At 38.3% G+C, this 72,089-nt stretch overlaps 1 pseudogene; it reads right to left on the bottom strand.

The window, feature by feature from the left end:
* Positions 1–47,439: 47,439 nt before the first annotated feature.
* LOC133229274 (craniofacial development protein 2-like) lies at positions 47,440–51,924 on the bottom strand (annotated as a pseudogene).
* Between the last annotated feature and the right edge of the window lie 20,165 nt (positions 51,925–72,089).

Here is a 72,089-nt window from a genome sequence, read left to right as displayed (position 1 = left end):
AATCAACTGGACTTAGCTTAATTTTCAACATTTTGCAATTGCAATGTGTTTCCAATATAATTAAAAAGTAAGTTTGTTCTGCAATGAAAAATGGGATACATGTATCTTTTCAATTTTGGTTCTATATTCTGTCTCCCACCCTCATTTTCATGAAGGACATGAATTTTGGTTTTTAAATTTGCATAGTAACATTTACTTCTTTTCTGCTCCATGAAGGAATATAATTAAAACAGTGAAAAGCATTGAGCTGATGGTTCATAATGCACTAATTCATGATAGTGTATTAGCATTCTGATTAAAATAAACTACCTAATGAAACTGGAGAAAGATTTCATTCTCACCCTTCTCATTATATGTATGGTGAGTTCTGTGATTCAGGCGATGTTGCAGCAGAGAGGCTATCGTAAGTGAATGCTGCTTAGGAAGCTATTCAACGGGAGTTTTTAAACAGCTGTTCCCAAGCTTCATTAAGACTCATTATGAGTTGTCATGTAATGGAGAACTTATATTTTTTGATGATCTCTGCATACCAGTAAAGATAAAAGTATGTCTTAAGGCAGAACTAAAAAGAACAGAAGTTGGTACATATTAAAAATAGATTACTAAAATGCCCTAGTTAGCTGGCACAGACCTTAAAAGCTCAGTACAATCATTCAGATTTAAAGGGAAAGATAAAAAGTGACTAAATTCACTGAGCTTTTAATACATCAACTGTTATATTTTAGGGGAAAAGCTCTATTCTTTTATATGAAAGCTACCTGGGGGCCCCAGAGATTGATCTGCACCTCTTATGATGGGAATTGAGAGAGCTGGCATGGTCACAGCTGAGAAGGGGCATTCTGATGGCTTTTCTAATTGCTACCTTGGCTTCAAGTGCAAGTAAGAGTAGTATCTTCCCTCCATGCATCACACTCAAGACACCTTTCTCACACCACACAAAGTTAAAGGTAATCTCAGTTCTTGGTTGAAGCACGAGCATCATTGATACATCTAGATCTTTATTCACAAGGACCTCCGGAATGAATATATACATAAAATGGACTCAGAAAACATATTTTGGGGAGCAGGAGATAAAGGGTGTTGGTTTGAAGTTTCAGAGCTGTTTTTGCAGAGCAAGCACACTTTTTTTTTTTTTTTAACTTACATTGTCAATAAAAGCAGTTAAAAATGTAAAGGGATGTCTTTATAGTGCATGAAAAGTAAGAAAACACTAAGTATACATATCAAATGTTAAAACTGTAAGAATTTGAGCATTATACAAGGGATAATGAAAATTAAAGATGGTCACTTCAGCACCAAAACCATTGCCTAGAACTGCCATTCTTCCATCAAATGTAGTGCTTTCTCACAAGCACTGTCACCAGAAGGAATCCTGTCAGGGCCATCTGTGTGTATCCAAGGTCCCTAAAAATAGGGCCATCTGTGTGTCAAGGTCTCCATGGCTCAGTGTCAACTGCAGCCTTCATTCTCATACTCAGCCACGCTCATCCAGAACTCAATATCCCTTAGAAAAACCAAGAAAATGCCAAGCACGTGGCTTCCCTCTTGATTAGTCATTTTCTTTTGTGAGAAAGGAGACAGTGTTTAGCAGGTACCTTGTACCCTTGTCAGTAACAAACAGAAGACCAGATTGCCATGAAGTTCAAGAACTGGAGCTGCTCAGAGAAAATGTTGCTTCATGACAGAGAGCCAGACATGAAAGTAGTTTGGGGAAAGTGCTTTGGAAGTTAAGAAATGCAAGTTTATGTAAGTACAAATGCTGCAGAAAGCTGAGGATGAGGGTACCATCTAAGAAAGCTTGCAGAGGCAGAGTAAGATAAAGCTAGATCTGTGTACTCAGTATTGTAGGAAAAGTGTAATGTCTCTTTTACTCAAGATTAGTGTAAAAAGGGAGAAAGTTGGTGTTGGGTGAAGAACATGGCTCCCTGTTAAAGAGCAAGCTGAATAAAGTGAGAGTGGGTAAGGAGAAAAGATTATTTTTCTCTGTTCTTGAAATGTGCTCATATTGTAACCATTTTGTTTTTGAAAAAATTTCCAAGGTAACTGATTATCTTTTTCAATTGTTGCAAACCAAATTACTGAAGAGCTTTATATTTGATAGTCTTTAAACTGACATCTTGATATTGCCAGTAGGTGTATTAAATGTTGGAGGACACAGGAGAATTTAAGGAGCATTTATGAGCATTTGCCTATTTAATGCACTGAGGAGTTATCCAGGAAGTATAGCAGCTTCTTATTGGAAAGTTCTAATTCCTGTTGAGACCACTCACAGATTAATTTGACATGGCAAGTGGCAGTATTATTGTTTACCTAATCCCAGTGGTGGCTCAGATGGTAAAGAGCCTGCCTACAATGTGGGAGACCTGAGTTCGATCCCTGGGTAGGTAAGATCCTCTGGAGAAGGAAATGGCAACCCACTCCAGTACTCTTGCATGGAAAATCCGATGGATGGAGGAACCTGGTAAGCTACAGTCCATGAAGTAGCAAAGAGTCAGACAGGACTGAGTGACTAAACTTTCACTTTTACTTTCAATCCCAGTGCAGCAAATCTAATGTTCTCCCTTACAATAGGCTTTCTTTTCTTTCTCTCCTCTCATCACAACAGAACTTTGAATGGTATCTGCTTTCAAATCATGCTTTGAATGATTTGAAGCATCAATTATGCTTTCAAATGCTGCTTATATTACAACTCATTGAAGAAGGTAGGGCCAGAATTACAATTCTCATTTTATAGTTGAGGATCAGGTAAAGCAGGGCTTCCCAGGTGGCTCAGTGGTAATGAATCTGCCTACTAATGTGGGGGATGGAGGAAACATAGGTTTGATCCCTGGGTTGGGAAGATACTCTGGACGAGGAAATGGCAACCCACTCCAGTATTCTTGCCTGGACAGAGGAGCCTGGGGGGCTGCAGTCCATGGGGTCACAACTTGTCAGACACAACTGAGTGAATGAGCATGCCACAGCACAGGTCAAGGAGGCTATGGAAACTGACCAGGCTATGCAGCTAGTTAGCAGTTGACCTAGAACTTCAACACAGGTGTCCTGAATCTAATCTTGAAAGTAAGTGCTTTCCAGGAGAACACACTGCCACACACCTAATTTTAAAAGAGGGGATTCCTGAGGGAAAAAATGATCTGTTTTTGGCCAATCCATTTTCTAGGATTCCTGGGGAGATTTTTGAGATCAAGTCTAGAATGACAATAATTAATTCTTGCCAACTGAGCAGACATATTTTGGAAGTTCCTGCAGCTGTTATTATTTTTTGTAGTTGTATTTTATTTTTTCAATATTTTTATTACAAAGAAATTGCCTCTTAAATATGCAGTGCTTTTAATAGTAATGAAATATCTGTATGACTAGCTCAATATGTGAAAAGATGATAGGCAATTTAACTTGGCTGTGTAGGCTCTGCTTGTATCTTGTAATGGATAGTACCACCTTAGTTTTATGCCACATTTCTCAACATTGCTGAGGTTTAACAAACTGTGCATGGCTATGTGAACAACCTGTTCTCCCCATGAAAGATGGCAAACATGCTGTGATGAAAATACTGTGCAATCATTTTTCAGAATGGATCCTCTCTATTCTGGATACAGCTACTAAAATAAGAATGGAACAAAACAGACAGGGATTTGTTAAAGTAAAATGGGACTCAGATGCTAAGAGGTCAGAGTCTTTCATTGTATATTCTTGTAAGCTTATTCCTCAAGGTTGATATACAGGATTTTTGTTTCTTGAATAAGTAGCAGTTAAAAGAACTTGTCTTTCTTATATATCATGCCTGTGTTTCTTTCTTGTATTTCTGATGTAATTCAGACTTCCATTTTGATAATTCTTGAGTTCACAAGGAGATGGGATTCACATAAATATCACTTAAATATAGTCCGTCATGGGCTATTCACTGGAATAGGTTTTATGTCCTCTCTGTATTATTTGACTCACCATCAAAGGTACAGTTTGTTCTCTGTATTTTCAATTTAGTGTATCCTGAGTATTACATGGTGTGTTAATTTGAAATATGAGTACGATAGGGTATGGCAGGAACCACAGTATTTAATGTGAATAAATTGGAGTCTTAGGCCCATGAGTCAGACCAGCCTTTGCCAAGATGTATTCAGCAGAACATAAATCTTATAGTATGAAAAGGGTGGGTAGAGATGAGAAGGAGGAAGGATATTTGAGAAATGCTATATGCTTCTCTTTGGAATGAGTAATTCTATTAGCATTTTAATGGCCTTGAGAATTCCTACAGTAGATAATTTTATTTAACTTTGTTTAATTCAGTGTTTCTCAAATTTATTTGCCAATAATAAATATTTCATTGGCTTTTTATTATAGGCCAAGGTTTCTTGAAGAAAAACATGTAAAAATCCTTGCCCCTATGGAGCTCACATTCAAGTGGGGGACGCAGATAGTAACAAATAAGCATATAAAGTAAAAAATAACAAATAAACATGCAAAGTGCTATGGAGATTAAAAGCAGAGAGAGGGGATGAAGGGAGTGATGGTCAAGGTGAAAAAGTTTGACATTTATTTGACTAGAGAATCTGTGTTGTAAATGAGTAATACTTCTTAAGGACTCAAGAACTACAGTCTACAGAAAACACTCTGAGAACCAGAGTTGGATCCTCCGTCAGGACCTTGGACAGCTCACTTTCTAGCTACATGTTTCCTATTTCTTTATATAACCTGATTTCTTTAAAAAGTACCCTATATCCCAAATGTATTTTTCTGAATTTGTCTGACAATAGCTGTGATTTATGAGCTCGTGCTGATACAGTACTTAAACCTTTAATACAAGCTTTGTCCTTTGAGGGAATAAAATAGATGACCAAAAATCAGATTAATAACCACTAGATGTCGGTGTTATCATTGGGTAACAGACATGATCTTAAATCTCCTTAGCAGGCATGGTTGACCTAGATAATTTACTGCATAAGTAGATATTAAAAAATACCTTCCAAGTTTATTATAATCTAGCTGCATAACCTTTTTCAAGAAGTTCCTAGATGCTAAAGACAAATATAATTCAGAACAAGATTTAAAGAAAACATAAAAATGTTGGCATATACCTATTGACCAAGCTGAACAATGAATTGTGACACATTTTGTTTACATTTCCTCAATGAAACCTTTACTGAGCAATTATTATGTGTCAGGTTCTCGACTAGGCACCAAGAAAGATAAAATTAATAAGCTAATGTTCCACAAAGCAAGAATAGTTAACAATATGCTGTCGATTATATTGGTTAATATATAAGGTTAATACATTTATGAAAGCAGAGTAAGAAGGATGGAGATAGAGTGGTATAACTAGCTTTATAGACAATTCAGTGGCAATAAGAAGGATTGATTTGCAGGGGGACAATCTGGGGTCATGGAGACCTTAGGAGACGTAGTTGGCAAATATTTATACTGACTTATTTCAAAGACAAATTAGAAGCCATAGGGTAGTAGCTCCATCAACATCCATCATCAACTCTGCAAATCTACCTGCATCTTGACCATTCTTCTTTCCTCTCCTCCTGTGGCATAGATACTTCTTTTTCTGTGTAAGGCTAACATGTCTATCTATCCTTCAGACCTCCGTCAGGGGACTTGGTGGTACTGAACATCCTTAACCTTCACTATCTTCCTCTCTCTCAAGTTCCTTCCCTTCAGGATTTACATATGCTCTGTTACCACCAATCCTAAAAAATAAAACAAAACAAGCTAATCAACCCTCCAATCCATGAACATTCACTGTTCACACAAAATTCTTACAGTTGTCACCTAAAAGAATTGATTACACTTCCCATTCACTCACTCCTCAACCAGCACTCCTCTGTCCATACAAACTGCTCCCACCTCTGGTTACCAAAGACCTCCGCATCTCCGAGTTCAGTGGGTGCTTTTGTCCTTTACTTTGTTTGATGACTTCAGACCGTCTGCCACTCCATACTACCATTTTTCACAACACCACATTTTCTTGGTGTGTCTCTCTAATTATTAGCACTGCTTGCCAGATACTTCATTGCCTTTTCTTTCCCCTCTCAGATACTGATTTGGTTTAGGTTCTCCACTACCCCAACACCCATTCTCACCCCCTGCACTTCATCCACAGGTCATGCTTATCTGCTTTCATGGCTAGCTATTTTACTTATATGCCAAATACTCTGAAATCTTTGCTTTCAGCCCAGTTTTCCCTCATTTTTCTCCTAGTGTCTTCAGATCTAGCATATTAAAAACTAGCATCATTTTCTTTTAAAACTTGCTTCTTAATGCATTCTAATTTTCCTGTTGTTCAATTTAGAAAGTGTAACATCACTTTTGATTTTTCCTTCTTCTATGACTATATTCAATAGATGCACATACATTTAAACTTATTTTTTGAGTGCCACTCTGTGCCAAAAGCTCTGAATATGGTGGCGAACAAGACATGCAGATCCCTGACTTCACTGAGCTTACAGCTGAGTGGAAGAAGCAGAGAATAAATATGACCATTGCTGCTGCTGCTAAGTCACTTCAGTCGTGTCCGACTTTGTGACCCCATAGACGTAAGTCATAGTTAACAAGTTGTGATAGATATTTTGAAAATATATCTGTGAATAAAAATATTGTGTCTAACATTAAACAAGGTGTTTAAAACTGAGACCTCAAGGATAGTAATAAATCAGTTATTAAAATTGGGAAAATATTGTTTCAGACAGAGAGGAAAAACATGTGTGAAGGCATTGAAGTAGAAAAGTATTTGTCAGAAGGCCGATATAAAATCTTAAACCTGTTTATATCTGTCTCTGTTTAAACCTCTAACTGCTCAATATGCTTAGTGAAGCCCCTTAGGGTTGTGCACCTGACTTGTCCTAGCCCCACTCCTTGCTCTGCCCCTTCAGTCTGTCTATATTACATGGGGTTTGTTTGGTTCTCTCAATAAGCTAAGCTGTCTCTAGCTTCATGCCCTCTGGCAAAATTTTTCCTTTGCTGCTGGTCTTCTTCTCATTAGCCTCTTTCCTTTATTTGGCTGGTTGAGACTCATTCTTTAGGTCTTCTCAGGGGCTGGTCTTGCTTGATTTACTGCTCCACCCCATCTCCTAGTAGGAGACTATTTCACAGAAGCCTCTATGCTCCTCTTTCATAACTAGTTTTGCTCTGTGCTGTGCTTACTTGCTCAGTCATGTCCAGCTCTTTGCCACCCCATGGACTGTAGCCTGCCAGGCTGCTCTGTTCATGGGGATTCTCCAGGCAAGAATACTGGAATATGTTGCCATGACCTCCTCCAGGGGATCTTCCCAACCCAGGGATCAACCCACGTCTCCTACAATGCAGGTGGTTTCTTTACCATATGAGTCATCAGGGAAGCCCAGCTTTGCTCTACTTTAGTGTTAATCTTCTATGCCAAACTATATGCTCAATGAGGACAGGAACTTTGTAATTTTTTTAACCGCTTATCTTCAGTGCCTAGTACTATACATCCATTTTATAAGCACTGAATAAAACATTTATTGGTGAATGAATGAGTAAAATGAATGAAGGAAAGGATATTTAAAGAGAGGCAGATGTCAGGGGTCAGATGATCACCCACAGATGCTACCCTTATTGATGGACAAGTTCATGCAGGAAAGATACATGAATCAGCTTGAGAAATTGTGGATTTTAGTTTAGGAGTCACAATCTTCATGTGTAATAGTCTCATAAGAAGAAAAAAAAAAGAACTCATTTGATGTCCACATCTTTCCTCATCCCCTGTTTCATCTCTACTGCTCTTCTTGGAGAAAAACTCCTCAAAACAGCTATCACAATTTTCCCCACTTCTGTTGTTCATTTATCCCATTTCAATGAGTCTTTTGTCTCCAGCACTCAACAGGACCTGCTGTTATCACTGTCTCTAATAGTCTGTTTGTTTCAAACCCAGTACCCAATCCATCTTACTTAGGAGCACTGATACTGTTCATCCTTCCTTCTTTCTGGAAAAACTTTCTTCTTTGATCTTTCGATTTTCTTCAAACCACCCTGTTCTTCACCCTTTTGCTATATTTTACTCCACTTCCAAAACATTAATAAAGCAGAAGTAGATGTCTTTCTGAAACTCTCTTGCTTTTTCGATGATCCATCGGATGCTGGCAATTTGATCTCTGGTTTCTCTGCCTTTTCTAAATCCGTCTTGAACATCTGGAAGTTCATGATTCACTTACTGTGGAAGCCTTGCTTGGAGAATTTTGAGTATTACTTTGCTAGGATGTGAGATGAGTGCAATTGTGCAGTAGTTTGAACATTCTTTGGCATTGCCTTTTTTTGAGATTGGAATGAAAACTGACCTTTTCCAGTCCTGTGTCCACTCCTGAGTTTTCTAAACTTGCTGGCATACTGAGCGCAGCAATTTAACAGCATCATTCTACTTCTGCTTTATTGACTAGGTCAAAGCCTTTGACTATGTAGATCACAACAAACTGTGGAAAATTCTTAAAGAGATGGGAGTACCAGACCATGTTATCTGCCTCCAGATATATCTGTATGCAGGTCAAGAAGCAAGAGTTAGAATTGGACATGGAACAGCAGACTGGTCCCAAATTGGGAAAGGTGCATGTCAAGGCTGTATATTGTCACCCTGTTTATTTAACTTCTATGCAGAGTACATCATGCGAAATGCTGGGCTGGATGAAGCACAGGCTGGAATCAAGATTGCCAGGAGAAATATTAATAACCTCATATATGCAGGTGACACCACCCTTATGGCAGAAAGTAAAGAAGAACTAAATAGCCTCTTGATGAAAGTGAAAGAGGAGAGTGAAAAAGTTGGCCTAAAATTCAACATTCAGAACACTAAGATCACAGTATCCAGTCTCATCACTTTGTGGCAAATAGATGGGGAAACAGTGTAAACAGTGAGAGACTTTATTTCGGGGGCTCAAAATCACTGCAGATGGTGACTACAGCCTTGAAATTAAATGATGCTTGCTCCTTGGAAGAAAAGTTATGACCAACCCAGACAGCTTTACACGACTGCATGACTGAGCTGAAACCAAACATTAAATATTGAGGGACTCAGGGACTCTGTCCTCAACTCTTGTCTGCCTATGTGTTTTATCTATTGCTCCAAATGCTTTCAGTTCAGTTCAGTCGCTCAGTCGTATCCTACTCTTTGCGACCCATGAATTGCAGCATGCCAGGCCTCCCTGTCCATCACCAACTTCCGGAGTTCACTCAAACTCATGTCCATCGGGTCAGTGATGCCATCCAGCCATCTCATCCTCTGTTGTCCCCTTCTCTTCCTGCCCCCAATCCCTTCCAGCATCAGGGTCTTTTCCAATGAGTCAACTCTTCACATGAGGTGGCCAAAGTACTGGAGTTTCAGCTTTAGCATCAGTCCTTCCAAAGAACACCCAGGACTAATCTCCTTTAGAAAGGACTGGTTGGATTCCCTTGCAGTCCAAGGGACTCTCAAGAGTCTTCTCCAACACCACAGTTCAAAAGCATCAATTCTTCGGCACTCAGCTTTCTTCACAGTCCAACTCTCACATCCATACATGACCATTGGAAAAACCATAGCCTTGACTAGATGGGACTTTGTTGGCACAGTAATGTCTCTGTTTTTGAATATGCTCTCTAGGGTTGGTCATAACTTTCCTTCCAAGGAGTAAGCGTTTTTTAATTTCATGGCTGCAATCACCATCTACAGTGATTTTGGAGCCCGCAAAAATAAATTCTGACACTGTTTCTACTGTTTCCCCATCTATTTCCCATGAAGTGGTGGGACCAGATGCCATGATCTTAGTTTTCTGAATGTTGAGCTTTAAGCCAACTTTTTCACTCTCCTTTTTCACTTTCATCAACAGGCTTTTTAGTTCCTCTTCACTTTCTGCCATAAGGGTGGTTGGTGTCATCTGCATATCTGAGGTTATTGATATTTCTCCTGGCAATCTTGATTCCAGCTTGTGCTTCTTCTAGCCCAGCGTTTCTCACGATGTACTCTGCATATAAGTTAAATAAGCAGGGTGACAATATACAGCCTTGATGTACTCCTTTTCCTATTTGGAACCAGTCTGTTGTTCCATGTCCAGTTCTAACTGTTGCTTCCTGACCTGTATAGAGGTTTCTCAAGAGGCACATCAGGTGGTCTGGTATTCCCATCTCTTTCAGAGTTTTCCACAGTTTATTGTGATCCACACAGTCAAAGGCTTTGGCATAGTCAATAAAGCAGAAATAGAAGTTTTTTGGAACTCTCTTCCTTTTTCCATGATCCAGCAGTTGTTGGCAATTTGATCTCTGGTTCCTCTGCCTTTTCTAAAACCAGCTTGAACATCTGCAAGTTCACGGTTCATGTATTGCTGAAGCCTGGCTTGGAGAATGTTGAGCATTACTCTACTAGCGTGTGAGATGAGTGCAATTTAGAAAATATCTATTCCCTGGTGAGTTCCAGTTTGACATGAGTATCCCTGGTCTCAGTCACAAGCCTCAGATTCACCTAGTCAATTTTCTACTTTACATCTGCACTTAGATGCTAATTAGACATCTCAAATGTTACACAGCAAACAGACTGTCGAATTTCCTCTGAAATCTGCTCCTCCAGAAGTCTTTCTCATTTCAGTAAATACAATTCTTTCTGCCAGTTGCCTGATTCAAAGATCCTAAATTCTTGATTCTTCTCTTGCTCTCACATCCCACATTCCATCTATCCCAGTCCTAAATGCTGTGATTTTGAAATATGTCTCCTTACCACACTGCTCCCCACCAATGACAAAGTAGGCTAACCAGTCCCTTGATTCTATCCATGTTCCATAAAACCTATTTCTGTGCGGTAACCAGGGTTATTTTTTTGTAAATTTTACTAGATCATATTACTTCTGTTTGCAAAATCCTCCAATGGCATTTCATCTCACTCTGCCCTTACCCTGGCTTTCAAGGCCTTATGTGATCTGTCCCCAGTCCTGCCTTTCTGAGTTTATCTCATTCTGTTTTCCTCCTTGGCAAAATTTATTCTCACCACACTGACTTCTTTGCTTTCCTTCAGTACTCCAGGACAGCTGTCGCTCTAGACCCTTTGCATCGTCTGGTCTTTATCTGGGGACACTCTTTGTCCCTGTGTTTAACATGGCTCACTCCTTCCTTTAAGTCTCTGTTCAAATGTTACTTTATCTGAGAGTCTTTCTATTAGCACCTCATCAAAAATAGAATCTTTCCTCCCTTTCTGTCCTACCCACCTTAACGTCATAATACTTAACCATATTTGACTCTTGATGCATTTCTTTAGTTCAGATAGTATGCACGTAATGGGCACATAAATGAATTCAATCAGAATTCTAACTAGATTTTAGACTTATGGTTTAGATTGACAGCCTATTCTGTTTCCTTCTACATGATTCAAGCAAGGCAAAGAACTGAGGGCTTTTTTTTTTTTTTTTAATAATATGTGTCTTGTTCTTTGGATGGCAGGTCAATTCCTAAGAATAATTGATTATATGATAGGATGATGTGGTTCCTCTTTTTGCTAAAAATTTATACTCTTTTTTCCTTGTCTGTTCTTGTGCTCTTACCTTAGGTTACCTTGATTATTCACATTTTAAATGGATGGGCTCATTCTTCTTACTCTTTCAGCTTAGGGCTGAAAGTTTATTTGCAGAAAGTTTATTTAAAGTTTATTTGCAGAAAGAAAGAGCAGCAGCACTATCAGTTACTTAGTTTTCTAAGCCAGTCTGATTCTTTTAGAAAAATTCTAAAAGGGTTTACCTCACTTTTTAACCTCATAACATTTTCAAAACAACATAACATAGCAAAAATAATTTGTAAAGAGTTATGCAGTAATTTCCCAACACCTCTCAACACCATGTGCCAGCTGGTGCTCTCAGGGTGAATGGCTGGGTAATGGCTCAGTTCCCAGGGAGAAGGAAATGAATAGCTAAGCAAGTTTTTTGTTTTGTTTTTCAGTGCAATTAAATTCCCTAAGGCAGACACTTTGTTTTATTCCAGGCTTTCCCCCCGCACCTCCCCTCCCACCCCAGTCCCCCCTCCAGGGCCTAGCGTTGTGCCTTGCGTTTTGTGGATATGCTAAAAGTAAATCTGAAGAAATGAGTTAAAATTAGCAACAGGAGTTCATGTAAATAGACACCAAGGTTGTTTTCTGGAAGGAGTCTTCAATATGATGTGTGAGGCATGTGTTTTAAACCTTGGTCAGAATGAGTAAACCACAGCATTGGTTTCCTCACGTATAAAATGGGGATGATACCTCACAGGAGTTGTTGAGAACAGTGAGTGAAAGAACATGGAATATGTGGCACATGTTGGACACTAGATAAAAGTTAAAATTATTCAGCCCCCACCAACTCCCCTTCTTATTCTTTGATTCATTACCAAAATCTGGCCCTTTGTATGCTAAAGCTGAAACTCCAGTACTTTGGCCACCTCATGCAAAGAGTTGACTCATTGGAAAAGACTCTGATGCTGGGAGGGATTGGGGGCAGGAGGAGAAGGGGACGACAGAGGATGAGATGGCTGGATGGCATCACTGACTGGATGGATGTGAGTCTGAGTGAACTCCGGAAGTTGGTGATGGACAGGGAGGCCTGGCGTGCTGCGATTCATGGGGTCGCAAAGAGTCGGACACGACTGAGCGACTGAACTGAACTGAACTGAAATAAATAATCTTGGGCAAATCACACTCCTTTGGCACTTTTGTTCCAACGAATCATATTATCTGAATGTTTCTTTGAGGATCAAATGAGGTTATGCACAGTAAAACTCTTAAGCCTAATAGGCGTTTTTGAGCTTACATAATACATTATTATTATTATTAGGCAAAATTTCTATTATTATATAAATAACAGTGTGGTATAGTATTTGTTGATCATTCTGTATTCAGTATGCTCCAGGTTCCTTGAGGAGATCTCCATATTTTGGCATATTCCCAAACTTTCCTGTCTTTGCAAACTACTCTTTCCTTACATCCTCACCTATTCCCTCAAGAACCCTTTTCTTTCTTGTCAAAGAAGGAGAAAAGGAGTAGCTGTGATCTGAGTCAAAGTCAAAAAAGAGCCCTCAAGAATACTTACTCATGTAACAATAGTAAGGAGTGGATTATTTATTGGAAAGAATGTGATTAAAGGTGGAACTGAATAGGGATAATCGTTTCTTGGGCCATTTTTTCTTTGGTTACTTGATAGTTTCTTGATCTTAACACTGCTGATGTTTTAAGCTGGATAATTTTTTGTTGGGGTTGCAGATTGTATTTAGCCATATAGAATCTTTAGCTGCATCCCTGGCCTCTACCCATTAGAGGCTCATGGTACCTTCCAGTTGTAACAAGAAAAAATGCCTTTAGATACTGCCAAATATTCCCTGGTAGGATTGGGATAGTGGTGGTAGGAAATAGCTCCTGAATGAGAACACTGATTTACTGCAGCAATGGGAGAGATTAAAGAAAGTTTCCCAATAAAAGATTTCCTACCATCCTCAGAAGAAAGCATGATTTAGGCTGGATTCTAGGGTAACATGGGCTTCCCAGGTGGCTCAGTGATAAAGAATCCTCCTGCCAATGCAGAAGACATGGTTCGATCCTGGGTTGGGAAGATCCCCTGGAAAAGGGAATGGCAACCCACTTCAGTATTCTTGCCTGGGAAATCCCCTGGACAGAGGAGCCTAGTGGGCTACAGTCTTGCAAGGAGGGCTATGTGTTGCAAGGAGTCAGATGCTATTAAGTGTGCGCGTGAGCACATGTGTGTGTGCACGCATGCACACACACAAACACATACACTAGGGCAACGTAAGTAAGGAGGGGTCTATCTGATACAGTCATTTTCTCTCACATCCTCTTGCTTTGGGGCATTAAATTCAATACATGCTTATGGTTGGGTGACTTTGATTCCAGTTTCCTGAAACTGGCAGTCTACAGTTGATATTTCTAATTATTAATAATACTTGCTTTTATTCATGTTCTTGTTTAGACATTAAGTTATTTTTGGTGGCTCAGACAGTAAATAGTCTGCCTGAAATGCAGGAGACATTACATCCCTTGATCAGGAAGATCCTCTGGATAAGGGAATGGCTACCTACTCCAGTATTCTTGGTTGGAGAATTCCATGGACAGAGGAGTCTGGCAGGCTACAGTCCATGGGGTTGCAGAGTTGGAAAGAACTGAGTGACTAACATGCTTTATTAATATGTGGTCACTTGAATTTGAGTAAATCCCTTAAATTATACAGTGGAAGTGACAGATTCAAGGGATTAGATCTGATATATAGAGTGCCTGAAGAAATATGGATAGAGATTTGTAACGTTGTACAGGAGGCAGTGATCAAAACCATCCCCAAGAAGAAGAAATGCAAAAAGCCTGAGGAGGCCTTACAAATAGCTGAGAAAGAAGAGAAGCAAAAGGCAAAGGAGAAAAGGAAAGATATATCCATCTGAATGCAGAGTTCCAAAGAATAGCAAAGAGAGATAAGAAAGCCTTCCTAAGTAATCAATGCAAAGAAATAAATGAAAACAAAAGAACGGGAAAGATGGGCTGATTCATGAGAATGTATGGCAAAACCACTACAATATGGTAAAGTATTAGCCTCCAAGCTTCGATGCACGATACTGGATGCTTGGGGCTGGTGCACTGGGACGACCCAGAGGATGGTATGGGGAGGGAGGAGGAGGAGGGTTCAGGATGGGGAACACATGTATACCTGTGGTGGATTCACTTTGATGTTTGGCAAAACTAATACAATTATGTAAAGTTTAAAATAAAATAAAATTAAAAAAAAAATAGTAAAAAAAAAAATAATAAATAAATAAATAAATTAAAAAGAAAAAGAAAATTAGAGATACCAAGGTAATATTTCATGCAAATATGGGCACAATAAAGGACAGAAACAGTATGGACCTTACAGAAGCTGAAGATGTTAAGAAGAGGTGGCAAGAATACACAGAAGAACCATACAAAAAAATATTCATGACTGAGATAACCACAATGGTGTGATCACTCACCTAGAGCCAGACATCTTGGAGTGTGAAGACAAGTGGGCCTTCTTGTCTTCGCATTACTATGAACAAAGCTAGTGGAGGTGATGGAATTCCTGTTGAGCTGTTTCAAATCCTAAAAGATGATGCTGTGAAAGTGCTGCACTCAATATGCCAGAAAATTTGTAAAACTCAACAGTGGTCACAAGACTGGAAAAGATCAGTTTTCATTCCAATCCAAAAGAAAGGCAATGCCAAAGAATGCTCAAACTACTGCACAATTGCACTCATCTCACATGCTAGCCAGCATGAAACTCAGAAGGTGAGGGAAGGGGAAGGTGATCACCAGGGGCTGGCCGACCAGCCCAACCTGTGGTGAGGACAGCTAGGGAACCAGGGGGTGACCTCCATCGTGGGCCTGCCACCCTGGTGAGCGAGGGAGCAGGGCTGGGGACACCGGCCAGTTGCATCGGGGATGGCAGACAAGCCCTCACATCCACCCACCTGGTGGATAGGCTACTCACTCCTGTATTCTTGGGCTTCCCTCTTGGGCTCAGCTGATAAAGACTCTGCCTGCAATGTGGGAGACCTGGATTGGATCCCTGTGTTGGGAAGATCCTCTGGAGAATGGAAAGGCTGCCCACTCCAGTATTCTGGCCTTGAGAATTCCATGAAGTGTATAGTCCATGGGGTTGCAAAGAGTTGGACATGACTGAGCGACTTTCACTTCATTTCACATGCTAGCAAAGTAATGCTCAAAATTCTCCAAGCAAGGCTTCAACAGTATGTGAACCAAGAATTTCCAGATGTTCAAGCTGGATTTAGAAAAGGCAGAGGAACCAGAAATCAAATTACCAACATCTTCTGGATCATAGAAAAAGAGAATTCCAGAAAAATGTCCACTTTTGCTTCATTGACTACGTTAAATCCATTGACTGTGAATCACACCAAACTGTGGAAAATTCTTAAAGAGATGGGAACACAAGACCACCTTACCTGCTTCCTGAGAAATCTGTATGCATGTCATGAAGCAACAGAATCAGACTTGGAACAATGGACTGGTTCCAAATTAGGAAAGGAGTACGTCAAAGCTGTATATTGTCACCCTGCTTATTTAACTTCTATGCAGAGTACACAATGGCACCCCACTCCAGTACTCTTGCCTGGAAAATCCCATGGACGGAGGAGCCTGGTGGGCTGCAGTCCATGGGGTTGCTTGAGAGTCGGGCATGACTGAGCGACTTCACTTTCACTTTTCACTTTCATGCACTGGAGAAGGAAATGGCAACCCACTCCAGTGTTCTTGCCTGGAGAATCCCAGGGACAGAGGAGCCTAGTGGGCTGCTGTCTATGGGATGGCACAGAGTCGGACATGACTGAAGTGACTTAGCAGCAGCAGAGTACATCATGTGAAAAGCTCGGCTGGGTGAAGCACAAGCTGGAATCAAGATTGCCTGGAGAAATATCAGTAACTTCAGATATGCAGATGACACCACCCTTATGGCAGAAAGTGAAGAGGAACTAAAGAGCCTCTTGATGAAAGTGAAAGAGGAGAGTGAAAAATCTGACTTAAAACTGAACATTCAAGAAACTAAAATCATGGCATCCGGTCCCATTCAGTTCAGTTCAGTTGAGTTCAGTCATTCAGTCATGTCCGACTCTTTGTGACCCCATGAATTGCAGCACTCCAGGCCTCCCTGTCCATCACCAACTCCCGGAGTTCACTCAGACTCACGTCCATCGAGTCAGTGATGCCATCCAGCCATCTCATCATCTGTCATCTCCTTCTCCTCCTGCTCCCAATCCCTCCCAGCATCAGAGTCTTTTCCAATGAATCAACTCTTCGCATGAGGTGGCCAAAGTACTGGAGTTTCAGCTTTAGCATCATTCCTTCCAAGAAAATCCCAGGGCTGATCTCCTTCAGAATGGACTGGTTGGATCTCCTTGCAGTTATGGCAAATAGATGGCAAAACAATGGAAACGGAGACAGACTTCATTTCTTGGGCTCCAAAATCACTGCAGATGGTGACTGCAGCCATGAAATTAAAACCCACTTGTTCCTTGGAAGAAAAGCTATGACCAAGCAGACAGCATATGAAAAAGCAGAGCCATTACTTTACCTATAAAGGTCCATCTATTCAAAGCTATGGTTTTTCCAATAGTCATTTGTCAATGTGAGACTTGGACCATAAAGAAAGCTGAACACTGAAGAATTGATGCTTTTGTACTGTGGTGTTGGAGAAGACTCATGAGAGTTCTTTGGACAGCAGGGAGATCCAAGCAGTCCATCCTAAAGAAAATGAGCCCTGAATATTCATTGGAAGGACTGATGCTGAAGCTAAAACTCCAATACTTTGGCCTAACTCATTGGGAAATACACTGATGCTGGGAAAGATTGAAGGCGGGAGGAGAAGGGGAAGACAGAGGATGAGATGGTTTGATGGCATCACTGACTCAGTGGACGTGAGTTTGAGTAAACTCTTAGTGTTGGTGATGGACAGGGAAGCCTGGCGTGCTGCAGTCCATGGGATCACAAAGAGGTGGACAGGACTGAGTGACTGAACTGAACTGAACTGATGTACAAATATGAGAATTGGTCCATGAAGAAAGCTGAGCGCCAAAGAATTGATGCTTTTGAACTGTAGTGTTGGAGAAGACTCTTGAGAGTCCCTTGGACACCAAGGAGATCACACCTGTCAATCCTAATGGGCTTCCCTTGTGGCTCAGCTGGTAAAGAATCCACCTGTAATGCAGGAGACCTGGGTTCAATCTCTGGGTTGGGAAGATACCCTGGAGAAGGGAAAGGCTACCCACTCCAATATTCTGGCCTGGAGAATTCTATGTACTATGCAGTCCACGGGGTTGCAAAGAGCTGGATATGAGTGAGCGACTTTTCACTTTTGCAAAGGTAATCAATCCTGAATATGCATTGGAAAGACTGAAGCTGAACCTCCAATACTTTGACCACCTGATGTGAAGAACTGACTCTTCAGAAAAACCCCTGATGCTGGGAAAGATTGGAGGCAGGAGGAGAAGGGCAAAACAGAGGATGAGATGGTTGGATGGCATCACCAACTTGATGGACATGAGTTTGAGCAAATCTGGGAGTTGGTGATGGACAGGGAAGCCTGATGTGCTGCAGTCCATGGAGTCACAAAGAGTCAGACATGACTGAGTGACTGATCTGAACTGAAACTTATATAGTGACCACTATTCTAGATGCTGTAATTCTGTGATGAAAACATATCCATTTGGAGCTCATTTTACAAATGAGGAGTAAGAAAATATATGTTTTGTGCAATATTGATTAGTTACAATTGTTATAAAAATGCAAAATATGGAGCAAAGGAATGACAGGGCTGGGCTAGGATAATCCTTTCAATAATGTGTTTGAGAAGAGGTTTTCTAGTAGTGCTGTTATATGTGCAGTGTGGATCAGAGTTCTTGTGACTCTAATATAGACTTAAAAGAGCAAAACCTTCACTTTAGTTTTATTTTTACATCATACTTATGAATCTCCTAAGTAAATCCAGGTTTTATATGGCCTTAAAGTTATACAGTGCTGAGTGGAACACTATTAGAAATATAAAATTATGAATGACAATGAGCTGAGAAGCCCTAAAGCTTAAGCTTTATTACCTTGATGATTAATCCACTCCTGGGGTCAGAGTTAATCAAAGGATTGGGGGCACAGCCTTGTCTGGAAAAGAGGAATGAAAATTTCCCTGTGGATTTTACAACTCCTGCAGCCACCAGGGAAAGGAGGGGAGGGGAGGATACTAGGCACGGCTAACACCCCAAGTCTAACACTTTTGCATGACATCAACAGTTTACAGTTTCCTGTGGCTGGGTTATACTACCCTTCCCCCTCACCAGTTCCCCGAAACATTAGTTGTGGGTCAGTAACTGTATGTCATTTTGTGACATAGTCCACAAAGGAAGCTTTGAGGAATAAGTGATTTTTAAAGTGCCATTAATGTTTCTAATGATAGCTGACAAGTAATTAGCTTGAAAAATATTCTAACCAAGTGGCTCAAGCAATTAAACCTGTCCGGTAAAATTAAAGGATGTCTCATTTGATAAGAAAAGTGTAGGTTCCGTGCAGTTTATTCCATTAAATGAGCTACTCCATTCCAGGCAGATTCAGAAGCGCTTTGTTCTTTCTCTTAAACCCAATAGCTTCAAAACTATGGTCCTATTTGAAATATGTCAGCTAAGGCTTTAACCATAACACTAGTCTTATCTTTTCAAAAGGATTGGATCAAAGTAGCTTAGTTTTCATCTGAGTTTAACAGGGAAAATGGCCTCTGGCTGTCACTCTGTAATGAGAACTTTCCCAAGTGGCCAGCTCTAAAGCACACGGTGATGTGTTGACTTCACATTTATCATCAGAAGTTCCAGTCTCTAAATATTAAAAAAAAATCACAGCTCTTTAGAGAAGTGATGAGTTAGTAATACAATGCACTATTTCACCTGTGAAAAGAGCTTAATGAGAACTAAATATTTCTTTAAACTCGGTCAAAATCAAGGGTAGTGGCTCATGTCATATAGCTGGAAACATCAAACCCTGCTCCAGAGAAGCAGTGTATCATGGAAGGAACCACTTATGTTCATGACAAGCTGTATTACTAGATATTATACTGGGAACAAGACAGATCAAATTTAGGCATTTGTATAAAATTTGAATAATAGAACTTTCCAATGAGCTCTGAATTAAGATTTCAGCCATCTAATTGGAACTGCAGTTTTTGTTTTCACATTGTTTTTTTGTTGTTGTTGTTACATCATCAACAAAGAAAATTAGTATTTTTTAAATTTTAGTAAAAAAATAGTAAATATTATTATTTACTATAATAATACTATTATTTACTATAATTTACTATATTATTTACTATTAATACTAAAATATTATTAGTAAAAAAGTTAGTATTTTTTTATTTTAATTTTTCCCTGATGAAAGTATGTCCTGTAATATACAAGGAATCAAGCATCAATTCTTCGGTGCTCAGCTTTCTTTATAGTCCAACTCTCACATCCATACATGACTACTGGGAAAACCACAGCTTTGACTAGACAGACCTTTGTTGGCAAAGTAATGTCTCTGCTTTTTAATATGCTGTCTAGGTTGCTCATAGCTTTTCTTCCAAGGAGCAAGCATCTTTCAATTCCATGGCTTCAGTCACCATCTACAGTGATTTTGGAGCCCCCCAAAATAAAGTCTTTCACTATTTGCATCGTTTCCCCATCTATTTGCCATGAAGTGATGGGACCAGAAGCCATGATCTTAGTTTTCTGAATGTTGAATTTTAAGCCAGCTTTTTCACTCTCCTCTTTACTTTCATCGAGAGGCTCTTTAGTTCTTCTTGGCTTTCTGCCATAAGGGTGGTGTCATCTGCCTATCTGAGGATATTAATATTTTTCCCGGCAATCTTGATTCCAGCTTGTGCTTCATCCAGCCCAACATTTCTCATGATGTACTCTAAGTTAAATTAGCAAAGTGACAATATACAGCCTTGACATACACCTTTCCCTACTTGGAACCAGTCTGTTTTCCATGTCCAGTTTTAACTCTTGCTTCTTGACCTGCATGCAGATATATCTGGAGGCAGGTAAGGTGGTCTTGTATTCTCATCTCTTTAAGAATTTTCCACAGTTTGTTGTGATCTACACAGTCAAAGGCTTTGCCTAGTCAATGAAGCAGACGTAGATGCTTTTCTGGAATTATCTTGCTTTTTCTGTGATCCGATGGATGTTGGCAATTTGATCTCTGGTTCCTCTGCCCTTTCTAATTCCAGCTTAAATATCTGGAAGTTCTTGGTTTATGTACTATTGAAGCCTTGCTTGGAGAATTTTTAGCATTACTTTGCTAGTGTGTGAGATGAGTACAACTGTGAGGTAATTTGAACATTCTTTGGCATTGCCTGTCTTTGTAACTGGAGTGAAAACTGATCTTTTCCAGTCCTGTGTCCACTGATGAGTTTTCCAAATTTGCTGGCATATTGAGTGTAGAACTTTAACCGCATCATTTGTTAGGATTTGAAATAGCTTAACTGCAATTCCATCACCTCCACTAGCTTTGTTCATAGTGATGCTTCTTCCTAAGGCACAGTTGTCTTTGTATTTCAGGATGTCTGGCTCTAGGTGGGTGATCATACCATTGTGATCATCTATTTGTCACTTCCACAGTATAATCATTAGGGATTGATTTAGGTCATACCTGAATGGCTTAGTGGTTGTCCCTACTTTCTTCAGTTTAAGTCTGAGTTTGGCAATAAAGAGTTCATCATATGAGCTACAGTCCGTTCCTGGTCTTGTTTTTGCTGACTGTATACAGCTTCTCCATTTTGACTGCAAAGAATATAATCTTTGATTTATATTCTTTAGTATTGAAAGAATACTAACTTTATTTAGTATTCTTTAGTTTTTCTTATTTAGTAGTATTATTTAGTGTTTATTTAGTATTTACTAAATACTAAAATACTGATTGTAGTATTGACCATCTGGAGATGTCCATGTTTAGAGTTGACACTTGTGTATGTGCTTTCTTGGTGGCTCAGATGGTAAGAATTCGCCTGCCATGTGGGAGACCTGAGTTCACTCCCTGAGTTGGGAAGATCCCCTGGAGAAGGGAATAGCTACCCACTCCAGTATTCTTGTCCGGATAATTCCATGGACAAAGGAGCCTGGCAGGCTACAGTCCATGGTGTCACTAGGAGTTGGACAGGACTGAGTTACTTTCACATGTTACATAGTAATATATTTTCAGTATGAAAACAAAAATTTGGAAGAAAGCAACATATTTAAAAAACAGGGCTTTTGTTACATAAGTTAATCTTTACACATAAAGCTCTTTGAGGCACAGATTATTAGCTCCTTCCTTTAGTCTATTCCTGTTTTCTCACTTTGTAACAGAATTCCAATTACAAATTGGAAGCAAACAAGTAGCTAATAAGACATTTCTCAGAGTACCTTAAACTGGTATGACTAAGATCTTGCCAATGAGGTACAAACACAATTTTCTATGGTACTTTGGAGAAGCCTTGTGTATCTTCTGCCAAATGACCAACTCGGTCTCTGGTATATACATGTGATGATTGGAGCTTTAGGGGCCATCTTGGTTGGTAAGACTGAAAACAACATCTCAGAAATGGCAAAGACAGCCTGATTCTATTCAATGAGCTACTCCATTGCAGGCAGATCCAAAAGCTCTTTTTCTTTCCCTTAAACCCTCATCGCTTCAAACTATGTCACTATTTGGGAGTTAACAGACTTTATAGAGCTGCTCTACTAACTTTAGACTTGAACTATCAACCTCTGAATTGGAGAAGGAAATGGCAACCCACTCCAGTGTTCTTGCCTGGAGAATCCCAGGGACGGGGGAGCCTGGTGGGCTGTCGTGTCTGGGGTCTCACAGAGTTGGACACAACCGAAGCGACTTAGCAGCAGTAGCAGCATCAACCTCTGGACTTCTTTTGTGTGTGAGAAAAATAAACTTATATTTTGTTTGAACAACTGTTATTATTTTCTGCATGTGGCCCAACCTCTTTCCAAATGGTATGCAAAATAATAATTTAAATACTGCCTTTTGAAGAATATTCAATGGTATGGGGAAATTCAGGTGATATATTAAGTAAATTAATTTGCTAATTCACAGATAAGTAAACCAAACTGCTGACAAGTTTTATCACTTTTACTTTCTTCTTTATACTGTTCTCTATTATTAAAATTTTCTAAAATGAATATAAGTAACACTGTGAAGAACATATTTGTACATAAAATTTATGACATTGTTGCTCACTTCCTTAAAAAATGTAATCCACCTCAAAGTACAGGGTTAAAATGATTTTTTATACATATTGACAGATTGATACAGTGATTGCTTTAATCTAATTTGCTTTGAAGCCAGTAGCAAAAAGAAAATGCTATTTTCTTTTTTTTTTTAATTTTATTTAATTTTTAAACTTTACATAATTGTATTAGTTTTGCCAAATATCAAAATGAATCCACCACAGGTATACATGTGTTCCCCATCCTGAACCCACCTCCCTCCTCCCTCCCCATACCATCCCTCTGGGTCGTCTCAGTGCACTAGCCCCAAGCATCCAGTATCGTGCATCGAACCTGGACTGGCATCTCATTTCATACATGATATTTTACACGTTTCAATGCCATTCTCCCAAATCTTCCCACCCTCTCCCTCTCCCACAGAGTCCATAAGACTGTTCTATACATCAGTGTCTCTTTTGCTGTCTCGTACACAGGGTTATTGTTACCATCTTTCTAAATTCCATATATATGCGTTAGTATACTGTATTGGTGTTTTTCCTTCTGGCTTACTTCACTCTGTATAATAGGCTCCAGTTTCATCCACCTCATTAGAACTGATTCAAATGGATTCTTTTAAATAGTTGAGTAATACTCCATTGTGTATATGTACCACAGTTTCTTATCCATTCATCTGCTGATGGGCATCTAGGTTGCTTCCATGTCCTGGCTATTATAAACAGTGCTGCGATGAACATTGGGGTACACATGTCTCTTTAAATTCTGGTTTCCTCAGTGTATATGCCCAGCAGTGGGATTGCTGGATCATAAGGCAGTTCTATTTCCAGTTTTTTAAGGAATCTCCACACTGTTCTCCATAGTGGCTGTACTAGTTTGCATTCCCACCAACAGTGTAAGAGGGTTCCCTTTTCTCCACACCCTCTCCAGCATTTATTATTTGTAGACTTTTGGATCGCAGCCATTCTGACTGGCGTGAAATGGTACCTCATAGTGGTTTTGATTTGCATTTCTCTGGTAATGAGTGATGTTGAGCATCTTTTCATGTGTTTGTTAGCCATCTGTATGTCTTCTTTGGAGAAATGTCTATTTAGTTCTTTGGCCCATTTTTTTACTTTATAACAAAAAGAGTTCTGACATGCTAAAATTTTGATTATATATTAGGCACATGTTTTTTTCACTTTTAATTAAATGTTGTATTTTTTCCCCCTATGAAAATTATTGGTGAACCATTAATAACCTGAACTGGATGTGTGAAACAATAGAGAAGTCAAGGATGATTTCAAAGTTTTTGGCTTAAGCAACTGGAAATATAAAATCCGCTCCCATGGAGAAGGGTGGAAAGGATCCTCCAGACTAAATTTGGGAGGCATATCTAAAATTTAGTCCTTCTTGCAAACGGAAGTATAACTGACCTACAACACCACTGGTTTCAGGTGAACAAAACAGTGATTCAGTATTTCTATACATTGCCAAATGATCATCATGTTAAGTCTAGTTACCATCTGTCACCATACAGAGATAGTATAGTATTATTTACAGTATTCCCCAAGACTCTTGAGTATGTTAAACATGAGATATCTTTTAGAAATCCAAGTGGAGATGTAGCAGGACAAGTTAGATATATGAGTCTGGTATTCAGGAGAGAGGCCGGAGCCAAAGATATAAATCTGGGATTCATCTGTGAGCAGATGATATTTAAAAATCGTGAAGTGGATGAGATCATCATGTCATTGAGCATGAAGGAAAGAAGAGATGAGAAAAATTGATGCAAGAGAAAACTTACGAGGCTGTGGTCTCCTGAAAGTCACGTGAAGGATTTGTATGAGGAAGAAAGGCAAGATGAATTCTGTCAAATGTTGATGATAAGACAGATAAAATGAGAGCAGAGATGTATTTAGCATGTGGAAGTCATTAGAACCCTCATGAGAGTGGTTTGGTGAGGAGCAGGGACTGAAGCCTGATAGAAGAGAGTTTAAGAGAAAGTTACAGGAAGGGCTTCCCTTGTGGCTCAGTTGGTAAAGAATCTGCCTGCAATGTGGGAGACCTGGGTTTGATCCCTGGGTTGGGAAGATCACCTGGAGAAGGGAAGGCTATCCACTCCATTATTCTGGCCTGGAAAATTCCATGGACTGTTTAGTCTATGGGGTTGCAAAGAGTCGGACACGACTGAACAACTTTCACTTCACTTTAGAAGAGTGAAGAAGAGACTTTAGAAGAGGAAACTTGGAGAGAATGAATATAGACTACTCTTGCATGGAGTTTTTCAGTAAAGGAAAGGAGAGAAGTGGGGCAGGGGTTGTCATGGAAAGTGAGGTCTAAAGAAAAATTTTCTTTGCTTTGTGTTAATATGATGAAAACAACATGCTTTTATACCAGTAGCAGTGATCCTGGAAAGATAGAAAAATTGACGAATCAGAAGATAGAGAGAGCTTGATAGGGATTGCGTTGAATCTATAAATTGCTTTGGGTAGTAATTCTTCCAATCCATGAACATGGAGTGTCCTCTTTGATTTCTTTCACCAATAGTTTTCAGGTCTTTAGTTTCATAAGTATTTTAGCTATCAAGCTACCAACAGTATTCTTCACAGAGCTAGCAATTTGTATGGAAATCCTCGAATAGCCAAAGCGATCTTGAGAAAGAAGAATGGAACTGGAGGACCTGACTTCAACTACAAAGCCACAGTTATCAAGACAGTATGGTACTGGCACAAAGACAGAAATATTGATCAATGGAATAAAATAGAAAGGAGATAAATGCACATATGGACACCTTATCTTGGAGGCAAGAATATACAATGGATTAAAGACAATCTCTTTAACAAGTGGTGCTGGGAAATCTGGTCAACCACTTGTAAAAGAATGAAACTGGATGGATTAAAGATCTAAACGTAAGACCAGCTCCTAGAGGAGAACATAGGCAAAACACTCTCCGACAGCAGGATCCTCTATGTCCCAGAATATTGGAAATAAAAGCAAAAATAAACAAATGGGACCTAATTAACCTTAAAAGCTTCTGCACATCAAAGGAAACTATTAGCAAGGTGAAAAGACAGCCTTCAGAATTAATAGCAAATGAAGCAACCGAGCAACTCCTACAGCTCAACTCCAGAAAAATAAACGACCCAATCAAAAAATGGGCCAAAGAACTAAATAGACATTTCTCCAGACATACAGATGGCTAACAAACACATGAAAAGATGCTCAACATCACTCATTATCAGAGAAATGACTATGAGGTACCATTTCACACCAGTCAGAATGGCTGCGATCCAAAAGTCTACAAATAATAAATGCTGGAGAGGGTGTGGAGAAAAGGGAACCCTCTTACACTGTTGGTGGGAATGCAAACTAGTACAGCCACTATGGAGAACAGTGTGGAGATTCCTTAAAAAACTGGAAATAGAACTGCCTTATGATCCAGCAATCCCACTGCTGGGCATACACACTGACACGTGTACTCCAATGTTCATCGCAGCACTGTTTATAATAGCCAAGACGTGGAAGCAACCTAGATGTCCATCAGCAGATGAATGGATAGCTGTGGTACATATACACAATGGAGTATTACTCAGCCATTAAAAAGAATACATTTGAATCAGTTCTAATGAGGTGGATGAAACTGGAGCCTATTATACAGAGTGAAGTAAGCCAGAAGGAATACAGTATACTAACGCATATATATGGAATTTAGAAAGATGGTAACAATAATGTAGACACTGATGTATAGAACAGTCTTATGGACTCTGTGGGAGAATGGCAATGAAACTCATGTAGAAACGAGTTGCCAGTCCAGGTTCGATGCATGATGCTGGATGCTTGGGGCTGGTGCACTGGGACAGGGAGGAATGGGGAACACATGTATAGGATTCCAAAACTAATCAGAAGATAGAGAGAGGAAGGGCTGGGAGTGTATCCTTGGAGAGAATGTAATCAAGTGTGCATGTGGAGAGACTGGCTTTAGAAAAGAACAGAGTCCACTGATAGGAACAGGCAGAAAGGCAGTTTAAATGGGTAAAAATACCAGTAGGCAGTAGATATAGGGATGCTTGTTAGCAAATGCTCCTTACTGACTGCTTCAATTATTTTCAGTGAATTGGGAAGCAAAGTTATCAACTGGGGAGTGAGGGTAGGCAAGGAAATGTTTGAAGTTTGAAGAAAAAGAATCAGTGTGAAATATTAGCTAGTGATAGTGGAGAATGAATGGACTAAGGAAACATTATGAATGACAAGAAGCAGTAAGGATCCACCTGAGGTATATAGTCATAAGTTGAAAGTGGAGTCAGTCAGCATGGTTATGTGTTTTTCTCCAGTCATTTTCAGCTGCTTGGATGCATGCATGAATTAGGCTGAAAATTGTATTTAATCTGCATTGTGGTTTAGCCAAAGGACTATGAGAAAGGAAAAAAAAGACCAAGAAAATTTTGTGAGAATTGAAGGAAATGAATATAGTAAACATCAGTGGAATTAAATGGAGTAAGGAGAGAAGGAGGAGTATTCAGTGGGTGAGATAAAAAGAATCAATGGATTGGACATCCCATTTGGATATAAAGACTGTAGGAGTCAGGATACTGAAGGTAATAATTTGGAAAGATGAGAGGTGTTTACCTCAGTTATAACCACAGGAGTGAGTAGCTAAGGTGGGTAGAAAACAGAACAATCAGAGGAGTTCAGGAAACCAAATTTTTAAAAAAAAATCTTGAAGCTTGATTATTTTACAAGTTCATAAAATTTTAATTTTGAAAGGTTAAATTGGAAATTTTCTTAATATCATCATGTATGAATTAAAGACTTAAGGGCTATAAATTTTAGCATATGTTTTGAGAAAGAAATAGGATATCTGTTTTTTTTTTCCTAGAAATGAAGAGATGGAAGTAATACTATTTTAATTTTGATGTTAGTTTAATGTTTTATAGGGATGGACCATACAAAATTGCTGATATTAAACTGTCAACCTATAAAATGGTGGTTTTCTATGTTTAATAGATATATACATATCTGTATGCATACAGATATGTAGATGAATAAGTAAGGTAAAATTGCTCAAACAAAAGTAAAAGAAAAACAGGTCTGAGATTCTGTTTGTAGGAACTGACTTCTTAAAAAAGAAACATGAATTTCTCTTTTAAGATGTAGAACTAAGAGCAGTCAGGTAAGAAATGACTTTCATTATTTATCTTTATTTTTCCTCTCTGAGATCATTCTCAGCAGACTCATTATTAGAAACTAGATGTCACTGATTTTTAATATTTTTGTTATAAAAATAATACATAAACACATCTTTATTTTCAAAAGGTGCAGACAATGCAAAAATTTATGTGGTAGAATATGAAAGTTAGTCTCTCCTTTTCCTTCCCAAACATTAACTTTTTTTCTCAGAGGTAAGCAAATTTTTTATCTACCTGTACATAACAACACATCTCTCCTTTTCCTCTTCCTTCTCTTCTTTCCCTTTCTCTTTTTTTCTTCTTTTACATAGATGGAAAAATAATACAGGCACATTTTTTAACTTGAATTTTTCAGTTAGTGATATATTTTATAGATCTTTCTATGACAGAATTTATAAAGCTACTTCATTTTAAATGGTTACATTTGCTCTGTAGTGTTAATATATCACAATTTATTCAACCACCTCTCTATTTAAGGATTTTTAGATTACTAGAAGTAAATGATGATAACAGCAATTCTTTCATGGGATATTGTGAGAGTTGAAAAAAAATTATATGAAAAATACTTATGAGACTACCTGGCATGTTAGTAAGTACTCGAACTAACACTTGACAAGGAGAATTTATTGGCTTAAGAATACTATCCTTTACCAGAACACTTGAAGCCCATTTTATGTGGTTCTAATACGGCTGCCTGAAGCTCAGACATGATGATGGTCTTCAATAGAAGAGCTGGGGCCACAGTAACTATCTCATCAACATAGTGAGGAAGGAGTCAGAAGGGGAGGAGAGAATATTAGAATACAGTTTTTATGGGAGATTAGAAAAACCACTGTTGATCAGAATAGTTCAGAGGATGCTTCCTTTCATGAAGCAATGAATGGACTTGTGAGGGGAACACTAATATAGTTTGAGAATCTCAGTGGTTGTTATCTTCTGAAGGCTAATGTTGACAGTAGAGTAGAATGCCCTGGAACTGGACTTACAAGAATAGATTAGTGGAAAATCAGAGGCCTAGAGGCATTTCTTGGAGAAGGAAATGGCAACCCACACCAGTATTCTTGCCTAGAGAATCCCGTGGACAGAGGAGCCTGGTGGGCTGCCGTCTATGGGGTCGCACAGAGTTGGACATGACTGAAGTGACTTAGCAGCAGCAGCAGCAGCAGCAGCAGCAGAGGCATTTCTTAGACATTGGAGGTGAGTCAGATGTAATTAGTGTGATAGTCAGCAGTGTTAGAGTGGTAATCTGGTTGCCTTAATGTGCAGTGATCTCTGGCAATGGCTGTTAGACCACGGTATTCCTAGGATGAGAGAGATGCGTGATCAGTTAGGGTATTTCTTGACTTCTGTAACCAAAAATATAGTAATAAAGTAAATAGTGGGATGAAAGAAATCTATTTTTTATTGGCACAATGAAAAATCCAATGCCTCACCCTGGTTCAGTAAGGGAGCCTGTTCTCACACCTCAATGTAATCAAGGGAAGAAAAGCCCAGGTCTACTTGAGGAAGGTTTTGCACCGTCATTATGAGAATATACAAAAAATATCCCCTTATTTTCTAGTGAGATCTGTGGCAGTTAACCAGATTAACTGCATATAGAAGGAAGGGAGATTCCTAGCCTTTTGAGAAGAGGGGGATGCAGAGTTTCAGTTGATATTGATACTGAGAGATCCCGAATGCTATCACATCTCCAGGTTGCAGGTAATAAATAGACTCACTGATTAGTAAATCGAGGACAGTCCTTGGTTTGGTGCACTTGGACTTTTTTGAATTTTGGAGGCAACACCATACTTGAGATTTATCAATCCCTCTCCAATGGCTATTTGATTTCTCAGAAGAATGCTGGTTTCATGTGAGAAGAAGCCAGAGAAAGAAAGACTTCTTTGCCAGGTCTAAGTCACTGTATACACTGTCCTTCCCTTCAACGTGTATGACCCACCAGATCCTGTGGAATAGATGTAAGAAGCCTTGTAAGAGAGGCTTTTACACAGTCACTTAGTCACCTAGAAGAACATGATCTCTTTAGCAAAAAACTTTAACAAGTAGATTTTGGGAGGCTGTTAAGCCCTTATAGAGACTGAGTCCCTTTTCATGATGCCTCAAACAACCATGAGACTGGAGTGACCTAGTAGAAGGGGTTGCAGGATACATCAAATAATAAGGTCTGGCAGATACATAGCAATTTATTGAAGGATGGAAATTATATAATAGGAACTGGACCCTAACAAGATCAAAAGATAGGTAAACTGATGGTTCTTCCTCAGCTTTGTGGAATAATCCTGGCAGCTGGCTAATGGAATAGGAGAGAAATTTGGCCCCATAAGCCATCTCAATAGTTTAGCGTGAACCAATTGCAATACTGATGCACTGTAGACCCACTCAAAGGTAGTTCTTAAAGACATTGATGAGAGGAAATGATTTCATTGGGCAGAACTCTGAAGAGTATACATAGTTTTCCACCTTATATGGAGGGAAAAGTGGTCTGATGTGACTATGATATCTCATGCAGCAGTGCATGGCTTTGCTTGTTGGTTCAAGGAAGGGATTGGACAACTGTATCCCGAAAAACAAATCTGCTCCAATGTCTGTTTCTATATAGCCTGTGAGTTAAAAATTGTTTTATATTTTTGGAATGGTTGGAAAAATTTTAAAAGAATAATATTTCATGATGTGTGAAAACCATATGAAACTCAAATTTCAGTGTCCATAAATAACATTTCTTTGAAACACAGCCACACATTCATTTATGTAATATTTATGGCTATTTTTCTGCTACAAAGGCAGATTTGAATAGCTGCAATAGAGATTATATGGCTCAGATCACCAAATCTAAAATATTTACTATGTGGACCTTTTATAGGAAAACTTTATGAACTTCAGGGTCAGTGGCTTGGGAGAATGACTAGAATGTTATAGGCAAGGATATTTTTAAAAGAATTATATGGATGGACACATGGAAATGGATGCAGGCTTTGTGTGTCTCATACCAATGCCTTACAAAAAGATTCCACTATGGAGGAGACTGAACAACCAGTGGACAGGATGATTCATCTGATAGGCTTATGCCAGCCCTTGTCCTCAGGCACCTTCTTGCTTACCATTAGGGTCCATGAATTGAGTCGACATGGCAGTACTGATAAAGGCTGTGCATGGATCTAACAGCATGGTCTTCTATCTTAGAATATGTAGCTACTCTCATGACTAAATGCCCTATCTATTGGCAGCAGCAATCAACACTGGGATCTTGACATTGTATATCACTGAGCATTCCTGCTCTCCATTTAGTGTTAGGTTGTTAAATAGGGATCCTCAATTTCTGGGCCACAGACTGGTACCTTCTGTCAGACCAGTGGCAGCATTAGATTAGAAATAAAGTGACACCTGCTGCAAAGAGCTGACTCATTGGAAAAGACTCTGAGGTTGGGAAAGATTGAAGGCAAAAGGAAAAGGGGGTAGCAAAGGATGAGATGGGTAAATAGCATCACCAACTCAATGGACATGAATTTGAGCAAACTCTGGGAGAGAGTGGAGGACAGAAGAGCCTGGCATGCTGCAGTCCATGGGGTCACAAAGAGTCAGACATGACTTAGTGACTGAGCAACAGAAACAAAATGCCCAATAAATGTAATGAACTTGAATCATCCTGGAATCATCCCCCCTACCCCCAAGCTGTGGAAAAATTATCTTTCATGAAATAGTTCCCAGGTGCCAAAAAGGCTGGGGACTGCTGTTATAAAAGATCCTTTCTTGACTTGTTGGGGCAAGTAATTCATTCTTACCAAAATTGACACTCAATCCCTATATGAATTTGCCTGTTCTGCTTATATTGTGGGGGCTTCCCAGGTGGCGCTAGTGGTAAAGAACCTGCCTGCCAATGTAGAAGATGTAAGAGACCAGGTTTGATCCCTGGGTCAGGAAGATCCCCTGGAGAAGGGCATGACAACCAACTCCAGTATTCTTGCCTGGAGAATCCCATGGACAGAGGAGCCTGGCAGGCTACAGAACACCACTACCTGAGAGTTTGGACAAAGTCAGACTTGCTGATGTGGGATACATAAAAACACATCCTCAGATGCAGCCATGGGATCTATTCATCAAGCAGCCAATTGGATGAGGAGATCCTACTCATTGAAAGCATCTATTTAAATCTCAGCTGTGACTGCTTGGAAATGATGTGCTGTTAAACTGCCGTTCTTCAGGATGCATTGTATGGTTTGATCACATACTTGAGGCCATGTCTTCAATAGCTAGAATATATGGATTCAAGGACAAAGGGAAGGAAGTATGATCAATCCTTCTCAATTTGACTTCAGTGACCCACCCTACAAATTTGTCCTATTTTTCTATCACAAATCTAAGGCTTATGGATTAGAGCTTTTTGATTCCCAAGCTTCTACCAGAGATACAGTCAGGATTCTACATGAACAAAAGCTCTATCAGTGGACAATTTATAATTACACTTGTTAGAGACTGACAAGAGCCTTAGGTTTTAAGACTGTGAATTCTAGAATCGATGGTAGAGAAAGGAGTATATTGTGACTTGCCCTTGGCTATTTCTCTGGGTGCATGTGTGTGTGCTAAATTGCTTCAGTTGTGTCCAGCTCTTTGGGACCCTTTGGACTGTAGCCCACCAGACTCCTCTGTCCATGGGATTCTCTAGGCAAGAATGCTAGAATGGGTTGCCATACCCTCCTCCAGGCAATCTTCCTGACCCAGGTATTGACCTGGTGTGTCTTTATATCTCTGAATTGGCAGGTGGGATCTTTACCACTAGCACCAGCTGGAAAGCCCATCACTCTGGGTACTGTCACTTACTCCACTAACTCTTCTGTATCAAGCCTTTTTGAAAGACTGGCTAATCACCAGTTTGAGAAGTTAGTGACGGAGTAGTTTTAATGTGGCACACTGATGATACAAAGAGTAGACTGCAGCCAGTGCTTCAGTGTGCTGAGTCACATCTCATTGATCTACATCTGATTTCAACCATAGCATAAAATTCTTTGCACGCTAAAATTCACATGGACATGATACTCCTGTAAATGCAAGCTATGCCTTTCTCTCTTCTTTCTGAAGTCATTGGAACTCAGTCAGTGTGGAAGTCAGGCTAGAAGTATGGGGAACTTAGTGCTCTGGGGGTGACACTCAACCAAAGTGGGGCAGGAAATGGTATATAAATGCTTGCTTTTCTTTTTCATGAGCAGTTCAGGGAGGTGTTATGGGGAATTGAGACTTCATTGCATACCACATCATCGTCAATGCCTTTGCATTCAGTTTTCCTCATTTTCTGTGTCCCTGTTCATTATACATGTTTTCTGTGATCACTTAAAAAAAATTACCTACATTGAAATTTCTTTCTCAGGATCTCCTTCACAGTAATTCATAATTGATACCTCAATAAATATCATATAAGACAGTATCATCTGAAATATTAAAGTTGGCACAGTTTGTATGTGGTCAAAACTGTTGTTCTTTTCCTTTATGGCTTCTGTGTGTTGTGCTTTGCTTATGATGCCCTATCACTTTGATATTATGAAAATATTTGCCAATATCTCCTTTTAATACTTATAAAGTACATTGTCTAACTACTGATCATGTACTATTATCTATTTTATGATATATGAATTTAGTGTTATTCTTTAATATAGTAAACTATCCTCTCATCATTTTTAATAATTCATTTCCTTTATAAGTTTGTTTTGAATATCAATTTGTATAATATACACAATGCCTATGTAAATTTTATTATGGTTTACTGGCCTGTATTTACATCATTGTGCACATATCACAATACTTTAATGTGTATAGTTTATGTTGATATCTGCTTGGGCAAGTTCAAGTTTTAGTGTTTTGTTTATTTTTTCTTGGTTGCTTTGGCCATTTCTATACACATTCTGTTCATTATGAACCTTACTCTCAGCTTTACAAATTTTCTTTGAGGTTCTTGATTACTGATATCTTATTGAATTTATATATTGACTTGTGGATATATAACATCCTTATTGAACTTTCCCATTCAGAAATTAATAGACTTATGTTTCTTTTTAACCTTTTTTATCATTTTGTTACTTCTCACTCTACATATTTATATTTCTTGTAAGGTTTATGCATATTTCATAAATTTTATTTCTCTTTGCATAGTTTGTTAATGGGATCTTCTTTTCAAGGAGTGTGTGGGAGATGGTATGTATAAGAACTATTGCTTTTGTAAGTTGATACTCTGTCAAGCTTCTTATTGAACTCATTTTTATTATATTTTTTTGTTCATATAGGTGGATTTTCAAGGAATATAAATTATATCATCTGCAAGTAATGAGAACTATTTTCTTATTTGCTATTATTTTTACACATGGGAGAGTAGATACATGTGTTAAATTGACCATTTTCTTCACTGACTTAGAAAATAAAAAATTCCAGATACAGATCAAGCAAATTTTGAGTCTATATGAATGTAAACCCTCTGTTCTGGAAGACTAAAACCCAAAATTAACATGGAAGAATAAGAATCCAGAGACAGGAAACTGAAGTTGAGGAAGCGCCAGGAGTCTGAGACTGACCAGAAGCAGATCGCGAGACACTTAATAAAAAACAGTTCAGTTCAGTCGCTCAGTCGTGTCCGACTCTTTGAGATCTCATGAACCACAGCACACCAGGCCTCCCTGTCCATCACCAACTCCTGGAGTCCACCCAAACCCATGTCCATTGTGTCGGTGATGCCATCCAGCCATCTTATCCTCTGTCGTCCCCTTCTCCTGACCTCAATCTTTCCCAGCATCAGGGTCTTTTCAAATGAGTCAGCTCTTTGTATGAGGTGGCCAAAGTATTGGAGTTTCAGCTTCAACTGAACTGAAGTTTCAGCTTCAACAGGCCCACCAATGAACACCCAGGACTGACCTCCTTTAGAATGGACTGGTTGGATCTCCTTGCAGTCCAAGGGACTCTCAAGAGTCTTCTCCAACACCACAGTTCAAAAGCATCAATTCTTCAGTGCTCAGCTTTCTTTATAGTCCAACTCTCACATCCATACATGACCAGTGGAAAAACCATAGCCTTGACTAGATGGACCTTTGTTGGCAAAGTAATGTCTCTGCTTTTGAATATGCTATCTAGGTTGGTCATAACTTTCCTTCCACGGAGTAAGCACCTTTTAATTTCATGGCTGCAATCACCATCTACAGTGATTTTGGAGCCAAGAAAAATAAAGTCTGACACTGTTTCCACTGTTTCCCCATCTATTTCCCATGAAGTGATGGGACCAGATGCCATGATCTTCGTTTTCTGAATGTTGAGCTTTAAGCCAACATTTTCACTTTCCTCTTTCACTTTCATCAAGAGGCTCTTTAGTTCTTCACTTTCTGCCATAAGGGTGGTGTCATCTGCCTATCTGAGCTTATTGATATTTCTCCTGGCAATCTTGATTCCAGCTTGTGCTTATTCCAGCCCAGCGTTTCTCATGATGTACTCTGCATAGATGTTAAATAAGCAGGGTGACAATATACAGCCTTGACGTCCTCCTTTTCCTATTTGGAACCAGTCTGTTGTTCCATGTCCAGTTCTAACTGTTGCTTCCTGACCTGTATACAGGTTTCTGAAGAGGCAGGCCAGGTGGTCTGGTATTCCCATCTCTTTCAGAATTTTCCACAGTTTATTGTGATCCACACAGACAAAGACTTTGATATAGTCAATAAAGCCGAAATAGATGTTTTTCTGGAACTCTCCTGCTTTTTTGATGATCCAGATGATGTTGGCAATTTGATCTCTGGTTCCTCCTCCTTTTCTAAAACCAGCTTGAACATCTAGAAGTTCACAGTTCACATATTGCTAAAGCCTGGCTTGGAGAATTTTGAGCATTACTTTACTGGTGTGTGAGATGAGTGCAATTGTGTGGTAGTTTGAACATTCTTTGGTATGACCTTTCTTTGGGATTGGAATGAAAACTGAAATTTTCCAGTCCTGTGACCACTGCTGAATTCTCCAAATTTGCTGGCATATTGAGTGCAGCACTTTCACAGCCCCATCTTTTAGGATTTGAAATAGCTTAACTGGAATTCCATCACCTCCATTAGCTTTGTTAGTAGTGATGCTTCCTAAGGCCCACCTGACTTCACATTCCAGGATATCTGGCTCTAGGTGAGTGTGAGTGATCACATCTTCATGATTATCTGGGTTGTGAAGATCTTTCTTGTCCAGTTCTTCTGTGTATTCTTGCCACCTCTTCTTAATATCTTCTGCTTTTGTTAGGTCCATACCATTTCTGTCCTTTAATGAGCCCATCTTTGCATGTAACGTTACCTTGGTATCTAGAATTTCCTTGAAGAGATCTCTAGTCTTTCCCATTCTATTGTTTTCCTCCATTTCTTTGCATTGATTGCAGAGGAAGGCTTTCTTATCCCTTCTTGCTATTTTTTGGAACTCTGCATACAAATGGATGTATCTTTCCTTTTCTCCTTTGCTTTTAGCTTCTCTTCTTTTCACAGTTCCTGTACAATGTCATGAACCTCTATCCATAGTTCATCAGGTACTCTGTCTATCAGATCTAATCCCTTAAATCTATTTCTCACTTCCACTGTATAGTCATGAGGGATTTGATTTAGATCACTCACCTAGACCAGATATCCTGGAATGTGAAGTCAAATGGGCCTTAGAAAGCATCATTACAAAGCTAGTGGAGGTGATAGAATTCCAGTTGAGCTATTTCAAATCCTGAAAGATGATGCTGTGAAAGTGCTGCACTCAATATGCCAGCAAATTTGGACAACTCAGCAGTGGCCACAGGATGGGAAAAGATCTGTTTTCATTCCAATCCCAAAGGAAGGCAATGCCAAAGTATGCTCAAACTACCACACAATTGCACTCATCTCACATGCTAGTAAAGTAATGCTCAAAATTCTCCAAGCCAGGCTTCAGCAATACATGAACTGTGAACTTTCAGATGTTCAAGCTGGTTTTAGAAAAGGCAGAGGAACCAGAGATCAAATTGCCAACATCTGCTGGATCATCAAAAAAGCAGGAGAGTTCCAGAAAAACATCTATTTCGGCTTTTGACTATTTTGACTATGCCAAAACCTTTGACTGTGTGGATCACAATAAACTGTGGAAAATTCTGAAAGACATGGGAATACCAGACCACCTGATCTGCCTCTTGAGAAATTTGTATACAGGTCAGGAAGCAACAGTTAGAACTGGACATGGAACAACAGACTGGTTCCAAATAGGAAAAAGAGGACGTCAAGGCTGTATATTGTCACCCTGCTTATTTAACATCTATGCAGAGTACATCATGAGAAACGCTGGGCTGGAATAAGCACAAGCTGGAATCAAGATTGCCAGGAGAAATATCAATAAGCTCAGATAGGCAGATGACACCACCCTTATGGCAGAAAGTGAAGAACTAAAGAGCCTCTTGATGAAAGTGAAAGAGGAAAGTGAAAATGTTGGCTTAAAGCTCAACATTCAGGAAGGAAGATCATGGCGTCTGGTCCCATCACTTCATGGGAAATAGATGGGGAAACAGTGGAAACAGTGTCAGACTTTATTTTTGCAGGCTCCAAAACCACTGCAGATGGTGATTGCAGCAATGAAATTAAAAGATTCTTACTCCTTGGAAGGAAAGTTATGACCAACCCTAGAGAGCATATTCAAAAGCAGAGACCTTACTTTGCCAACAAAGCTTCGTCTAGTCAAGGCTATGGTTTTTCCAGTGGTCATGTATGGATGTGAGAGCTTGACTGTGAAGAAAGCTGAGTGCCAAAGAATTGATGCTTTTGAACTGTGGTGTTGGAGAAGACTGTTGAGAGTCCCTTGGACTGCAAGGAGATCCAACCAGTCCATTCTAAAGGAGATCAGCCCTGGGTGTTCTTTGCAAGGACTGATGCTAAAGCTGAAACTCCAGTACTTTGGCCACATCATGTGAAGAATTGACTCATTTGAAAAGACCCTGATGCTGGGAGGGATTGGGGCCAGAAGGAGAAGGGGACGACAGAGGATGAGATGGCTGGATGGCATCACCGACTCGATGGACGTGAGCCTCAGTGAACTCTGGGAGTTGGTGATGGACAGAAAGGCCTGGTGTGCTGTGATTCATGGGGTTGCAAAGAGTCAGACATGACTGAGCGACTGAACTGAACTTAACTGAACTGAATGGCCTAGTGGTTTTCCCCACTTTCTTCAATTTAAGTCTGAATTTTGCCAATAAGGAGTTCATGATCTGAGCCACAGTCTGCTCCCGGTCTTGTTTTTGCTGACTGTATAGAGCTTCTCCATCTTTGGCTGCAAAGGATGTAATCAATCTGATTTCAGTGCTGACCATCTGGTGATGTCCATGTGTAGAGTCTTCTCTTGTGTTGTTGGAAGAGGGTGTTTGCAATGACCAGTGTGTTTTCTTGGCAGAACTCTGTTAGCCTTTGCCCTGCTTCTTTCTGTAGTCCAAGGCCAAATTTGCCTGTTATTCCAGGTGTTTCTTAAGTTCTTACTTTTGCATTTCAGTCCCCTATAATGAAAAGGACATCTTTTTGGGGTGTTAGTTCTAGAAGGTCTTGTAGTCCTTCATAGAGCTGTTCAAATTCAGCTTCTTCAGCATTACTGGTCGGGGTATATACTTGGATTACCGTGATATTGAATGGTTTGCCTTGGAAATGTGCAGAGATCATTCTGTTGTTTTTGTGATAGTATCCAAGTATTGCATTTCAGATTCTTTTTTTGACCATGATGGCTACTCCATGTCTTCTAAGGGATTCCTGCCCGCAGTAGTAGTTATAATGGTCATCTGAATTAAATTCACCCATTCCAGTAAGAATCAGCAAGAGTCAAAATCAAGGAGAAGAAAATCTAAGCCAAGGTCCAAGAATGCTGATATCATTCCTTTTCTGTGACACAGTGTTTAGTTTGAAAGGCATGAGGTAGTCAGAGGCTGGAATGTATTAGCTGGGAAGTGAGGTATTGCTAGAATCATAACAATGGAAATGAAGAAGGTAAGGTTCAACTGAAGCATTCAGAATTATCTCCACTTTTGTGGGATTTTGTGGAATATGGGATAACATTTTCTTTCCTAGTCATCCTAAGAGCTATAAGCAAACTGTATATGCAAATTTAATTTTTTTTCACTTTCTGTGAAGAGTTTGTACACAGAGTCTATCCAGGATTGCTGTTGAATATTTAAGCATTGGGTTTAATAATTGACTGCCAATAATAAATAAACTAGAAACCCTATAATTTCTCATCACTATTAATTATTATTTTGAGTAAAAAGGTGAAATAAGTCTCAATCTCCCTTCCAAAAAAGGTTGTTTTTTTTTTTTTTGAGAAGTGGAGTAATATAACTACCAATCAGCTTCCTTATTTCCATAGTATAAGGTAATGTCTGTCAAATCCCAGCTTGAACTGTAACTCAAGAGCTTATGACTATAAATAGTAGCCTAAGAAAATATTTATAGTAGTCATATAACTATATACTAATAATTTAATTTAGGAAACATTTATTATCCCCATATTTATGTCTATTACAAGCATCAAGATAGACAGATAGACCATATTAACTAGTCAGAAGGAGAAAAAATTCTTATACATGGAGAAAATAAGAGAAATGAAGTAGTTTCGGCCATGCTAATTAAACTAATACAAATGAGTATAAATAAAAGTATGATTTAGTAAGCGTGTATTTTCTGACATGGCAATATAGTCAAAGAGACTCTGGAAAAAGTGCTGTCAGCCTCACTAAGTATAAAAACAGAAATAGTTTCAGTTACCCTTGACAGAATAAGAAATGTATTGGGTAAAGCCAGCTGCATAGAAAATTTAAAAGCAGGAATTGATGAACAGAGAAGACAATCAATGAAAGACTGTTGTATTGAGCAGATGGTTCACTAATCTGTAATAAGTAGAGTGAGAACCATAAAATGTTTATATTCAGTATTAACAAGAATATGGCTATATGGAAAGTGATCTGAAGTAGAAAATAGAAAAATGAGGAACAAATGCAGATAAACCTTCATGTTTTATTTTATTGAAAAGATGAGTATTAAATGAAATAGTAAAAATGAAAGGTATTTGATTGAAAAATATTGATATTGTAGGATGGTAAAAACTACAAGTAAATTTTAAGGAGAATGAAAGTTTAGAAAGAAGTCTATGACATTAATATGATATAATAATATATAATAATATAATATAGTAATTAAGATATAAGAATTAATATTATAATATTAATGTTATTAATTGTATATAATATAATAAACAATAATATAATTATATAATATAACACAGTGATTCATCATTATTAACTGTGGTTTGATAAATAACATCATGTAAAATTATGATTCATCCATTATTTTGAAGCTTTTGGGAAAAGGTCTTATTTGTACATCAAGTTTATCATGTGGATCAGTATGTAATTGTTGCCAGGAAATGAAAATTTGGGGTCAATTGTAACAAATAATTTTAATAGTGACTTTTAATGCATTATTTTCTTTAGCTTATTCAAGAAAATCTGTAGACCATACACTTGACCATAGAGAGGAATGCTATTCTTTAATCAGTAAATATTAAAATACTTATTGCTTTAAGGTTAGATAGAGTCAGGGCCAAAATTAATGAAAATTTGAAAGTTTAGCAGTTTCAGCAAAGATTCAAATTTCTTTTCAAGAGATATAATTGAAATGATCAACACTTATGAATAATTAGCTTTTATGCAACATAGTAATTGCCAGAACTCTCATGTATTTGGGAAATAAATAAACTGTTTTCAGTTTTGACAAAGTGACATATACGTAACTGGTCATGCAGTGCAATTCACTTCTCCAGTGATTTATCTACAGGAAAGATCATAAAGGATTCTCTCTTCCCTGTCAAGGGCATTATGGAGTTATAGTGGCTTGGTCATTATTGATCCCAACATGACTTTTTATTTTATTTTATTTTTTTAGTTTTTACTTGAAGTTTTATCAGCTCTGGAAGGGGTGTTATTTTGCACAGGTAGAAATGAAATCTGTGGGACAGAAGCTCTCAGGAGTTTATTAAACAGAAGGACTTTATGTTTTCTACTAGTCATTTAGTTGCTACCAGTGAAGAAATGAAAGGGTATTTCTTCTTCCACAGTTGGGCCATAGTCCTTAAGTGTGGAAATTTTAGAATATAAACTACATTTCAAAGCATCTCTCACTTGATTTCACTACAGTGAATATGGATGTATCCTATCTGACATATTTTTAACTATCACAAACACATCCATGTTCAGTACTCAGAGATATATATGAAATATGACAGCTATGAAAGAGGTATAAGAATGGTAAGTTGAAAAAGGGAAATATAACATGATGTTACCAAACTCCTCTGCCTTTAAAAATGCAATAGAAATTTACAATTACCACTGGCACAAGCATAAATATTAACATCATTACATATATGCATTCTTATTACTATTGCAGCACAGCCTACATTCACCAAAGTTCTAGCAGTATTTGATTGAAACTATGAGAAAGTGAAAATCTAATGCTTCCCTCTCTGGAAGTATAGAAATAGTTAATAAGTGAGGCCACTGCAAATCAATGGCAGAAGCAGAATAGGAAATAAGCCACTCATTCATATGCTCTGGATATAAGCAGAACAAAGATAATGAAAAATAGTCTATTCTTTCATAACTCTATAGTCCATCCCTAAGAAACCATGTTATCAGAATTGTTTTATAAAATTTTTAATGAGAAAAAAGGATTATGAGATAAAGAGTTTCAGATTTGAAATGCAACTGCTTAGTTTTTAAAAATTAGCTAACTATATTTTGTGGTTCTATTTTGTTATAGTAATATACAATTAACATTTTGGCTGATCAATACTGACAAAAAATAAACAGCACTAAGAACATCCTGAAAATAATGAGGTCGTTGCTCAAAAGTAATGGGCATTTCATTTCATAACAATGAGGATGGGTACAATTAAAAAAAAATTAAGCAAGGGAAAAAGAAGAAAACATATGTTGGTTAGGATGGAGAGAGATTAGAACACTTATGTACTGTTGGTGGAAATGAAAACTGGTACAGCTATCATGGAAAACAGTATGGCCATTCCTTACCAAAAATAATAAATAAAACAGAATTACCATATGACCCAGCATTTTCAGTTCTATGTATATCCCAAAAGAATTGAAAGCAAGGACTTGAAGAGCTACTTGAACAACCCGTTATTCAAAATAGCCAAAAAGCAGAAGCACTGGAAGTGTCCATTGTCGTATGAATGAAAAAAATGAAATGTGGCACATACATACAATTAAATATGATTTAGCCTTGAAAAAGGAAGGAAATTCTGACATGTACTACAACATGGATGAAACTCAAGGACACTATGCTAAGTCACAAAAGAGCAAATACTGTACAATTCCACTTGTGTGAGGTACCTACAGTAGTCAGATTCAAAGAGACGAAGTAGAATGGTGGTTTCCATGGGCTGAGGGAGGAAAGGATGGTGAGTTTTCTAATTGGTATAAGTTTCAGTTTTTCAAGATGAAAAGAGTTCTGGAGACTGGCTGTAAAACAATGTGAATGTAATTAATACCACTGAGCTGTAAACTGAAAAAGGGTTAAGATGGTAAATTTTTGAAGTTTATTTGACAAATTATAAAATTTTAAAAAAATGTAATGGGTTTGTACAATTACCGTTAGCACCCGCATAGATATTTACATCATTACGTACATGTACATGCATTGTTATTACTATTACGGCACAGTCCACATTCATCAAATGTAAACAAAAACCATGAACTTACAATTGTATCACTCAACCTCTGAAAGTGGTTTTGTGTGACTAAGCCAGACTCTTCTATTTGGTTTACTGATGTTCTCAATTATCAGGTGATGACTAATAGTGTCTCTGTAAAACAAATTCCAGTTCAGAATTAATCTATTTTGTTAGGGGCAATTTGTATCATGAAGACTTACACTACAGGAGGAGCGTTTTGCCTGAAGGAGTTTTGTATTTAAGCTTTCATTTCAGTGATAATTAAAATGTTTATGTAAGAATATTTTGGTATGGGAATGGCTACTTTGTTACTAAATACTGATTTCAGTGCCAGCATTTACTTTCATGCTTATGATTACGCTGGTACCCAGTGGTTACCTGAAGTGACAGCATTTTTACTTTCATATCGTTAGGGGGCATTATTGGCTGCCACAAAATTGATATATCCTAAAATTAAAAAGCTAATACATATTTTACATCTACTATTGTATTCATATGGAATTATTTTGACCAGTTACTTGAAAACCTTATTTTTTGGCAGTAATTTACAAGGGACAGTCATCTTCATAGATTATGGCTTGATTTTTAAGTTAATCAATTCAGACTTTGATTTAATACCACAAAAATAGCATAGTGTAACAGAGTAGTTGTAACAGGCTAATGAGAAAAGAAAGGAGGCAAATTTGATTTAAGAATGATGAATTTGAGCCAAAGAAGTCCAAAGAGCTCCACAAAGAATTTTCCAAAAGGACATTTACATTCGTTTGGATAGTGAAAAGCAGTGAAAGACTAGAGAAGAATTAGTTATTCTGAGCTCAGAAGACCTGTGCTTTAGCGTTTAGTACCATATATGCATTGCATGAATTCTGTCTTAGCGACTATTCACCTGTGTAATTGTTCTGTTAGTAGTAATAGTAATAGTACATTCCCAATGAAGAACTTTTGAGATAATATTTTAAACTTTTTTTTTTTTTCAGAATTTTCTGATACATTTTAATGTACATTCTCAGATTGGTTCATCATGGTATTGAATTAGCTGATAAAAGAAGTTCATTATTTGGTTTCATCAAAACAATATTGTCCAAAGTATTAAACTAGTACTATTAATTTAAATTTTATTAGATGCATTATTGTGTTTGTATTTGAGTTTCATATTTTTATCTATGAACTATAAAACTAGAAACTTATTGCTGGCTTTATGTTTATATTCATTTAAGAAATATTATAATAAAAGTAATAAATTAATGCAACCTACCAGAAGTTTTACTTTTAATCGCTTATGCATTTGTACATGAACTAGGATACAATGGGATGTTCTAATGCCTTATGTTAGGGAATATCATCCCCGTGTCTTTCATGTTTTTGCAACGTAAAGTTACTTTGTCCTTGGGAATCACAGTGAATTTATGCACTCTGAGTTATATTTCATGTATCATAGAAGAAAGATTAAGGAAGTTATAAAAATATGACAGATCAGATCAGATGAGTCGCTCAGTCGTGTCCGACTCTTTGCGACCCCATGAATCGCAGCACGCCAGGTCTCCCTGTCCATCACCAACTCCCGGAGTTCACTCAGACTCACGTCCATTGAGTCAGTGATGCCATCCAGCCATCTCATCCTCTGTCATCTCATCCAGCCATCTCATCCCTTCTCCTCTTGCCCCCAATCCCTCCCAGCATCAGAGTCTTTTCCAATGAATCAACTCTTCGCATGAGGTGGCCAAAGTACTGGAGTTTCAGCTTTAGCATCATTCCTTCCAAGAAATCCCAGGGCTGATCTCCTTCAGAATGGACTGGATGGATCTCCTTGCAGTCCAAGGGACTCTCAAGAGTCTTCTCCAACACCACAGTTCAAAAGCATCAATTCTTCGGCGCTCAGTCTTCTTCACAGTCCAACTCTCACATCCATACATGACCACAGGAAAAACCATAGCCTTGACTAGCCGGACCTTTGTTGGCAAAGTAATGTCTCTGCTTTTGAATATGCTCTCTAGGTTGGTCATAACTTTCCTTCTAAGGAGTAAGCATCTTTTAATTTCATGGCTGCAGTCACCATCTGCAGTGATTTTGGAGCCCAGAAAAATAAAGTCTGACACTGTTTCCACTGTTTCCCCATCTATTTCCCATGAAGTGATGGGACCGGATGCCATGATCTTCGTTTTCTGAATGTTGAGCTTTAAGCCAACTTTTTCACTCTCCTCTTTCACCTTCATCAAGAGGCTTTTGAGTTCCTCTTCACTTTCTGCCATAAGGGTGGTGTCATCTGCATATCTGAGGTTATTGATATTTCTCCCTGCAATCTTGATTCCAGCTTGTGTTTCTTCCAGTCCAGTGTTTCTCATGATGTACTCTACATATAAGTTAAATAAACAGGGTGATGTTGGGGGCCAGAGTGAGGCACTCCACCTGTAGCAAAGGTCATGAGGAAGGAAGCTCGACATACTCAAAGGCAGGATCGAGCCTCAGGAGTCCCCCTGGAAATCCTCGAGCATCTACCCCCATAACAAGAGCCTGCCTACTTTACTACTTTGTGCTCTCATCTACACCTCTGACTTTACAGGGGGCTGTCCCCCACCACCTCTTTCAGAGAAAGAGTTAACTTAGAGCTCCAGTTAATAAAACACAAGAGTGTTTTAACCTACAAACTCCTCTGAAGGTTCTCTAGCCTGCCTGACAGGCTTGTCCAGCCACATGTGATTGCTCACAGCCTCCCAACCATGAGAGGCACGAGATGCTTTAAACCCTCTAAAAACAGGTTCCTTAGAAAAGTTAGAAAACCATTAGTATAAGTATAGTGGGCTGATTAGAAATTGTATTGGTGAAGGGTTTTTCATTTGTTGAGCCAATGTTTACTGCTAAGTCTCCATATCCCCTGCCCTTATACACATTAATGAATATATAGAAGAAATAAGTATTAACCTTTGCTATAAATCATGTTAGACCTTAGGCCAAGTAAATTCTTTCCTTAACTAAAACCCACTACACCCTCACCCTATAGGAATGTAACTTTATTTGGGTGGCGTCTGTTTTAAGAATAATCACCCCTGGAGAAATAAGTGTCCTGGTTGACTAACCGCTGTCACAAGGAGAGGGTCATAAATTGTCAGCAGGCCCCCTGGCCAGAAGATGATGTAACACCCCTAAGACCTCTGTATACATTTGTATGAAGCACCTGACTTTGATAAAAGTCAGGACTTCTGACCCCGCATGACTTTTGCATAACATCTCAGTGTATAAAAGTAGACCATGGAAAATAAAGAATTGGGATCAGTTCCTCGAAAGACTGGTCTCCCCATGTCATTCTCTCTCTCAAACTCTGGCTGAGTCTCCATCTGGAGTGCGGAACCCGCCATGCTTACTAATTTTGCCTGGGCTTCTAAGATCCGACCAGGGAGGCCTCAGTGTCTCCTCTCCTTCGGGAGAATGGAAGGACACCTGCGGCCTACGTAAGTGGTGCAAACTTCTTGTCTTGAAGTTTTATTGGTCTCCTGTGTAAACCAATCTACTCAGCCTCTTTTCTCCACTGAATTTTCCTACTGAGCTATCCTCATTCTATTACTCTTTACATCTATAATTAATATCTAATTTAAGCTACTGTATCCTGATCCTTGCCGATGCCATCCCCGCTTCGAACTCCCTGGATCAGCCGGGGCTGGACCCCGGCAGGGGGACAATATATAGCCTTGACGTACTCCTTTTCCTATTTGGAATCATTCTGTTGTTCCATGTCCAGTTCTAACTGTTGCTTCCTGACCTGCATACAGATTTCTCAAGAGGCAGATCAGGTGGTCTGGTATTCCCATGTCTTTCAGAATTTTCCACAGTTTATTGTGATCCACACAGTCAAAGGCTTTGGTATAGTCAATAAAGCCGAAATAGATGTTTTTCTGGAACTCTCTTGCTTTTTTCATGATCCAGCAGATGTTGGCAATTTGATCTCTGATTCCTCTGCCTTTTCTAAAACCAGCTTGAACATCTGGAAGTTCACGGTTCACATATTGCTGAAGCCTGGCTTGGAGAATTTTGAGCATTACTTTACTAGCGTGTGAGATGAGTGCAATTGTGCGGTAGTTTGAGCATTCTTTGGCATTGCCTTTCTTTGGGATGGGAATGAAAAGTGACCTTTTCCATTCCTGTGGCCACTGCTGAGTTTTCCAAATTTGCTGGCATATTGAGTGCAGCACTTTCACAGCATCATCTTTCAGGATTTGGAATAGCTCAACTGGAATTCTATCACCTCCACTAGCTTTGTTCGTAGTGATGCTTTCTAAGGCCCATTTGACTTCACATTCCAGGATGTCTGGCTCTAGGTCAGTGATCACACCATCGTGATTACCTGGGTCGTGAAGATCTTTTTGTACAGTTCTTCTGTGTATTCTTGCCATCTCTTCTTAATATCTTCTGCTTCTGTTAGGTCCATACCATTTCTGTCCTTTATCAAGCCCATCTTTGCATGAAATGTTCCTTTGGTATCTCTGATTTTCTTGAAGAGATCTCTAGTCTTTCCCATTCTGTTGTTTTCCTCTATTTCTTTGCATTGATCACTGAAGAAGGCTTTCTTATCTCTTCTTGCTATTCTTTGGAACTCTGCATTCAGATGTTTATATCTTTCCTTTTCTCCTTTGCTTTTCACTTCTCTTCCTTTCACAGCTATTTGTAAGGCCTCCCCAGACAGCCATTTTGCTTTTTTGCATTTCTTTTCCATGGGGATGGTCTTGATCCCTGTCTCCTGTACAATGTAACGAACCTCATTCCATAGCTCATCAGGCACTCTATCTATCAGATCTAGGCCCTTAAATCTATTTCTCACTTCTACTGTATAATCATAAGGGATTTGATTTAGGTCACACCTGAATGGTCTAGTGGTTTCCCCTACTTTCTTCAATTTCAATCTGAATTTGGCAATAAGGAGTTCATGGTCTGAGTCACAGTCAGCTCCTGGTCTTGTTTTTGTTGACTGTATAGAGCTTCTCCATCTTAGGCTGCAAAGAATATAATCAATCTGATTTCGGTGTTGACCATCTGGTGATGTCCATGTATAGAGTCTTCTCTTGTGTTGTTGGAAGAGGGTGTTTGTTATGACCAGTGCGTTTTCTTGGCAAAACTCTATTAGTCTTTTCCCTGCTTCATTCCGTATTCCAAGGCCAAATTTGCCTGTTACTCCAGGTGTTTCTTCACTTCCTACTTTTGCATTCCAGTCCCCTATAATGAAAAGGACATCTTTTTTGGGTGTTAGTTCTAAAAGATCTTGTAGGTCTTCATAGAACCGTTCAACTTCAGCTTCTTCAGCATTACTGATTGGGGCATAGACTTGGATTACTGTGGTATTGAATGGTTTGCCTTGGAAACTAACAGAGACCATTCTGTCATTTTTGAGATTGCATCCAAGTACTGCATTTCAGACTCTTTTGTTGACCATGATGGCCACTCCATTTCTTCTGAGGGATTCCTGCCCGCAGTAGTAGATATAATGGTCATCTGAGTTAAATTCACCCATTCCAGTCCATTTCAGTTCGCTGATTCCTAGAATGTCGACATTCACTCTTGCCATCTCTTCTTTGACCACTTCCAATTTGCCTTGATTCATGGACCTGACATTCCAGGTTCCTATGTAGTATTGCTCTTTACAGCATTGGACCTTACCTCTATCACCAGTCACATCCACAGCTGGGTATTGTTTTTGCTTTGGCTCCATCCCTTCATTCTTTTTGGAGTTATTTCTCCACTGATCTCCAGTAGCATATTGGGCACCTACTGACCTGGGGAGTTTCTCTTTCAGTATCCTATCATTTTGCCTTTTCATACTGTTCATGGGGTTCTCAAGGCAAGAATACTGAAGTGGTTTGCATAGATATGTAATTATATACATAGAAAAGATTACTAGGATTTCAGCCAATCAATATATAATTAAAAGATTCATGTATGATGAAAGACATAAGCTATTTGATAAAGTATCCCTTTGCATTTAGAAGTGACATTCTAAGAGAATCAATAGTGCACTTATTTTTTTAAATTTTTCATTTAAATGATTTGGACAAAAGGTTTTTTCAACCTATTAGCCATTTTAAAAGCTTTGGAATGAGCTTAAATATTTTGAACAGTCCTGGACTGTGAAATAGGTCTTCAGATTTTGCAGCCAAAGATAAACGATTGAGGCCAAAGGGTAAAGGACAATATGGCTTAGATTTTAAATGGAAAGGGAACAGAGACAAAGAGAAAATGACCTAGCATTATGTGCTCACATCAATGGCAGTAATTAAGCTTTGCGGTATCATTAGATATGATAATAATAATTTATAGCCTTTCATGGTATTTCACATGCTAGGCATACAGAAGAAAATGATAGCAGGCCCCTTCATATTTCTCATTGTTATTTTTTTCTAAGAAAATAATGACATTCAGTTGTCATGAATTGGGAAGATATACAACACAAATTTGGATGCTCATTTCCAAGGGAGAAAAGATGGAGTGTCTTACATCTTTTAACCATCTGCAAAATGTATGGCAGTAGTAAAATTCTAAAAAGATATTGAGGTGAGTATTTCTAAGAGTACAGTATTTAAATTTATAAAAGTTAATTTGGCATTATATTAAACATCAAGTTAATGTTCCATCAGCATAACAACTGAACTATAACATATTATACCATAGTGTTAAATTGAACCAAGATACTTCAGATTTTGATTGTGGGAACTCAGTCATTAATCAGTTCAAATTTTCTAATGCTGGGGTGAGTGTAGAGGAAAGCCTCTGCATAGATACTTTGGGAATTCAGTCCCAATGACAGGAAATAGTTAAATATTGGATTTAAATGAACATGATGGTGAGCCTTAATGCTTAAGTGTGTTTATTTTCTCTCTTGAATATTAAATCAAAAATCCAATTTTTATTTGGTTTTCAGGGCATATTTATAAGAAACATTATAATAATTAAATTAGATTTTTCCTTGATTTTGAACTAAGTCTTCACTTTAAATGACCAAGTTGATTATAGTGAAAAGGCAATTGCAAGTCCAAACTTGATTTTTGAATTCAAATATTATCAATGTAGACAGATTCTTTAGCATAGTGCTATGTGCTTTTGAAAATCTATCAGATACCAGTTTTTGAGGAATTGCTTTAGACAGATTTGACTCACTAAATTCAAAAAGACATGACACAAGAGTGAAAAGTCTTGTATATTTTACACAGTTTAAATATATTGTAAAAGTTATAAAAGGTAATATAGCTAATTTTCCCTCAATAGATAGCTAGAATGTAACCTGCCCTTGAGTTATGCTCAGGTGATGTTTTTGTTTTCTGGCTCTAGATGTAGTTCGGGTAATCTTCTCTTGAACCTAAGCCAGAAAGCTAGTACAGAAGCAGGAGAGCTGTTGTGTCATCTCAGTGTTATAATAGTAACACACTACTTTTAGCCACATTTCAAGGTTCCTTTCTACTTATGTTGATAATTCTCTAAAAATTATACTGATAGCTTCTCTAAGAACCGGTATATATGTATTATGAAATTGCTTTTCCCCAGTTGCTAAATATTGTATTTTTTAACTTTACAATATTGTATTGGTTTTGCCATATATCAACATGCATCCGCCACAGGTATACACGTATTCCCCATCCTGAACCCTGCTCCCTCCTCCCTCCCCGTACCATCTCTCTGGGTAAAACTTTAACTTCACAGAACTTAAACAGGTCTAGTATGTCCAGTAGAGGCTATTAAATGAAGGATGTAATCACAAAAGCTGCAAGTACTTGCTAAATAAGGAGATAGAATGAAAATGTAATACAATATACTTACTCATGTCTATCTGATTGGAACTTCCAGACATAGCAAAATAAAATCCTTACTCCCCCAGTGGCTTTTACTTTGGTCAACAGACATATCTAATTCTCACTTCTAATGTAATGCAATCTGATGATATATTCAGCTAATCCTTGATATCTCAGGGACTAAGCTAAAATGAATACTGTCTGTGAATTCTCGTATCTTATTCCAAGTTAAACCTTTTGAAATCTCATTACAGAATAATTTTGGGGGATAACAAATGGAGTTCTGGATGTGTTGGGATTTATCTGAATACCAGTGATGGCTCTCATGATGGGTAGACCACGAGATATTTAGAAAGCAATTTAGAAGGTTTCAGGAATGACTGGATATGAGAGGTGAGGTAGATACAACTATCCAGCACTGAGGAGGAACAATGTCATTTAGTGAGGTGGAGGACGGAGAGGAAAATAATAGAGAAGAACAGGGATGGGGAGCGGAGGAGGAGAAGTTCACATTAGCCTATTGGGTTTGAGGTGCCTCTGCCACATTCACTTGGAGACTTCATTGGCTATATGACATACAAACTTGGATTTTAAGAAGCAGGTCTTCGTTATGAGTGGATTTTGGATGTATGAATAAAGAAAGGGACTGAGTTTCCAAATGTGGAAGAGATTGACCAAGTACAGTGTGTAAATGGCAAAAAAAAAAAAAAAAAAAAATCTAAAGAATATCGTCTTTAAAATAATGGATAAAAGAAGAAAATTATCACAGTGGAACTGGAGGAGAAACAGTCTGAGAGTTTCTGGCTGAAAAAGGGAAATTTTCCAAATTCAAATCCTATCACAGTCAGCCACATCGTAGCTTTCTGGATTTATTTCTGGAAACCTTGCCATTCACTATTCACTCTAGTAGGATAAATTCTTTGTTGTTTTCCTCACATGCTGTGTATTTTCTTTTTATGGGATTAAAAAATCCCAATAAAACCAACATATAACATGAGATCTACTTTCTTACTTTGTACAGTACCATATAGTTAACTATGTGAACAGTGAAGAAGTGAAGTGAAGTCGTTCAGTCGTGTCCAACTCTGCGACCCCATGGACACCAGGTTCCTCCGTCCATGGGATTTTCTAGGCAAGAGTACTGGAGTGGGTTGCCTTTTCCTTCTCTAGGGAACTTCCCGACCCAGGGATTGAACCCAGGTCTCCCGCATTGTAGACAGATACTTTACCGTCTGAGCCACCAGGGAAATCTAACACTGCTATATAGTAAATCTCTAGAGATTTTTTTATTTTTTATGACTAACACTCTATACCCATGGGACAGAGCCTCCCCAAATCCCATACCCTACTCCCAGCCACTAGCAACCACCAGCAGTCTATTTTCTGTTTTCTATGACTTTGACTACCTCAGATACTTATAAGTGGAATCATGCAGCATTTGTCCTTCTGTGGTTGGCTTATTTCACATAGCATAATGCCTTCAAGTTTCATCCATGCTGTGGCATAGGATATGATTTCTTTTTACAGCTGAGTAATAGTCTATTGTATAAACTTACCACATTTTCTTTACCCATTCATTCATCAATGGACATTAAGGTTGTTTCTGCCTCTTGGCTGTTGTGAATAATGCTGCGTGAACATGGGAGTGCAAATGTATCTCTGAGGTTCTGTTTTCAGTTCTTTTGGGTCAATTCCAGAAGTGAAATTGTTGGATCATATGGTAACTGTAACTTTTTTGAGGAACCTCCATACTGTTTTCCATAGTGGCTTCACCCTTTTACATTGCCAATTGCTATTGAAAGTAACCAGTTTTCAAGTTACGATTTCTGTACATCCTTGCCAAACCTTTTTGTTTTCTTTCCTTTTTTAAAAAAATACATAATGGCCATTCCAACAGAAGTGAGGTGATATCTCATTGTGGCTTTGATTTGCATTTCCCTGATGATTAGTGATGTTGAGCATCTTTTCAAATACCTGTTGGCCATCTGTGTGTCTTTATGGGAGAAATGTCTATTCAAGTCCTTTCCCTTTGCTTAATTAGGTTGTTTGCTTGCTGTTGAGTTATAGGAGATTCTTATACACTTTGTTTGTTAACCGCTTATCAGACATGGTTTGCAAATATTTTCTCCTCTTCTATAGCTTCCTTTCTCACTCTACTGATAGTTTCCTTTGCCTGCACAGAAGGTTTTTAACTTTGATGTAGTTTATCTATTTTTGCTTTTAGTGACATATCCAAGAAATAATTGCAAGAGAAATGTTATGAAGCTTTCCCTTTATTTTCTCCTATATTTTTTCCAGTTGTAGATCTTACATTTAATCCATCTTGAGTTGATTTTTGCATATGATGTAACATGAGGCTGCAGTTTCATTCTTTTGCATGTGGATATCCAGTTTTCCTATACAATTTGTTGAACAGACAATTCTTTCCTCATTAACTATTCTTGGAACCCTGTCAAAGATCATTTGGTCCTGTAGGTTTATTTCTGGTTTCTCTACCATATTCCATTGATCTACAGTTTGTTTTTATGCCATTATAATACTGTTTCAGTTTCTGTAGCTTTATTTTATATTTTGAAGTCAGAAAGTGTGTGATCTCTAGCTTTATTTTTTCTTCCCAAGATTATTTTGGCTATTTGAGGTGCTTTGTGGTTCTATATAGATTTTTAAATTGCCATCTTCTAATCCATAAACATGGTATGTCTTTAATTTTCTTGTGCCTTTGAATTCTTTCAGCAATGTTTTATAGTTTTCAGTGTACAAACATTTTGCTTCCTTGGTTATGTTTATTCCTAATTATCTTATTCTTTTTGATTCTATTGTTAATGAGATTGCTTGCTTAAGTTCTTTTTTTTTTCAGTTTTTAAATTAAGACCTCAACAAATATTGATACTATTTTTACCTTACTAAAAGGAGAAATTTCACAGCTTAACTTAACAAAAGTCTTTCCTTAAAGATATTATTAAACCATAGATGAAACATGGAGGGTTTAGGTACTTTTCAAAGAGATGAAAGCGGTATAGTTTACTTTAACATTACTGTTTAGTTCAGTTCAGTTCAGTCGCTCAGTCGTGTCTGACTGTTTGCGACCATGAATCGCAGCACGCCAGGCCTCCCTGTCCATCACCAACTCCCGGAGTTCACTCAAACTCAGGTCCATCAAGTCAGTGATGCCATCCAGCCATCTCATCCTCTGTCGTCCCCTTCTCCTCTTGCCCCCAATCCCTCCCAGCATCAGAGTCTTTTCCAATGAGTCAACTCTTCGCATGAGGTGGCCAAAGTACTGGAGTTTCAGCTTTAGCATCATTCCTTCCAAAGAACACCCAGGGCTGATCTCCTTACCTTTATTTACCTTTAAAAAACATCATGAGGTCTCATGGTTCAACTGAATTGTGTGGGGCTCTCAGAGACCACAATTTTTCTCAAGAAAGAAGCTCATGTCTCAGCAAAAAGTTCAGTGTGTTTATAACTGAATATTCATGATTGCGTAAACTTGGTTTATACCAATGAGAATAAGGAGATCATAAGAGAAAGAGAGAGAGAGAGAAAGAGAGAGAGAAACAGAGGAAGAAGTAAATAGAGAGAGGGAGAGGAAATATATGATGGTAAATATTCTCCAAGTTAGGATTTTATGACTTTGAGGGGCTTATAAGAGACTACTATGAACAGTTGCCAACAAATTGGATAAACTAGAAGAAATAGATAAATTCCTAGAAACATAACAAACTATCAAACTTGAATCTGAACAGACCTATAGTTAGGTAAGGGGACTGAAGCAGTAATCAAAAACCTCCCAATAAAAAGAAGCCAAGGGATAGATAGCTTTCCTGCAGAATTTTACCACACATTTAAAGAAGAATTAATGCCAGTCCTTCTCAAATTCTTCTGAAGAACTGAAGAGCAGAAAATACTTTCAAAGTCATTTTATGAGGCAAGAATTGCCCTTAAGTACCAAAGCCAGAAAAAGACATGACTGAGCAACTGGACTAAACTGAACTGAAAACTATGGGCCAATAACCCCTGATGAATATACATGCAGAAATTCTCAACAAAATACTACCAGATTTAATTAAACAGTGTATTTAAATAATCATATACCATGACTAAGTGGGATTTATCCATAAGATGCAGGGTTCATTCAACATAGGAATATCAATCAATATGATGCAACACATTAATAGGCCAAAGGATAAAAACCACATGATTTGTCTTACTAGATACTAAAAAAGTATTTGAAAAAATTCAACATATTGAATATTTTAATATTCAGTTTCCAATATTTTATTTTTTAGTTTTTTAATTTTATTTTATTTTGAAACTTTACAATATTGTATTAGTTTTGCCAAATATCGAAATGAATCTGCCACAGGTATACCTGTGTTCCCCATCCTGAACCCTCCTCCCTCCTCCCTCCCCATACCCTCCGTCTGGGTCGTCCCAGTGCACCAGCCCCAAGCATCCAGTATCGTGCATCGAACCTGGACTGGCGACTCGTTTCATACATGATAGTATACATGTTTCAATGCCATTCTCCCAAATCTCCCCATCCTCTCCCTCTCCCACAGAGTCCATAAGACTGATCTATACATCAGTGTCTCTTTTGATATTTTAAATGTTTAAAAACAAACTTATCAGAGTATCTGTGTATGAACAATACACTTAGCTCACTTCAATTATTGATAGCCTGAGAACTAACTCTCTGAGAGCCAATACATTTTCTGTATCTTCAATTGTAAAATGGAAATAATACCTACATATGGTGTTTCTATGACTATCAAAAGAGACAACATACGTAAGTATTTACCTTGACACATTATCAGAGACTTAAAATATGGTAGATAACAATAGTGATGATTACTTACCCCCTTTGTAACCTCAGGATTTCAAAGATTCTCAATAAATTTACAAATATGAATGACACAAAGTTTAAATATGATCAATATTTAATCAATAACAGAAATCCACTCACTGTCAGAAATACAATAGAGTGGAGTTTTCATGTAACCTGGATACCAGAAATCTTAGTATTGTTTAAGGTTTCTATTTACCTACACAAAAATTTGTAACTTTTTTCACTGACTTCCCAAGGTGGTGATAGTTTTTATTTGTCAGGCAACTACCTCTTCAATAAACTGCAAGCATAAGATTGAAACCAGCGATACTGAAAAAATACTACTATATGTACAATAGACGTGCTACGTTGTGCTTAGTTGCTCAGTCATGTCTGACTCTTGGTGACCCCATGGACTACAGCCTGTGATGCTCCTCTGTCCGTGGGGATTCTCCAAGCAAGAATACTGGAGTGGGTTGCCATGACCTCCTCCAGGGGATCTTCCCAAACCAGGGATCTAACCTAGGTCTCCTGCATTGCTGTCTGTTTCTTTACTGTCTGAGCCACCAAGGCAGCCCCATGTACAATAGATAGCCAGTAGAAATTTGCTATATGACTCGGAACTCAAACTAGGGTTCTCCAACAGCCTAGAGGGGTGGGAAAAGGGAATTGGGATGCTTATTTAACTTATATGCAGAGTACATCATGAGAAATGCTGGGCTGGATGAAGCACAAGCTGGAGTCAAGATTGCTGGGAGAAATATCAATAACCTCAGATATAGAGGTGACACCACCCTTATGGCAGAAAGCCAAGAAGAACTAAAGAGCCTCTTGATGAGAGTGAAAGAGGAGAGTGAAAAAGTTGGCTTAAAGCTCAACATTCAGAAAACTAAGATCATGGCATCTGGTCCCATCATTTCATGGCATATAGATGGGGAAACAATGGAAACAGTGAGAGACTTTATTTTGAGGCGCTCTAAAATCACTGCAGATGGTGGCTGCAGCCATGAAACTAAAAGACACTTGCTCCTTGGAAGGAAAGTTATGACCAACCTAGACAGCATATTAAAAAGCAGAGACATTACTTTGCCAACAAAGGTCCGTCTAGTCAAGGCTATGGTTTTCCCAGTAGTCATGTATGGATGTGACAATTAGACAATAAAGAAAGCTGAGCACCGAAGAATTGATGCTTTTGAACTGTGTTGTTGGAGAAGACTCTTGAGAGTCCCTTGGATTGCAAGGAGATCCAGCCAGTCAGTCCTAAAGGAAATCAGTCCTGAATATTCATTGGAAGGACTGATGTTGAAGCTAAACTCCAATACTTTGGCCACCTGACATGAAGAGCTGATTCATTTGAAAAGATCCCGATGCTGGGAAAGATTGAAGGTGGGAGGACAAGGGGACAACAGAGGATGAGATGGTTGGATGGGATCACCCATTCAATGGACATGAGTTTGAGTGAACTCCGGGAGTTGGTGATGGACAGGGAGGCCTGGCGGGGTCACAGAGTCAGACAAGACCGAGTGACTGAACTGAACTGAATTGAACTGATGGCTAATTCATGTTGATGTATGACAGAAATCAAACCAATATTGTAAAGCAGTCATCAATCAATTGAAAATAAATATAATTAATTTTAAAAAGTTAGTGCTACTGAAAAAAAATAGATACAGGTAAAAACGGCTAGCTGCATACTCAGAAAACTTTTGTCTGAAGTTATCTTCCTTTTTAAGGAAATTATTTAGACATATCTGTAACATTGTTCCTTCCACCCTGGCTTATATTAGTCTTTGATCTTTCTACATAATGATTAATTCATAGTTAATGAAAATTAGAAGCAAAAATGAAAGAAAATATTGAGGAAACACCAGAGTATTTTAAGTGTATTTGCTTTTGATTCCGTATAACCCAGAGTATGTAATGTTTCTTAATGGTGTATTTTTCTTCATTGTTATTAGTGACAATTCTTAGCATTACTTAGGCTATAAGAATTAGCACACGGTCATGGTGGGTTGATTCTTAGTTAGGTTATTTATTAAAAAAGATGGTGTGTTTGCAGTGCTGACTATTTAAGTTGAAAAATTATATTTCCAAAACATGCAAGTCAATTTAACAGAAAAGAAAGACTCAAAAAATAATTACCATTCATTTATGACTCCAAGTGTATCTTGAGAAAATGTCTGTTAGATCAAATTTTTATTGGATATGAGAGCTAATAAACTTGTTTCTGTAGCTGGGATGTTAAAATAAGAAGAAAAAAAAATTGAAGCCAATTTTCTTTGATGGCTTTGAAGGGATACATCTGATAAAAAGCCTTTTAGCAGAGAAGAATATTCTTTGACAAAGAGCATTTAGCTTGTGGGGTTTTATAATTACTCGTGGAAATTAGGAGAAAAGGAAGAGAGCAGTATATTGCTCACACTTTATTCTGGTTCTCTCTGGTCCCCAGACTCTCCTGGATGAGTTTGCTTATGAAAACTTGTATCTGCCCTGGTGAATCCGCTATTGTAGCAACTGAACACAAGCCTCAGGCACTTTGTTTTTAACCAAACTGAGGAAATGCCACTGTGATTCCAACTGTAATCACTGGAATATGGAACAAAATGAACTGCAGCTGATTCAAGATGAGCCATAAGAAAAAGCAATTTATGCAAAGCAAGAGCCCTGATGTGGTTTTGTGTGATGCATGTTCATACATATGGTGGAAAAGGCTATCTCTATTCCCATCTAAAGAAAATGGAATGAGATTCTGAAATCAGGGTCTATCAGCCACATACCTGTACAACACACACCAGCAAATCAGCTTCAGAAACCAGATTCCTTCATAAAGAATAAGCGTTGTTTAAAAATATCCATATGCATTGATTAAAAAGAAGAGAGGTTTTAATCTAATATATTTATACCCTTTTATATCTGAGAACAGCCTAGCAAATCACCTATTCATTTAGTAAATGCATAACATTTGGAAAGATCCTTCTTCAATTTAATTAAAATTTTTATGCCATTCTCTCTCATTGAACACAAACACACACACAGAGTCACAGTAACCTCTAAGCTTAAATATATATGTTGGGAATGGCATAGAAAGGGTATACTCAAAAGATCATAAGTATTGGTAGCCTAGATCTTCATGAAAGTCTTGACATTGTTTACAAGAAGCATAGTTAAGAGCATGTGTCTATAGCATGGAAGAGTACTGGTAGTGAGCAGAAAACATACCCATTTATTATCAATTATTGAAAAGCTATGGCAGCATTGAGATCCTCTCTGTGACCTTTCCATAGTCTGTATGGTTCATGGATTCTTCTAAGGTTTCAGTTGAAGTTTAGCAACTTGGCCAAGTACCTATATCCTCCAATGAATGTGGCATGAAGTGGTGACAATACAGAAAACATTTAATTCTATGAAGTGAAAAGTTTCTTTCATGATTTGATCTCTTAAAAAATCATATAAGACTACTGTTTTCCTCTTTAAAGTGCTTCGTTGTTCTCACAGTTCTCTTTAAATAAACTCCAACCTCTTTACTATTAATATAGCTTACTTCCAGTAGTCACGTATGGATGTGAGAGTTGGATTATAAAGAAAGCTGAGTGCCAAAGAATTAATGCTTTTGAACTGTGGTGTTGGAGAAGACTCTTGAGAATCCCTTGGACTGCAAGATCAAATCAGTCAATCCTAAAGCAAAACAGTCCTGAATATTCATTGGAAGGACTGATGCTGAAGTTGAAACTCTAAGACTTTGGTCACCTGATGTGAAAAACTGGCTCATTGGAAAAGACCCTGATGCTGGGAAAGATTGATGGTGGGAGGAAAAGGGGATGACAGAAGATGAGATGATTGGATGGCATCACTGAGTCGATGGACATGAGTTTTGAGCAAGCTCCAGGAGTTGGTGATGGACAGGGAAGCCTGTTGTGCTGCATTCCATGGGGCCACAAAGAATTGAACATGACTGAATGACTGAACTGAATTGAACTGAAACCAGATACTTGCTCTTGGTCATTAAGCCGAAAAATTGATGCTTTTTAACTGTGGTGTTGGAGAAGACTCTTGAGAGTCCCTTGGACTGCAAGAAGATCCAACCAGTCCATCCTAAAGGAGATTAGTCTTGGGTGTTCTTTGGAAGGACTGATGATGAAGCTGAAACTCCAATACTTTGGCCACCTCATGTGAAGAGTTGACTCATTGGAAAAGACCCTGATGCTGTGAAGGATTTGTGGCAGGAGGAGAAGGGGACAACAGAGGATGAGATGGCTGGATGGCATCACTGACTCGATGAATGTGAGTTTGGGTAAACTCCGGGAGTTGGTGATGGATAGGGAGGCCTAGCTTGCTGTGATTCATGGAGTCGAAAAGAGTCGGACACGACTGAGCGACTGAACTTACTGACTGACTGACTGGATTTACTCCTTCTATGTTATCTTTCAGATGCAATGCCTTTGTATAGGCCATCTCAGACTGTTGAAATAAAATACTATATTCTGAGTAACTTAAACAACAGACATTTATTTTCTCACAGTTATGGAGGGTGCAGGTATGAGATCAGGATTAACTGCATGGTTGGGTTTTGATGAGAGCTCCCTTCCTGGCTTGCAGACGGCCACCTTGAGAAAGAGGAAGATCTTTTTCTTACTCTTCTTATAAGCCCACAGTCTTATAAAATTAGAGCCCTGCACTTATGAACTCATTTAACCTGAATTACTTCCTGAAAACCCTATATCTAGATATAATCACACTGGGGGTTAGAATGTCAGCTACAAGTTTTAGAGGGACATAGCATTCCATTCCTGGTCCCCCAAATTCATGTCCTATCACATACAAAATTTATCCATTTCATCTCAACAGCCCCAAAAGTCTTAACTCAATCCAGCATCAGCTCTAAAGTCCAACATCTATCCAGTTGTCAACAAAGTCACACCTAGGTGAGATTCAAAGTATGATTCATCTTGAGGCAAAATTCTTTACTAGTTGCAAACCTATGAAGCCAGACAATTTATATGCTTACAATATACAATGGTGGGTCAGGTGTAAAATAGAATTTCCCATTACACAAAATAAAAATTAAAAAGAATAAAGGAATGACAAATCCCAAAAGTCCAAAACCTAGCAAGACCAAATTCTATTAGACCTTAAGCCTGGAGAATAATCTTCCTTGGTTCGAAGTTTAGCCCTCCAGGCCCCCTGTAGTGGCAGCATCACATCCCTGACTCTGCTAGGTGGCCCTCCTTACTGCTTCAGCTCTCTGCAAGGACACTTCCTCTGCTCTCTGGGAACCCCCTGACCCACACCCGCCAACTCCACCCCCAGCTTTAGCTCTCTACCAAGACCCACCCAAGGTGAGCACCATCCTTGAGGCACTAGACAAAGTCATTCTGGCTTTCTGGAAACTTGAGATATGTTCCCACCTTTTGAAACTGAGAAGGAAGAAATTGCCTTGCCCCCTGAGATTTGGATGGGAGTGGCAGCCCTGATAATCTCTGAATGCCTTCAGAGTCTGTTTGCTCAGTCCTTAAGAACAGAATGTGTTTACAGAATAGACCTATGGTCTGGTCCTATAGATTCTAAGGAGTCTGACAGCCTTCCTTCATTCCATCTCACTCTCTGTCCCCTTGAGTTTACACTGGCAGTATGTTTCCTGGTACAATCCCATCTCTGTTACTGGTTTCTCCTATGATGACTAAAGGCCATGAGTTGCACCCATGATCTTTATTGAATGGTTGGTCAGCCACACCCCTCATGTTCTCTTTGAGGCAAGCTTTCTCATTTTTCTTTTTTTACAATTTGGAATGTTGAGAATTTCCCAAGGTTTGGTTCCTTTTTGCTTAACAATTCTTTCTTTAATTCATCTCTCTCCCTTTGCATTTTACTCTAGTTAGTCAGGAGGAACCAAACCACTCTAATACTTTGCTTGGAAATCTGCTCATCTAAATATCCATATCCATTTTTTGCAAGTTCTACCTTGCACAAAACACTAGAATAGTTCCATCAAGTTCTTTGCCGTAAACGTGTATCTCATATTGATCTGGGATCCCACCAGAATCACCTTGAACATCTGTGTATCTAGCCTGCACCTCAAAACTCTTCCAGCCTCTACCTACTTTTCTAAAGCTACTTCCACATCAACTAAAGGTACTTATCACATCAACATACCACTTCTTCATGTCAATATCTATCTTAATCATCTAGGGCTGCCATAGCAATATACACTAAAGCAAAGCAAAGTGAAGTTGCTCAGTCATGTCCAACTCTTTGCGACCTCATAGACTGTAGCCTACCAGGCTCCTCCATCCATCGGATTTTCCAGGCAAGAGTACTGGGGTGGGTTGCCATTTTCTTCTCCAGGGGATCTTCCTGACCCAGGGATCAAACTGGGTCTCCCACATTGTAGGCAGACGCTTTTACCATCTGAACTAGGTGGCATAAATAACAGAAACTTCCGCATTAGTTATTTTCTAATAGTTGTGGATGCTGGGAGTCTGAGGTCAGGGAGCTTGTCTGGTCAGGACCTGGTAAGAGCCCTCTTCCTGGCTTGCATACAGCCTCCTTCCTATGAGGTCCTCTATGGCAGAAAGAGGGAAAGAGGTGTCTTTCTGTTTTCTTATGAGACCACCCATCCTATTGGATTACAGCCCCACTCATATGACCTTATTTAACTTCAGTTATCTCCCAAAGACCATATTTCCAGATACAGTCACTTTGGAAGTGAGGACTTAAACATGTAAAAAAAAAGTTTTTTTAAACATACGAATTTTGAGAAGACAAAATCCCATCTATAGCAGCTCTCTTTAACTTCGCCACTTTGGAACCTTGGCATCTACTCTTTTTTTTTTTTTCCTGCTTGGAACATTATTTTCCCAGTGCCTTGTACAGCTGACTCCTCTTGTTCAGAAGTTATGTGTCTTTTTCCTCTTCTAAAAATATATCCTTGACCCTTTCAGTCAAAGGGAGGTTACCTGTTACCCATTAGTTACTATCTATGAACTTAGTAGATGTTTTTCTTTCAGATAACTCATCATACTTAAAATGCGTTTACCATTTGCTTCATTTTTAGTTTTCTGTTTCCCCCATTATGAGGACAGAAACTTTATTTCATTCATTATATTATGCTTGGCAGAGTGTTTGGCATATAATTGTCTTCAATAAATTTTTATTGAATTATCAATGAATTATTAATAAAACAAGTACATGTTTCATCTTGTAGTCATATTGAGTAATTTTTTTAATACAAGCTATTGGAGTGCATCTTTGCAGGTGCTAATAATCTTTCTGTTAGGGTGAGTCACCTTTGGAAAAAAAGTAAACATATATGATAGATGCCAAAGAGTGGAAGGATGCTTAGACTCCTTCAGATCTGGGTTAGCTTTATTACTGCAGAAAGTGCAAAAATGTATTTAGATTTCTCTTTTAAGTATATAATTGAACTATTGAAATTTAGTTTGCAGTCTAAGATAATTGGGATACTTGCCTAAGGGTCTGGAGGAGGAAATGGCAACCCACTCCAGTATTCTTGCCTAGAGAATCCTGTGGATAGAGGAGCCTGGTGGGCTGCTGTCCATAGCATCACACAGCACTGGACATGACTGAAGTGACTTAGCATGCATACCTGCATTGGAGAAGGAAATGACAACCCACTCCAGAATTCTTGCCTGGAGAATCCAAGGGACAGAGGAGCCTGGTGGGCTGCCATCTATGGGGTTGCACAGAGTCAGACACGACTGAAGCAGCTTAGCAGCAGCAGCCACAGTATATGGTCTACTGGAAATTTGGTATAAGGATATTGATTATCCATCTTCATTCTTGATTTAATATTGCAAAATAGGTAATGAAAGAGTTTTTATCCATCAAGGTGTGTTTAGATTCAAAAAACAGAAAGTCCAAGAAACAATATCTTAAATCAAGTCTCTTTCCTGTTTACATAGTAAGAAATGCAGAAGCAGGAAGTCTCAAGGTTGGCCTCATGGCTCAATAACATAATCATGAAAAGCTCTTTCTACCTTTCTGCTTCACCTATTTTAATGTGGTGGCTTTTTATTTTCATGTCTTTCCCTCTTGGGTCACAAGATGGCTGACACAGCTTCTTGGATCACGTCTATGTTTAAGGGAAGAAAAAAGAGATGACACCTGCAGCTTTCTTCTTACATCTGTCATTCAGATAAAATGAGGATAAAAAAGCCTCCCCCAAAATTTCACACAAGATTTTCACTTCAGTTCCATTGACTGGGCAGAGCCACATGACTGTATTTAGTTGCAAATAAGTCTGAAAAAGAAAGGATATGAACAAAATAGGATCTATCATGACAGGCTTACATAAATAATGATTTAATTCCTGGGGTATGGGAGAAAATTACCTCCCTTCAGAGAGATGTCTTTTTCACTATTGCCCACAAAATTGAAGTTTTGTTGAGAAGAAAGCAAGGGAAAAATAAGGAAGGGATTTCCTTACTTGCTAGTAATTGTGTCACTTAATAGATTAATAAAAAAGTAGCAGCAGTTATTCAGGACCACACTACTTTTTTTTTTTTTTTAATTTGAATAGCAAATGGTTCAGAGTTAACATTGTATAGATTAACATTTTGAGGGATGCCCACTAAGAAGAAAACTTTAGCAAGACTGAGCAGCCAAATAATTATAAGATGTTTGCATTATTTTATTTATTTTAAACCCTAAATAAATATACAATGCATTTTATCTCAAGTATAGTCATCATTTACATTGAATTGAGATATTAATATTCTATTTATATATATATATATATATATAATTATTAATTCATCTTGATCTCGGGTGGCCTCAGCCTGCACTGGCTTGAAGTGGGGCTTGGGTTCCCAGCTAGAGATTGAGACTGGATCATGTCATTGAGAGCACAACACTCTAATCACTAGCCCAGTGGTCAGTGATAAGGGCCCCAATCTTTTAGCTTTTTGGAAAAGAATTTCTACAAAGATGGAAAGTAGTGAAATACGTAAAGTGTTTATTAGGAGGAAAAGAGTACAGTAGTTGTGGAGAGACACATAGGGTGACTCAGAGGGAGAGTTCCTGAGTGGTACCCTTACAGCAAATTAGATCACTTATATGGGGCAATTTGTCTGGGTTTCTTTTAGCTAATCATTTTGATTTGACTGATTAAGAGTCCAGATTTGGTATCTCCTCCCATGTTTGGTCAAGCATCTCTTATCCAAGATGGATCCTACCAAAGGGGCATGAGGGTAAAGGATCTCTTGACATCACTCCCCTCGGACTTCCAAGGAGCCTTTCTGTGCAGGTCTGGTTAGGGAGGTCTCCTGACTTTGAGAGGGAGAAATTTGTGGTCTGGGTAGGGACCAGCCTCCTCCGCTAATTGTCCTGTTATTCTCCTTTGGAATTTCAGTCCACAGGGAATGAATCTCCAGTTGCTTTACCCTGGAGTATAGGGTGGGGTGGGGTGGGGATTTACCTCCTGCCACAGTCTGTTGATGGCCACTTAGGTTGCTTCTGCCTTTGACTGTTGTGAATTCTTCTGTTGCATATTGCTGCTGTATACAATTTTCTTTGAGTCTCTACTTTAAATTCTTTTGGATATATAACCAGAAATAGAATTTCTGGATCATATAGTAATTCTATTTTCAATTTTTTGAGGAAGCTGCCATATAATTTTTATAGTGGCGGTACATTATCCATTCCCACCAAGAGTGCACAAGGGTTCTGGTTTCTTTACATTCTCAACACAGATTAATTTCTTTTTTTTAATCAAAAATTTTTAATGTAGTCTGGATACAATGGTATCCAGACTAGTGGATATGAGATAGTATCTATGGTTTTTTATTTGCGTGTTCCTAATCAAAGGTCCGTCTGGTCAATGCTATGATTTTTCCAGTGGTCATGTATGGATGTGAGAGTTGGACTGTGAAGAAGGCTGAACGCCGAAGAATTGATGCTTTTGAACTGTGGTGTTGGAGAACCAGTCCATTCTGAAGGAGATCAGCCCTGGGATTTCTTTGGAAGGAATGATGCTAAAGCTGAAACTCCAGTACTTTGGCCATCTCATGCGAAGAGTTGATTCATTGGAAAAGACTCTGATGCTGGGAGGGATTGAGGGCAGGAGGAGAAGGGGACGACAGAGGATGAGATGGCTGGATGGCACCACTGACTCGATAGATGTGAGTCTGGGTGAACTCGGGGAGCTGGTGATGGACAGGGAGGCCTGGCGTGCTGCGATTCATGGGGTTGCAAAGAGTCGGACACGACTGAGTGACTGAACTGAACTGAAATGAACTGAATCATGTGATATTAAGCATCTTTTCATGTGTTTCATGTGTTAGTCATTTGTATGTCTTCTTTGGAGGAATATCTCTTCAAGTGCTTTGCCCAGTTTTTAAACTGAGGTGTTTTTTTTTTTTTTTTTCCTTCTTTTTTGGTAGCTGAGTTGTGAGAATTATTTTCTTTATATATACTAAGTATAAACCAATTATCAGATACAAGATTGGCAAGAATTTTCTCTCATTAAGTGGGTTACAATTTTTGCTCTATTTATGGTGTTGTTTTATAGAAATTTTCAATTTTGATGTAGTCCAATTTATCCTTTTCTTTCTTTCATTGCCTCTTCCTTCAATGTCATATCTAAAATCATTGTCAAATCCAATATTATGAAGCTTTTCTCTTACATTTTCTTCCAAGTGTTTCATAGTTTCAGCTCTTAAATTTCATCCTTTGATACATTTGAGTTAAATTTTTGTATATGGTATAAAGTTTCAACTTCAATATTTTGCATGTGGACTTGAATACATATCCTTTTAAAACTCGGTGAATAGAATGGAAAATTGATATATATATATATGTGTGTGTGTGTGTATGTGTGTATATATATATATAGCATTTTGACTGAATATTGTGATGGTTATCTTCACATTTGTGTAATTGAGTTGCATGTTGAACTAATGACTTTTTTGGTGAAATATGATTTTTATTTGAAAGAATGAGAGACAGTACAACTTTGATTATTTAAACTAAGGTTTTGGCAAAGATTTTTCTTGGAGATAAATGAAGTGATCTTGCTGGTTGAATGTAAACAACTATGGCAACAATTTCTTGCTAATGATAAAATTTAAACTTTGACATTAATCAGAAATTAGAAAATTTTGAAAAATTTAATTATCTGTCATCCATAAATGTGACAGCTTTCCAGCTTGACTTCTTTTTCAAAATTAGTAGTGATATTCACAAATGTATTTTTTGACATTGTATAATAAAAATGTGTCAACACTTAAAATATCTCCTTAACTCAGTAAAACAGTGTTTTTCAAATGACCAACATTTAAATCATACATGATTGAAAAGCTCATTTAAAGTGCAAATTAGATCAATGGATTTTAATGAAACAAAATAAAAAAATTGAGTGAGAGAGGTTCAGATTCCACATTGCAACTAATCTTTAAGAACTAACAATTATTGAGTTTTTGTGTAGTATCAAAGAAGAATATTTGTAATTATCTAAAAGTACAAGTTAATTACTCCTATCATTTATATTATGTGTGTGTTAGTAGCTCAGTTGTGTCTGACTCTTTGTGACCCCATGGACTGTAGCCTGCCAGGTTTCTCTATCCATGGAAGTCTCTAGGCAAGAATACTGGAGTGGGTTGCCATTCCCTTCTCTAGGGGGTTTCCCGAACTCAGGGATTAAGCCTGGGTCTCCTGTGTCTTCTGCATTGCAGGCAAATTCTTTACCATCTGAGCCATCAGGGAAGCATCTACTGTGTATCTATGTGAGGTTGGATTTTCATTACAACCTTAAACCCCAGTAACACATTATAGCAGATTGAAAACAGAAGCACATTTGAGAAACTTCTTGCATTAAGCAAGACATTACAAAGATTTGAGGAAATTAAAACCATGACATTGGAATATCAATACTTCTGTGCTTTCTCAGTGAACAGACATAGGAAATACTTATATGTAATAACTTTCATACATGTAAATATCTGACCACTATCCCTCTATTATATTTATGCATATACCTATGCTATTGTCTGAACATTTGGTTCTCCTCAAATTCACAAGTTGGAATCCAAATATCCAATGTGATAGTATAAAAAAAAATGGGGTCTTTGAAAGGTGGTTGGGTCATGAAGGTAGAGCACTTGTGAATGAGATTATGACTCATAAAAGAGATCCCACAGAGCCCCTTATCCCTTCTACCATGTGAGGATATAAGAAGTCTGCAACCCCAAAGAGAGACCTCATTTGACCATGTAGCACTCTAATATCAAGTGTTCAGCCCCCAGAACTGTGGGAAATAAATTTATGTTGTTTCTAAGATACCCAACCTGGGGCATTGTGTTACAGTATGGACTAAGACAATCTGTAATATATGTGTATTATAAACCATCAGTTTATAACAATACTTACTGTTCTCTTCAAGTACCTCAGAACTCTTTCCAGCCTTCCCTCTTTCCATTTTTACAAATATCTTTTCTACTAATGAGAACCAAGAATCCCTTTATTCTTTTATTTTTTAATTAATTAATTAATTTTAATTGGAGGCTAATTACTTTACAGTATTGTAGTGGTTTTTGCCATACATTGACATGAATCAGCCATGGGTGTACATGTGTTCCCCATCCTGAACCCCCTCCCCACCTCCCTCCCCATCCCATCACTCAGGGTCATGCCAATGCACCAGCCCTGAGCACCCTGTCTCATGCACTGAACCTGGACTGGCAATCTATTTCACATATGATAATATATATGTTTCAAAGCTATTCTCTCAAATCATCCCACCGTGGCCTTCTCCCACAGAGTCCAAAAGACTGTTCTTTACATCTGTATCTCTTTTGCTGTCTCGCATATAGGGTCATCATTACCAGCTTTCTAAATTCTATATATATGCATTAATATACAATATTGGTGTTTTTCTTTCTGGCTTATTTCACTCTGCATAATTGGCTCCAGTTTCATCCACCTCATTAGAACTGATTCAAATGCATTCTCTTTAATAGCTGAGTAATATTCCATCATGTATATATACCACAGCTTTCTTATCCATTCGTCTGCTGATGGATATCTAGGTTACTTCCATGTCCTGGCTATTGTAAACAGTGCTGCAATGAACACTGGGGTGCACGTGTCTCTTACAATTTTGGTTTCCTCAGTGTGTATACCCAGCAGTGGGATTGCTGGGTTGTATGGCAGTTCTATTTCCAGTTTTTTAAGGACTCTCCACAGTGGCTGTACTAGTTTGGATTCCCATCAATAGTGTAAGAGGGTTCCCTTTTCTCCACACTATCTCCAGCATTTATTGTTTGTAGACTTTTTGATAGCAGCCATTCTGACCAGTGTGAGATGGTACCTCATTGTGGTTTTGATTTGCATTTCTCTGATAATGAGTGATGTTGAGCATTTTTTCATGTGTTTGTTAGCCATCTGTGTTGGATGGCTAACATCTTCTTTGGAGAAATGTCTGTTTAGTTCCTTGGCCCATTTTTTGATTGGGCCATTTATTTTTCTTGAATTGAGCTGCAGGAGCTTGTTGTATATTTTTGAGATTAATTCTTTGTCAGTTACTTCATTTGCTATTATTTTCTCCCATTCTGAAGGCTGTCTTTTTACCTCACTTATAGTTTCCTTCATTTTGCAAAAGCTTTTAAGTTTAATTAGGTCCCATTTGCTTATTTTTGATTTTATTTCCATTACTCTGGGAGGTGGGTCATAGAGGATGCTGCCGTGATTTATGTCAGAAAGTGTTTTGCCTATGTTTTCCTCTAGGAGTTTAATCGTTTCTGGTCTTTCATTTGGATCTTTAATCCATTTTGAGTTTATTTTTGTGTATGGTGTTAGAAAGTGTTATAGTTTCATTCTTTTACAAGTGGTTGACCAGTTTTCCCAGCCCCATTTGTTAAAGAGATTGTCTTTTCTCCATTGTATATTCTTGCCTCCTTAGTCAAAGATAAGGTGTTCGTAGGTGCATGGATTTATCTCTGGGCTTTATATTTTGTTCCATTGATCTATATTTCTGTCTTTGTGCCATTATCATACTGTCTCGATGACTATAGATTTAGTATAGTCTGAAGTCAGGCAGATTGATTCCTCCAGTTCCATTCTTTCTTAAGATTGCTTTGGCTATTCGAGGTTTTTTGTATTTCTATACAAATTGTGAAATTATTTGTTCTGGTTCTTGAAAAATACTGTTGGTAGCTTGATAGGGATTGCATTGAATCTATAGATTGCTTTGGGTATTATACTCATTTTCACTATATTGATTCTTCCGACCCATAAACATGGTATATTTCTCTGTCTATTTCTGTCATCTTTGATTTCTTTCATCAGTGTTTTATAGTTTTCTATATATACGTCTTTTGTTTAAGTAGATTTATTCCTAAGTATTTTATTTTTTTCATTGCAACGGTGAATGGAATTGTTTCCTTAGTTTCTCTTTTTGTTTTCTCATTGTTAGTGAATAGGAAAGGTAGGGATTTCTGTGTGTTAATTTTATATCCTGCATCTGTACTATATTCATCGATTAGCTCTAGTAATTTCCTGGTGGAGTCTTCAGGGTTTTCTGTATAGAAGATCATGTCATCTGCAAACAGTCAGAGTTTTACTTCTTCTTTTCCAATCTGGATTCCTTAATTTCTTTTCTTCTCTGATTGCTGTGGCTAAAACTTCCAAAAACTATGTTAAATAGTGGTGAGAGTGGGCACCCTTGTCTCATTCCTGACTTTAGGGGAAATGCTTTCAATTTTTCACCATTGAGGATAATGTTTGCTGTGGGTTTATCATATATGGCTTTTATTTTGTTGAGGTATGTTCCTTTTATGCCTGCTTTCTGGAGAGTTTTTTTTATCATAAATGCATGTTGAATTTTGTCAAGGGCTTTCTCTTTATTGAGATAATCATATGGTTTTTATCTTTCAATTTGATAATGTGATGTATCACATTGATTGATTTGCAAATACTGAAGAATCCTTGTATCCCTGGGTTAGGTAAAGCCCACTTGGTCATGATGTATGATCTTTTCAATATGTAGTTGGATTCTGTTTGCTGGAATTTTGTTAAGGATTTTTGCATCTATGTTCATCAGTGATGTTGGCCTATAGTTTTGTTTTTTTGTGGCATCTTTGTCTGCTTTGGTATTAGGGTGATGGTGGCCTCATGGAATGAGTTTTGAAGTTTACCTTCCTCTGCAATTTTCTGGAAGAGTGTGAGTAGGATATGTGTTAGCTCTTCTCTAAAGTTTTTGGTAGAATTCATCTGTGAAGCCGTCTGGTCCTGGGATTTTGTTTGTTGGATGATCTGATTACATTTTCTATTTCTGTGCTTGTGATGGGTCTGTTAAGATTTTCTATTTCTTCCTGGTTCCATTTTGGAACATTATACTTTTTAAGAATTTGTCCATTTCTTCCAAGTTGTCCATTTTATTGTCATATAATTGCTGATAGTAGTCTCTTATGATCCTTTGTATTTCTGTGTTGTCTGTTGTGATTTCTCCATTTTCATTTCTAATTTTGTTGGTTTGATTCTTCTCCCTTTTTTTTATTGATGAGTCTGGCTAATGGTTTGTCAATTTTATTTATATTCTCAAAGAACCAGCTTTTAGCTGTGTTGATTTTTGTTATGGTCTCTTTTGTTTCTTTTTCATTTATTTCTGCCCTAATTTTTATGATTTCTTTCCTTCTACTAACCCTGGGGTTCTTCATTTCTTCTTTTTCTAGTTGCTTTAGGTGTAGAGTTAGGTTATTTATTTGATTTTTCTCCTGTTTCCTTATGTAAGCTTGTATTGCTCTAAACCTTCCCATTAGCACTGATTTAATGAATCCCATAGGTTTTGGGTTGTTGTGTTTTCATTTTCGTTTGTTTCTATGCATATTTTGATTTTTTCTGTGGTTTGTTGATTATTCAGAAGTGTGTTGTTTAGCCTCCATATGTTTGTATTTTTAATAGTTTTTTTTTTTTTTCCTGTTCAGTTCAGTTGCTCAGTTGTGTCCGACTCTTTGCAACCCCATGAATTGCAGATCGCCAGGCCTACCTGTCCATCACCAACTCCCGGAATTCACTCAAACTCACATCCATCGAGTCTGTGATGCCATCCAGCCATCTCATCCTCTGTCGTCCCCTTCCCCTCCTGCCTCCAATCCCTCCCAGCATCAGAATCTTTTCCAATGAGTCAACTCTTCGCATGAGGTGACCAAAGTACTGGAGTTTCAGCTTCAGCATCATTCCTTCCAAACAACACCCAGGACTCATCTTCTTTAGAATGGACTGGTTGGATCTCCTTGCAGTCCAAGGGACTCTCAAGAGTCTTCTCCAACACCACAGTTCAAAAGCATCAATTCTTTGGTGCTCAGCTTTCTTCACAGTCCAAATCTCACATCCATACATGACTACTGGAAAAACCATAGCCTTGACTAGATGGACCTTTGCTGGCACAGTAGTGTCTCTGCTTTTTAATATGCTGTCTTGGCTGGTCATAACACTCCTTTCAAGGATTAAGCATCTTTTAATTTCATGGCTGCAATCGCCATCTGCAGTGATTTTGGAGAAAAGAAAAATAAAGTCTGACACTGTTTCCACTGTTTGCCCAATTATTTGCCATGAAGTGATGGGTCAGATGCCATGATCTTAGTTTTCTGAATGTTGAGCTTTAAGCCAACTTTTTCACTCTCCACTTTCACTTTCATCAAGGGGCTTTTTAGTTCCTCTTCACTTTCTGCCATAAGGGTGGTGTCATCTGCATATCTGAGGTTATTGATATTTCTCCCAGCAATCTTGATTCCAGCTTATGCTTATTCCAGCGCAGCGTTTCTCATGATATACTCTGCATATAAGTTAAATAAGCAGGGTGACAATATACAGCCTTGACGTACTCCTTTTCCTATTTGGAACCAGTCTATGATTCCATGTCCAGTTCTAACTGTTGCTTCCTGACCTGCATATAGGTTT

Source organism: Bos javanicus, chromosome 17 (genome assembly GCF_032452875.1).
Source record: "Bos javanicus breed banteng chromosome 17, ARS-OSU_banteng_1.0, whole genome shotgun sequence".
In the NCBI taxonomy this organism is placed as follows: Eukaryota; Metazoa; Chordata; class Mammalia; order Artiodactyla; family Bovidae; genus Bos; species Bos javanicus.
The sequence above is the reverse complement of the archived record's forward strand: the minus strand, read 5'-3'. Positions and strand labels throughout refer to the sequence as shown.